Source organism: Bos grunniens, chromosome 26 (genome assembly GCF_055505025.1).
Source record: "Bos grunniens cultivar Pamir isolate PY7600 chromosome 26, Bosgru_T2T1.0, whole genome shotgun sequence".
Lineage (NCBI taxonomy): Eukaryota > Metazoa > Chordata > Mammalia > Artiodactyla > Bovidae > Bos > Bos grunniens.
The window spans coordinates 37,872,670-37,944,758 of NC_141190.1; the positions used below are offsets into that span (position 1 = coordinate 37,872,670).

General features: G+C 42.7%; 1 long non-coding RNA gene across 1 annotated transcript; it reads right to left on the reverse strand.

Moving 5' to 3' along the window:
• Positions 1–20,164: 20,164 nt before the first annotated feature.
• Positions 20,165–42,003, reverse strand: LOC147344401 (uncharacterized). Its single transcript, XR_015155390.1, has 3 exons — positions 41,824–42,003; positions 26,205–26,259; positions 20,165–20,536 (listed from the first exon to the last, which is right to left on the reverse strand). It is a non-coding gene; the product is annotated as an uncharacterized LOC147344401 (long non-coding RNA).
• Positions 42,004–72,089: the final 30,086 nt, after the last annotated feature.

Sequence of the window (72,089 nt, forward strand, 5' to 3'; positions counted from 1 at the left end):
ATGAGACAGAGATAGGATGGCAACTCTCAAGTGGATATTGCCCAGCCAGCGACCACTGTGAGTGTCCAAAGCTTAATCCCAAGGGGAGACTCTGGGAAGCATTAGGGTCCTGCCTTAGTTATTTCATTCGGATAACGACCTCAGACATTCACACCCTACTCCATTCAGGGGGAAGCTAATATGCAGGCTCTTCTAGCCTGCCTGAAGTGGCCCCAGGACCCCTCTCTTCTAGGATCTGTGAGTGGGCCCTTAAGCAGAAGTACAGACATTGGCACACTCAAGGGTTAAGGTCCTAGGGAGCTTGGTAGGACGCTGATGTTGCCCACAACAGCCATGCTGATTCACAACTTCTTTAAGAGGATGAATCTTGGAGCTGATGGGCCATTATTCTAACTCAGAATTTACATCTTTAGTTCCTGAAACCCCTGAGTACCTCCAATGCCCCCCAAAGCCACCAAAGGAAGTACTATGGCCTAGAGCTGTCAGTATCCCAACTTCCACCGTTAGTGTGGTCATTTGTCATCATGAAGGAAGCCCGCTTTATCAATACCACTGTCCCTTCATTTCCAAACTTTTGAGATGACATCTCTTCTAAGTGCAGATACGGTCTACCATCCTGTGTGATCTTGGACTTGGATCTAACATTTTCTGGCCCTTTATTGCCCTGTCCGTGGAAAGAAAGAGAGGGTACCCTTACTGTGTCCACTTCACAAGGATGTTATGAGAAGAGACGAGATAGTATCTGAAAACCACTTTGAGCTCTGGAGAAAAGTGCTCTTATGAGCTATATAAATATAAGTTATTACACAGTATTATTTTAACCTGGCCCAAGTTTAGATTAGTTGTATGAATCATTCATCAACCTTTACTTTGTATAATTAAAAACGTGTGGTTCTTAGAATCTTTGTTTGGGAGGCAAGTTAATGTGGCGGGACTGGGATTGGCAAACTCTTAGAAGTCAAAGACTTCTGGTCTAAAGACAGATGCGCTGATTGATGGGGAACGTTCTATTATCAGTTCTCATTTGGCGGTATCCTCAGTCAACTTCTTTAGGAGTTTATGATTCATGCTTTACTTTATTGGCCTTTTTCAGATTGCCAACCCTCACGGTATTTCACAAGGTATTCATAAGTAGTCTCCAGTTTTTCATTTCACCCCCAAGTGAAAGCTATGCCATGTATCTGCCGCTGAGGCCTCCTATGGGCACTAATATGTCAATGTTGATTGATTCTGGGAGGATAATTGACAATAATTCACTCCTTTGGGAGGCACAATGGCCTCCCCATTTGTGTTTCTCTCCAAATGTTCAAGTGCCTATTTTAAAATGCACCCTTCCTTAATATGAATTGCATTGACCACAGCAATGCATGAACAAAAAGCCGCAGCAGTGCATGAATGAATGCACCAATATGACAGTCAATCCTATGAACCTGTGTGCTTCTTGATGGCGGTGGCTATAGTTCACTCATTTTTGTGTCTCCTTTGAAATGTCCAGCACACCTGGGATTCAATGGGTGCTCAACAATGGTTAATTGAATGAGTGCATGCTAATAAAGAAAGGGAAAAAGAAATAAAAACACAATGAACCACTGAACCCAAGGATATCATTAGCTATGGTCTCCCCATGTGTTAGTTATTAGCTATTAGTGGTGTGGGTGGTCTGGGAGAGATGGACTAATTCTTCTGTTGGCCACAGTGGTGTCAAACAGTATATTAACTATGGGGAACAAGGGTGTTGACTGGATTTCTGCTGTGAACTAAATGTCCCCTAGTGACTCCCATGAATTAGATACATGCCCCAGGGGCCCAGGCTATTTCTGGCTTGTAACTGACACAGTGAAAGGATCTGGTGGAACAAAAGGATGTCAGGTAAGGTCTGCAGGGACCATCTGAGCCTGTGTAAACGCACCAGGAAGCAAATAGTTGACAAATCCCACCTAAGTCTCACTAATGATTGGGTTATGGGATAATGTGCAGGAGGGTAACTGACAATTTAGGAAGAGCTTAGCGGGAGCTGGCACCCACAATTCTGCTATTTCCTTCCTTTTCAAGCTTCATCAAGAAATTTCTGCCATGGTCACGTGCACTTATGATTAAAGAGTTACTGACAACACATTCAAACTCTATCACAAATAAACCAAAGTGAACAGATGACTCAGTCTATCACAGATGGATCAATATCTGTAATGATCTCTAGCTATGTTTTTGTCCATTGGTCATATAGAAATTATCCACTTTTTAAACAATTCTATTTCCATTAATTTTTAACTTTAGCCATTTCTTCTTTGTTTTAGCATGGGAAACACACTGCCCACTTCCTTGATCCAAACTTCAACCGACCTGCACTGTGTCTTTTTCTTTTATTTCAAGATTTAGGAGTTTTTGATTCCATCCTAAATTGTTAAGTGGCTTGAATGTTAAAAGAAACCAGCAAACTATTAAAGGGTTTTTTAAACTTCTAGGACATCAGTTCACTTTTTCAGGAGAACATTTTGAAGAGATGGGATAAATGAAGTAGAAACATTCAGATTAAATTTCCTTTGAAATCCATGGGTCTTAAAATTAAGGGAAAGTGATTGGCAAAACATGTTTTGGTTTTTGCCGAAACTGAAATGTTTGAAAAATAGTTCAAGATGTTCTTCCACACCCCAACCAAATCCATCTGGGGCCGTCCATCTTTAGTTTAAATCTATTTCTTTGAATCAATTTCTATCCATCTGCCATGCAAAGAACATATCTCCTTATTGCAGCCAGAGGGCCACCAAATTTTTCTAATGGAGAAGAACATGTTGGTAAAAAGTAGATATACAGTCTTAGGTCTGTGTTAGGCTTATGATATTCTTTTCAGAAGAAGAAAGTTCTAGAGTAGATGGCTGTGAAAAGGCAGTTACTCCTAGACTATGAATCATGGTAGGAATGTGAGAATAGTTCCTTTGCTTATGTGTCTATCATCTATCTGTCTATTCATATATTCAATCATTCATTCATTCAACAAGTATTATTGAGTGCCTCCTATATGCAGGGATTGTAGGACTACAAAGGGAAGTAAAAGATTTCCCCTGATCCTAGGGAGGGACCATTTTCTAGGGATATTTTTGAAGTGTAATGTGTGAAAGGTGCCATATTTGGGGCTGAGTTGGAGAAGGCAATGGCAACCCACTCCAGTACTCTTGCCTGGAAAATCCCATGGACGGAGGGGCCTGGTGGGCTGCAGTCCATGGGGTCGCTAGGAGTCGGACAGGACTGAGCGACTTCACTTTCACTTTTCACTTTCGTGCATTGGATTAGGAAATGGCAACCCACTCCAGTATTCTTGCCTGGAGGATCCCATGGACAGAGGAGCCTGGCGGGCTACAGTCCATAGGATCACACAGAGTCGGACACGGCTGAGCGACTTAGCATGCACAGAACGCACAGAGACAAGAGGAGGAGACAGACCAGCCTACGAATAACAAGTGGGAAAACTTCATGGAAGAGACACAAAAGGTGAGACAAGATGAAGATGAAAGGTGGAGAGTGGTTGGAAAACCATGAAGCCTAAAGGAAGAGTATATAAGAGCATTAGTCGGGATATTAGTCATTCTAACAGGTAGACCAAGGAGAGGTTGGGGAAAGCCAAGTGGATGCTCGTTGGGGTGGAGGAGGATTTGGAGAAGCTATTCTTCTATTGAAGATCCTTTCTTTTCTTTTCAAAATTTGGTTGCTGGCTCTCCACCTGTCTTGGCAGCTTTCTGGTTGATGCGATAAGTCAGAGTAATGAGTTGAGGCTGAGATCCACCTGGGCACATGTGGCCCCTCCCCTCTCTCTGGGTTTTGACCAGACCAGGTGATCTGTAAGGCCCATCAGAGAATAACTGCATAGTCCTGGTTCTCAAAGTGACACAAATTATAGATTCCCCCTCCCCTATTCTTTCTTTTTTTTTTTTTTACTCTTTATTTTTTATTGGAGTACAGGTGGCTCAGTTGTAAAGAACCTGCCTGCTAATGCAGGAGACACAGGGGAAGAAGGCTTGATCCCTGAGACTGGAAGATCCCCTAGAAAAGGAAATGGCAACCCACTCCAGTATTCTTGCCTGGGAAATCCCGTGGACAGAGGAGCCTGGTGGGCTACAGTCCATGGGATCGCAAAGAGTCTAACATGACAGAGCATGCGTGCATTTTCCACACCCATTTTTGGGGGCTTCCCAGGTGGCTAGTGGTAAAGAACCCATTTGTCAATGCTAGAGTCCTAAGAGACTCAGGTTTGATCCCTGGGTCAGGAAGATCCCCTGGAGAAGGGTATGGCAATCCACTCCAGTATTCTTGCCTGGAGAATCCCATGGACAGAGCACCCTGTCCATGGGGTCGCACAGAGTCAGACACAACTGAAGCAATTTAGCACACATACACACAGCAGATTAACAATGCTGTGATAATTTCAGGTGATTAGCAAAGGGACTCAGCCATACACAGGCATGTATCCATTCTCCCCGAAACCCCACTCCCCTCCAGGCTGCCACATAACATTGAGCGGAGTTCCATGTGCTATACAGCGGGTCCTTGTTTCCCCTCCCCTACGCTTTATTCTAATGCAGAGGTGGGAAACTTGGTGCAGAAAGTCTGCTTGCACTTTGGAATTCTGATGTCTCTGGGTGCATCCATGTTAGCCTCTTCACAAAATAAAGCACCATGAAGGGCTTTCTCACTTTAAAGAACAGCCAGGGGCCCTGACAAGCAGGCTTGGGTGACACTGGGCTCTGACTATCGCTGTTTGGTTAGGGTTTTCTTCGGAATGCAGTAAGAATGGCAGTTTCCTCATATTGCACTGAAACTGCCAGTTAATTGTAGCTGTGCATTCACCTAACGGCTGAAAAGCTAGCTGTCCTTTGCATACAGGAAAATGGTGGTATTAGTAATTGGGTTTTTATGTGTGGCATAATATGTGGTTTGGAAGCCATTATAGGATTAGAGGCAATTTGGAGATTATCAGCCCCATGACATCGCCTATGGGGGTTGAGACTGGCAGGTCCATGCTTTCTGTGATTCCGATGACAGGGATTGAAATATGTGAAGGTCAAGTTTTCTGCTCTCTTGCCCAAGATATGATATATATAGGAGAATCTGGATGTCCTTACAGCACATTGTTGCTTGACATTGTTCTGATAAATACAGCATTATTCCTTAATTAAGAAAATATAAAAACAATGCAGAACATGGATGGACCTAGAGATTATCACACTAAGTGAAAAGTCAGAGAAGGAGAAATAGTATGACATCCCTTATATGGGGAATCTAAAAAGAAATAATACAAATGGGCTTACTTACAAAAGAAAAGCAGACTCACAGACTTAGAGAATGAACTTATAGTTGCTGTGGGGAAGAGATAGTTAGGGAACTGGGGATGGACGTGTAGACACTGCCATATTTAAAATGGATATCCAATGAGGCCCTACTGTACAGCACAGGGAGCTCTGCTCAAGGTTCTGTGGCAGCCTGGATGGGAGGGGAGTTTGGGGGAGAATGGATACATGTATATGTATGGCTGAGTCCCTTTGCTGTCCACTGACTCTTTGCAGCCATTTGAACTATAGCCTGCCAGGCTCCACTATCCTTGGGATTTTTCAGGCAAGAATACTGGAGTGGGTTGCCACTTCCTCCCCCATGGGATCTTCCTGACCCAGGGACTGAACCCATATCTCCTGCATTGTAGGTAGATTCTTTACCACTGAGCCACCAGCAGGGGAAGCCCCCAGAAACTATCACAGCATTGTTAATTGGCTATGTGTTAGTTGCTAAGTCCTGCCCGACTCTTTGCAACCCGATGGACAATAGCCTGCCAGGCTCCTCTGTCCATGGAATTCTCCAAGCAAGAATACTAGGGTGGGTTGCCATTCCCTTCTCCAGGGGATCTTCCTGACCCAGGGGTTGAATCCAGGCCTCCTGCACTATTCTAATATAAAATAAGAAGTTTTTTTAAAAAAACAATGTAGAGTATACATGTGTAGGCTGATCCCACTTAAAACTAGTCTTTCCCTTTTTCCAGTTCCACTTCTAAACAGCATAGAGGATTTGCCATTGTTGTTTCTACAATTTTATCTAAAGTGTCATGTGGAACTTCAGCTCCAATAATTGGTTTTTAGGAGTCTGAGCCTCTTCCTGATTTTCAGATTGAGAAGTGAGTGGGTCTCTAAAACCTTGGGGCTCCTTCCCTGCTTCAGTCCTTCTTTGGCTCCCTCTGCTCATCAAGGCTTTGTTTTCTTCCCTCCTAGAACCTCTTTCTCCTCCCTGGGTCCTGCTGCTGGACTCTGTCAACGCGTTGGAACAAGCTGGAAGAGGGTGACTCTTTCTAGGAGTTAGGAGATACACTTGGAAGGGACTGGCAGAGGCCGCTGTGGGGAGGGTTTCAGTTTCTGTTCCAGGCTTCTGTAGTCTGTGCCCTTGGACCTGCTGCTACGCTTCTCTTGGCCACAGGTGAGAATGAGAGTGGGAAGAAGAGTGTCACTTCCACCAGAATCCTTTTCTGACCCCACAGTCCTTCTAGATCTTTCCCCAGCTCCCTTGCTCATGCCTCTCCAGCACTTGTCTGCCTCATCGAGATGGGCTATTTGTCCCTGTGTCTCATCCATGCAACGGTAAGCTCTGTGAGTATGGAGGATGTGTGGTTGACATGGAGACCTGGTAGTAGACAATACATGAGTTAAAAGAAAGAGAAATGGTTTCTCACGGCACAGGACTTTGTGAGGCTGCATGTGGGAACACAGGTAAGGGCCCGTGTGTCACCTCCCAGGCATCACATAAAAGTCAGTGCCCTTTGTTCAGCATTGTGTGCCGGGGGCTTCATCAAAGCTGCCTGGCTGGTTCGTGTCCTTGCCAAGATTCCTCGAGGCTCTTCGCATGCTCAGAGATGCATCCGGAGGGCTGGAAACGATCCGCTGTCACTGTTGAGTGTCAAGGAAGTGGTTCCAACTCACCAGGGCTCCCCCAGGCCCCCAGCCATCCCTGTGAGCAGAGACTTCTGCAGGGAGATGGCTGGGCCCCCAGGAACCCACAGACAGCCCAGCAGGGACACCAAGCTCCAGACATGAGCGAGGGCAGAGGTCAGTCAGGAGTGTGCTAAAGTCAGAAATTGTGATGGATCTAGAAGCCTCAAGAGGTGTATTTAAAGTACATGAAATACAAAGACAGTTATAATAATTTTTTCTTTGCACCCTCAAATGTGTAGACTGAGATTCGCACCTGCTACTTAGATTGGCATTTAGGAGCTGAAGCCATCCCTGGATAGGACTCAGATCTCTGTCCACTTAGAGATCACCCGCCAGTCCCTGGATGTGGAGTACATGTGTGTGTGTGTGTGTGTGTGTGTGTGTGTGTGTGTGTGCATATAGGCTTTGAGCAATGGGGAAGTCCATGTGTTTTCACTTTGTGCCCAAGTATCCCAGAGTCCCCCAAAGTCTGCTTTCAGATGTCATTAGCATTATCAGTTCTCAAATTTTCTTAAGAAGCACATTTCATGTGGTTCCCTAAATGTTAGGACTTCTTTTACCCCCAGACCCAGCAGAGGACTTTCAGAGGGTTTCCATTAAATGACCACAGTGAAATGTGTCTCATGCCATGTTTGAGAGTCCCCACTTTAACAGGGCCTGCTCTCATGCTGTCTGTCAGTGAGGCCTCGGAACTACTCAAGTATGTCTCTAATTTGTGCTGGTCTCGGGAGAAGTATCAATAGTGAGAGATCACTTTCATAAGCGATATCATATCCTGATTGAGCATTGCCAGGGAGTCTTAGGCCACTTGGTGGTTGCACTGGCCTCAGATCCAATTACAGCTATAAAAGTGGTTTGCATTAGAAGTTCTGATTCTAGGATTTGATCATTATAAGTAGGATAAACCACCAAAAGAATGTGAATTGCCTTCACTAAAAGGATGTAATAACCCAGAGAATATCTTTCATATTTCAAATTCAGGAAATCCAGCATTGCTTTCCTCTCTGCAACTATCCCTTGAACACTAGTCACAGCAGCCAGGGTCTGCATTGGGTGGGTCTCTGGATCTTCTGGAGAGGTCAAAGCAACCCACTCCAGTACTCTTGCCTGGGATGAGTACTCCCATGGACAGAGAAGCCTGGTGGGCTACGGTCCATGGGGTCGCAAGAGTTGGACATGACGTAGAGACTAAACTACTACCATCACCTCCAGATCCTCCAGCAAAAGGGATTTTAGTTCTTGGATAGCCAAAGGGCCTTCCTACAGGGCCTCTTGCAGAGCTGACCATGAGAATAGAGATTCAGGGATGCAGTAGCCAAAGGCAGTTGTCCTGGGCTTGTGCTAAGTGCCCAGAGATTTGAAACGGTCCCCTGTCCACCTTCCCCTCCAACTGAACTCTTCCCAAAGGCTGTAATATTCCTGCCCAAAGCTGCCCAACTGTGGAGGCATTTATGTCCTCGATGTCCCGGCAAGGAGGTTAACAGGCAATACATCCACGCTGGATATTAAAGAAATCAGTTGTCCCTAAAGACTTTGAAAGGCCGTTAACCTGGCTGGCAGTTGTGAAAGGGCCCAGGCCACTTCAGAGTCTGTTCACAAGTATGATCTTCCATCTATTCCTTTCCCCATTTCAGAGCAATTTACCGACAAGCAACACACATGCCCTTGCTGTTCTCTGAGCTGGAATCCATGGCTTAGAAAAGGCTCAAATGGCTCAGAAGCATGGGTGGGAACCCCAGCTTTCCCTAGAGGTCCCTGGTTACCCAAGCACACCAGTCACCCCAGCTGTCTGTCAGCCTGATGATTGCTCATCCAATCCCCGCTCTGTTACTGTCCTGAAGATGCAGAGACGCCTGAGTCAGAAGACGGGAAGGCAGAGCTGGCGGCCCTTGTTCTCCATATTTTCCACCTCCCCACCCCCAGCCCCACCCCCAACACCCCCTCCCCCACTGCTGTCATGCCCAGTAAGGACGACCCAGTCATGGGACCTGGGAATGGGGCTCTCAGACTACTGACCAGGGTGAGCTACAGCCACGTGTCTTTGGCCGGGAAAGCTTTTTTGAGAAAGCAAAAGTATTTATATAAACAGTTCATGCTGGGAATTCGTTTGTGGCATAGAATTACTTCAAAGAGAAATCAATATATAAACCAGTAAAATGGTTTGCAGAGACTAGCAGTAGTGCCTCAACTGTTTGAAAGAAATTTTACTAGACATATTTGCGGCAAATTTTGGCATTTTACGAAAAGAACAACAGGTTTCATTTATTTGATTTTCCACAGCCCTGCAAATGCCCTTTCCTCCCTCCCTCTCCCCATTTTATCTTCCTCCCTCTCCCCCTCCCTTCTTCCCCCTCCGTCCCTTCCTCCCTTTCTCCTCTCCCTTCCCTCCTTCCCTCCCTTCTTCCTTCTTTATTTCCTTCCTCCCCTCCTTCCTTCCTTTCTTCTTTCCTTCCACCTCTTTCTGTAACTTTCCTTACCACCCTCTCTTATTTTTTTTAAGAAAGAAATTGCATCCTATTGTCTTCTTTCTAAGTAATGACATTATTTTAAAATCCAGAGTTGAGCTGCAAATGAAAATTCATTGTTGCCTTCTCCATAAGAGAACTTAAATGATTCTCCAATGTTAATTCAACTAAAGAATTGCCAAGTAATTTTTCTTTTTAACTGCAGAACATCATTTGTTATGAAACGATCCAATTCAGTGTGTGTGTGTGTGTGTGTGTGACTTCCAAATTCACTAAGAGGTTTGATTCTGAAGTTGGATCCACTGATTCTTACATAGAATAATATAAAGATTAAGAAGCCACCCCATCTACGGACCAGAGATTCAGCATCCAGTAACCCGTGGAGTATGCACCTCTCAGTCTACTTGCAGGGTGATAAGCAACACTCCTGGCTTGTGGAGCCCGGGGAATCCTGATCCTGATAACAGCACTCAGATGACAATGCAGGAACTCACAGGAGAGCCGGCGTCTCTTGCACTTAGCAGCTGTAATTCTGAGCACGTTATACAGACAAATCAGGCCCCCCACGTAATGTGCTTTCACCTCGCAGCAAGCCGCGTTTGAGTTCAGGGAGAGAAAAATGTGTATTAAGAGAGCAGGTTAAAAATCGACATTATCCCAGACTTTCATGAAATCAAAAATGATGGCCATGATGCTAAGTTATTATAATGTATTTATTACCAGGATTGCTTTCATATTTAACCAGTTTGGCCCATCTCGAGACCTGTTTTAAAATGCAGCACCTTGCCCACCTTTCCCATTTTCATATGAAAAACAGGAAAGCAAAAACTAATTTACTCAGAGAGACACAGAGCCTGTTTGCCCGTTTATCTCTTACAGACCACCCCTCAGTCCAATGTTGACAGTACATGATATTCCATTAATCTGCCTAATGAAAATTTAACCAGTGTTATAAACAAATAATTGGCTATTATCCTCTCAAAGATCCCGAATAAATTACTTCTGCTTATTTTCCCCCCTTCTCTCAGTGCTCAAAAGCTAGCCCTTTCTGATGGATGTCACAGGGAGAGGGAAGGGGAGCATCCATCCCATCTCATTCCAGTGTGCTGGCAACCGCTGTCATTGTCATGGACAGATTATCCTGGGAACACGGGGATGGACCACAATGAGGGGTGGGCGAGAGATGACCAGCTTGGCCCATCTTTAGGAACCACTTACTACATCTCAAATATCTCCACACTCCCCGCCTCCCCGCCAACTTTCCCCCTGTTCTTGTCTTTTCTCTCCCTTCCATTAGATTTTCCTTCCTCCCCGTTCCTATCCTCTGAGTTCTTTCAAGAATCTTCATCTCCCCTTCTCAGCTCAGCCACACGCCCAGCAGCCCATCCACTGAGTCCTCTTACTTAAGCTTCTCTGTTGTAATCTTCACAACACAAGGTCTGCTTTCAAATGGAGTGCCCAGTGCCAAAACGGTTGGCACACACTATGCTGAATAAGTCAAGGAAACTATTTGGATAAGGGACAGACTCTGTTTGTAGCATTATATTGAATCAGGCAAATTGAAGGAATCTATTTCAAGTCATTATTGGTAAAAAGCAGCCGCACCTCCAGAGTCCCACGTTAAAATTAGAATGACTCAGCTAAGTGGCAGGGAATTGAAAAGAAGAATCTGAGCCTGTACTCAGGATATTGCACTGGTTTTCTTAATTTAATCATCTATCTTCTTGACTAGATCACAACTGTTTTTTAAAGGGATTATGTCTTGCTCATCTATTTCATTGCCATGTAATATGTAACAAAGTGAATGAATGAATGGATAAATGTAAACTTTGTGGGCTTCTTTAAGAAAATTTCCTCTTAGGAGCAAAGGTAACAAAACTATTAGAACAATAGCTATAAATTAAAAAAAATTTATAATAAGTCTCTTTTCTTAAAGCCCTTAGATTTCCCAATACCCACAATTCAAGTCCCACAGTTTATGTTGCAAGCTGCAAAAATGAATTGAAACACCACCTACCTTTTCTCTTAAATGCTTAGTAAAAAAATCACTGTTCATTATGAAACAGTATAAAAGAGCAGAGAGTGGTGATTCTCACGTTGTGGTTATCAGTCTTTAGAATGCAAAGGTCATCTAGGAAGTGGTTTGGATGCCATGGACTTAGGCATCTGCTACTGTAGTAAGGAGATTCCCATGTAAGTGGTCAGTGGACAGCTTCTTAAGAAATGCTGCCCTGATGGGAGCTTAGCATATTTGGGAGTCACCTAGAGCTTCTTATTAGGCTGGGGCTTCCAGAGACTCTGAGCAAAAGGTTTACATCTTCGAGAAGGTCCCTGAACTTGGTCCTGGACTGGAGGAGGGGAAAGAGGGAGCTGTCATCTCCCACCCTAGCCCCAGTGGCCACTTCAGCCAGTGAACCTCCACGATGAGTCTTCACCTGATGTTGTTCATTTCATCCATGGACCAGTCCAGCTTGCAGGTGAGTCTGGCACTTAAGAGCAACATTAGGACTGGAAATCCGGAATTAGAACTCAATCAACAGTCTCAATAATTTGGTAGTTTCTTCCAAAGTGTAAGTTTCCAATAAATGCTTGCTCAGATTCACAAGTCTGTAGCACATTCATCCCAGTGGAAAGATACTACCGAGTGAGCAACATGGGTGCTGATATGTTTCACATTCATCATCTCATTTGAGCTGTGCAATGACCTTCTGAAGATGCGATCAGAGTTCAGTTTCTCATCCAACAGATGTGAGAGCTGAGGCCCAGAGCAGCTGGATGAGAAGCAGCAGCAGGAATTCTTAGTTAAGAGCAGCGTGATAGAGTCAGATGGAGACTACAGGGCAGGTAGGGCATTGGGTTATCAGGATGGCCTTGGGAAGGATGGAAAAGATGAGATCCCTTCCCAGACACTAAGTCAATGTGGATGGACATCAGTAGGCCTGTTGAGTTGGTAACTTTACCATGTACACTAGTGGTGTGTTTCCAGGGATGGGACCTCGCTCTGACATCCCAGCATTGAGGTCTCATCACTACTACTGCTAAATTTGCAAAGCTGCCTCTCAGAGTGGTTGAGACAGCATATGTAAAGCATGTGGCCTGACCCGCAGAATGGGGCTGGGTTACTGATAGCTGCTATTATGGTAATTATTGTTCTGACCTCAGAAACATGTACTCTGCCCTCTGGGGTAGTCCAGCCAGGCCCAGTACGAGGCAAAATTGCAAAGCAGGTGTGATCATCCCAGGGCAGAGGGCTTTCTGGTGCCTTCAGATCCCGCAGCTGGCATTATGGCCCCACAAGCCTGCACCAAACCCTGCTCTAATCACCAGCGAGGCCACTGTGGGAACTGGTCTCAAACAGGGAGAAAATTCCTAGAGAGAGGTTGGAGGTTACTTTATAAACTTCTGGAGAAGCTATTGGATTGGAGAGTGTCTAATGGACAGAACATTTACTTGGCTTGGTCTAGGCTTCTAGGGTGGCACAAGTGGTAAAGAACCCAGCTGCTATTGCAGGTAGTTGGAAGAGACATAGGTTCCATCCCTGGGTGGGTAAGAGCCCCTGCAGGGGGGCATGGCAACCCACTCTAGTCTTCTTGCCTGGATAATTCCATGGACAGAAGAGCCTGGCAGGCTACAGTCCACAGGGTCACATAGAGTCAGAAATGACTAAAGTGACTTAGCAGGCACATGCCTGCAGGCTTACAGGCAAAATCTGAATTTCACTGGAAAATAGACAGTTTTCTCCAGTGATCTCAAAAGCAAAGACACCAAATAATTTGATTTCTGATAATCAGTTTTTAAAAATTAAATAAAATATAGCTTAAGTTAGAGATGAAAATACAATAATTCCCCTTGAATTAGTAATCACTGGGCTTCCCTGGGGCTGAGCTGATAAAGAATCCATCTGCAATGTGGGAGACCTGGGTTCGATCCTGGGTTGGGGAGATGCCCTGGAGAAGAGGATGGCTACCCACTGCAGTGTTCTGGCCTGCAGAATCCCATGGACTAGTCCACGGGGTTGTAAAGAGTAGGACACGACTGAGTGACTTTCACTTTAGTAATCATTAAATCATTCCCATGGGTATCAGCAAGAGAAGCAGAGGTAACTCATGGGTGCAATTGGCTGCAATTCTAGAGAAGCCTGTGGGATTCACTGTCTAGCTCCTGACGTCGACATAATTAGTGGCCACTGGATGATAATGTATCACCTGTGGTTGCTGTTGTGACAATGACTGAGCTAGACTGTGCACAAGGGGAAGAAATCTAAATGGAATTAAGTTCTCCTGTTTCCTCTTATCCCCTCCCTGGTCTGATCAGAACTGGGGTGGCATGTGGTACCCACCACGTGCAATGGTCCCTTCTGTGCAATCCACCAACCACGTCCATCAGTCTACTGGGGTTTCTGAATACAATGCCAATCATTTGAAGGTCATATCTTAGATCTAGTACAAATCTGTGGCTGCCTCATGAGAACCCATCCTGCAGAGTCACTCCAGCAGCCCAATTCAGGATGACTTGAATATCGATCAAAGGAATGATCCTTGGCAATTTTTCTTCTCTCATCCTGTGGCTCCAAAAACTGGGAAAATTTGTGAGCATCACTGGTCAAGAGATAGAGCATAGATATGTCGCCTTGGGAAATTATTCTTCCAACATGCTGAGCGTGAGCATCAGAATAATACTAATAGAGATAATATTCATTGTGCACTTTCCATATGCCAGGTACTGTTCTAAGTCCCTCTGTGTTCATTAACTCACGACCTCCTTTTGAGGTCAGCACTGGTACCATCCTGAGTTTACAGATGAGAAAGCTGAGGCGTGTATTAGGTGACTTGTCCTAAACTACCGGGGAGGGGACAGTAGGGTCAGGATTAAACTGAGGCTGTCTGCCTCCGGTGCCCGTGTGCTTTGTCATGGCACTAAACTAGGTTTTTAATCACTTTAGACGACATCTCCTTCCAAATGTCTGTTCTATAGATTCTCTGGGAGAACCCTACTTTTAGAAATGCTAGAATTGGAGTTTTTTCCTTCCTCTGGTAACGAAGTGCCAAGAATGTATCAGGGGCACGTGATGATTGCCCAGAAACCACACAGCCTATCGTATGTCATTCCTCGTAATTTATTTTTATGAGAACAGTTAAGTGGTATCAGCATTTTGTAAGCATGTATTTATATTTGTTAATTTAATTTATGCAAATGCATCATTTATGTAAATCATACACAGATCCACATCAGGATATCTTTAGTGAAATTACATGATCAAGATATTTAGGGATCTAACGTATATAATCAGAGAATGCAAATTATTTTTACTGCATGTTCTTTATGCCATTAAGTTCATAAAACGTCAACAGTCTGGTTTTACTAAAGCTTGCCTGGCAGTGTCTTGGATGCTTTGGCCTTTATTTCCTTCTTGCTCCATTTCATTGCTTCTTTGATGACCAGCTCAGGCCAAGGTATTGCTGTTGTTGTTGTTGTTCGGTCACTCAGTCGTATCTGACTCTTTGCGACCCCATGGATTGCAGCACACCAGGCTTCCCTGTCCTTCACTATCTCCCAGAGTTTGCTCAAACTCATGTCCATTGAGTCAGTGATGCCATCCAACCATCTCATCTTCTGCTGCCCCCTTCTCCTCCTGTCTTCAATCTTTCCCAGCATCAGGGTTTTTTCCTGTGAGTGAGTTGGCTCTTTGCATCAGGTGGCCAAAGTGTTGCTGAGAGACATGGAATTGCAACTGAAGCAACATTGGAAGCCCCGCATTTTTGTCCTCTTCTGAGGGGTGGGTGAGGTTACAGTGTTATAAACACAATACTGTATATGATAGCTGTCCCAGGGCTTCGGGCTTTATCCATCCAGATAATGGTGCCCTCATTACCCCTTCGTGGTGCTGCTAGGCAGCTGTCATGAATAATAAGATAGTGAAGTCGCTCAGTCGTGTCCGATTCTTTGCAACCCCATGGAGAGTAGCCAACCAGGCCCCTCTGTCCATTGGATTTTACAGGCAAGAACTGGAGTGGGTTGCCATTTCCTTCTCCACATGAATAATAAGCCTACCCCTAAATCTGGACCGTCTGTTCTGAGTTTCTGGCATGTTGCTTCAACAGGAGGTGAGATTTTTTATCTCATTTCCATGACTTTATATCTGATTCTGGGATGGGAGAGATGTATCTAATACTGCGAGCCTTAAGAATCGAAGATGGTCAAGGGTGGTAGGGATCACTGTTTGTACTCATGCTAGTAAGACAAGAAAATGGGAGTTAGGGGAAGACCTGACATGATCTTCCAGTGATCACATCTCAAAATCCAGAACATTCAGCTGTGCACCTACAAGAGCCAACGTTGCTTTTTGCAGTGGAAGCTGAAAATGTCACCTTCACAGTAAAAACTTATGATCATCACCAGCTGTCTTCCCTACTCCCCTGTGTTACTTATGGGAACCATTGACCACCACTAAACATATACATAAATTCTTGTTTCTCCTCACCCTGGAGCCTGCTACATAGGGTTGCCCCTATGAGAAGCAATGAAACAACACTCATGGAGCATGTGTCTTTCTGGCCTTCCTTTTGTAGCTCACATTTGGAAATCTTGTTGATTTTCTGACCATAATATCTGTGGGTGTCTGACATGTCTCTATGGGTCATCCAGGTGCCCTGACTTTTATGTCAATTTCAGGGGCCTGGAAGATAACTCTGCCCTCAGGACTCAGAAAAACTTTTTGTATACCTCATGGCCTGTATTTTCAGCCCTTATATATCATCCAAATTTGGAGAAAATCTAACAGTTTTTGTGTAAATTGGATTATAGACAGAAACAATTTGAATGTAGATTGTATCTCTATTAGAGTAAGCACTTAATAGACTTTTTTAAGAAAGTCACATCACCATTATTTGAGATATTCACAAAGGAATTTCCAACCCACCCTGAGTTCCTGTGGTGGGGTGGAGGGTGGGCAGCTCAGGGCATAGCTACTGGTTCTTCATGGAAAACAACACAGTATTCATACTTTTCTAAATGGAAAGAGCATCTACTTTTAGCTCAGACCCTAAGAGAAATGCAGAAATGCAAATGAGGACAGGGGACCCTGGGCCATTGGATCAGGGCTGCAGCAAAGGACACTTGCTGCCCTCAGGAGCCAGAAGGCAGGCAGTCAGCCTCACATGCAGCACTTAGTGGGGATGAAGGGAGCCTCCCCATTCCTACAGCCATGGCCAAAGGCTCAGTCGCTCAGTCGGGTTTGACTCTTCGTGGTCCCATGGACTATAGCCTGCCAGGCTCCTCTGTCCATGGGATTCTCCAAGCAAGAATACTGGAGTGGGTTGCCATGCCTTCCTCCAGGGGATCTTCCTGACCCAGGGATCGAACCCATCTCTCTCATGTCTCCTGCATCAGCAAGTGGGTTCTTTAGTGGTACCTGGGAAGCCCCAAGGATGGTATACAGAATGACAATCGAGTGTTTGAGAAATCGGAGGTACAGAGCTTGGTCTCTGTCTGAATCAGATAAAAAGTAGCCTTGAATCTTAGCTGCTTCTTAGTTTTGTCCTTTTCTTTCTGCTAGCCAGAATTCCTGGAGAAGGCAATGGCACCCCACTCCAGTACTCTTGCCTAGAAAATCCCATGGATGGAGGAGCCTGGTGGGCTGCAGTCCATGGGGTCGCTAGAAGTCGGACATGACTGAGCGACTTCACTTTCACTTCTCACTTTCATGCATTGGAGAAGGAAATGGCAACCCACTCCAGTGTTCTTGCCTGGAGAATCCCAGGGATGGGGGAGCCTGGTGGCTACCGTCTATGGGGTCGCACAGAGTCGGACACAACTGAAGTGACGCAGCAGCAGCAGCAGCAGCCAGAATTCCTGTCTCTCCTCTTCACCTGGTCAATTTCCACTTATCATGAACACGTGTCAATTGCCACCTATGTCTCCCTCCCTCCCTCCCTTCCTTCTCTGGGCTGCTCTTAACAGTGACCAGACCTTCCAGCACACTCTCCCCACCACACTTCTGCAATTGCCCATCCAGTCCTGGGCACTTAGAAGTCATTTAACAAACACTTACTGACTTGATGGATGAATGTTTCTGTGTTTGTCTTCTATGCCCCTTGGAGCTGTGATTTCCTCAACAGCACAGATCATCTTAGCCAACTCTGTGTCCCCAGAACCCTGCATGTGTTTTGGGCAGAAAATATGTTTCTGAATAACTGAGTGAGTTCTCTTAAGATGGTAGACAGAATTCTCAGAAAATGGTCATCCATAGCATATTTGGACTAAAAGGTTTATTTTTCAGGGAGAGAATTGGGAAATAGCAATTTTTTCCTGAGAAAATTGGGAACAACATTTCCACTGCAATTTTAGCAAAAGAGTACAGTTTAAGAAAAAAAATAGATATACCTTGGGAGGGAATGTAACTTTGCCTGGACCTGCCTCACACTTAAGCGATGATTGTTTGTTATAAATAAACACATGCATCATTTATTTTTAGCCTTTTATAATCTCCTTTGGGCTCTGCTTTTTCAGCAAAGGTCAAGAAATAAGGAAATAAATGATATTTTGGAAGTCAATTCTCTTTCCTAGGGGAGCTCAGGTGGTGAATAGCATCCTACCTGCCTTCAGCCTCTGGCTCCTAACCTCTCACTGATTGTTTCGTGTATCCTTACAAGTCAGTGAATCTCATGAACCACATCTAGGTCCAGTTTTTGTACAGAAGAGTGATTAAATATGACCAGAACATTTTAATTCAAGGAGACCTGTTCTCTAACTAAAAAAAGAGGATGGTTCACAATTTCCACACTTGCTTCCCAGAGTGGATTCATTTTCAAGTGAGGAGCCAGCATTGTCTTGTCACAGAGCCTCCAGTGAGCTGCTGTCAGTTGATGGGCAGCTGTCTTATTCCTTTTCCTTTCCTGTTTACATTTTTTTTTTAATGTAGAAAACTTGTATCTTGCTTCTCTTAACCTTCTGACTGCAGGCTAAACAAATAATTGGAATTTTTAAATATATGACCAATATGAAGTATAAGAAAAGGCAGTTTTGACATTAGTCAATGCCCAGTTAAAGCTCAACATTCAGAAAACTAAGATCATGGCATCCGGTCCCATCACTTCATGGGAAATAGATGGGGAAACAGTGGAAACAGTGTCAGACTTTATTTTTGGGGGCTCCAAAATCACTGCAGATGGTGATTGCAGCCATGAAATTAAAAGACGCTTACTCCTTGGAAGGAAAGTTATGACCAACCTAAATAGCATATTCAAAAGCAGAGACATTACTTTGCCAACAAAAGTCCGTCTAGTCAAGGCTATGGTTTTTCCAGTGGTCATGTATGGATGTGAGTGTTGGACTGTGAAGAAGGCTGAGTGCTGAAGAATTGATGCTTTTGAACTGTGGTGTTGGAGAAGACTCTTGAGAGTCCCTTGGACTGCAAGGAGATCCAACCAGTCCATTCTGAAGGAGATCAGCCCTGGGATTTCTTTGGAAGGAATGATGCTAAAGCTGAAACTCCAGTACTTTGGCCACCTCATGCGAAGAGTTGACTCATTGGAAAAGACTCTGATGTTGGGAGGGATTGGGGGCAGGAGGAGAAGGGGATGACAGAGGATGAGATGGCTGGATGGCATCACTGACTCGATGGACATGAGTCTGAGTGAACTCCGGGAGTTGGTGATGGACAGGGAGGCCTGGCATGCTGCGATTCATGGGGTCGCAGAGTTGGACACGACTGAGCAACTGAACTGAACTGAGTTTTGGTCTGAGTTGTAAAACACCAATCAAGTAGGTTTCAGCAGCTCCATGTAGCTCACCCAGAGCAGCGTTAATCCAGGGGGAGGAGGATGCAAGGTCTAGTCCAAGTACAGGCCCCTCTGCAAAGTGCCATCTCTCTTGGACTTGACTGAAACTTCTGAGCTTCCCTGGATGCAGAGAGGTGGGTGGTTCATGGTACTAGCATCTAGATAGGAGCTATTTGGGACTTGCCAGGTGGCACTAGTGGTAAAGGACCCACCCGTCGATGTAGGAGATGTAAGAGACCCAGGTTCGATCCCTGGGTCTGGAAGACCTCCTGGATGAGGGCACAGCAACCCACTCCAGTATTCTTGCCTAGGAAATCGCATGGACAGAGGAGCCTGGCAGGCTGCAGTTGGCTTGCTCGCCCACCAGTGGCTCACCAGGTTACTGTCACCCACCAGGCTCCTCTGTCCATAGAATTTTCCAGGCAAGAATACTAGAGTGGGTTGCCATTTCCTTCTCCAGGGGATCTTCTCGACCCAGCGATCGAACTTGGGTCTCCTGCATTGCAGGTGGATTCTTTACTAAATTGGTTATCTCCCAATGCAAAATAAAAAGTTTAAAAAAGGAAACATCTTTGATGGCTTTAGTTCAGAGACTGGTCCCTACGGTTCCCTCCTATACCCTCTTCCCCACTCTCTTCCATGGTCATGGAGCACGGACATCATTTGTATACAACCAGCGCTCAGAGGGGAAGAAGCAGCATAGACAGAAGCAGATTGTCTTCCCTTGACAGGACTGCCAATGGGCTGAGAGGCCACGTTCCACCCACCACAAGAAGAGAACCCAGAGGTCACTGTAACCATCCCACTCCCCCAGAGCCAGATGCCATCAGCAAAAAAAATCCTCCAGAAAAAAAAAACAAACCTCTGAATGAAAAGTGTTGCACACCAGCGAATCTGTGATTCATCCATATTCAGAAGGAAAGCGAGTGAAAAACCAGCGTTTCAGACAGCTTTACATTCTCAAATTAAGTTAATAAAATAAGATTTCCAATGTAATGACAAATTAATTCTTCTTTTCATAAGTTTATTAAAATAAGCGTCTCCTATCTTCTAACTAGTGCTGACATATGCTTACATAGATACATCCCACCCAGTAACCTAATCTCCCAGCAATCTTGAAGCAATTAACTCCTTCTAATCTTGAGCTAACAAAGCCCACCATGCCAAAGGCCTCTGAGAGCGCCCCTCCAAAGGCTCGCTTGGCAGCCTCCCTCCAGCTCTGCTCAGAGGATCCGAAGTGAGCCCAAGTGGTCCAATCCCGCGATTCCTCCGAAACAACCAGATGAGTCACCGCAGATCATAAGATCTTCATTAACTCCTTAGTTCTCTGCTAATTAACACAACAAGAATGAATTGAACGCCTGACAGGCAATGACTGACCCACTGCTTGGTGGCTGATGGGATGCAAATGACATCTAATGAGAGTGTCTCCTTGTAGTGTGGGCAGCTGGCCTCCTCTTTTTGCTGTGGATTTTCAAGAGTGGGAGCTCCGAGAAAAGAGTTTACCTAATAATTTAAACTGCAGCTGAGTTTGTGACATACAGTCCATGCATTTATGTAAGTCCTACACCTGGCAGAATTATCTTAAGCTGTTAACTACAAGGTTTAACAGAAAATACCATGATTTAGGAGGGGAAAAATAATACAGCCCCAGGCCCTTCCAAATGAAGCATAATATCTGTTGATTCTGTTAAGTTCTGTGATGCATTTTGGATTTTGTTTTAATGTGACAGGGGCAAGCATATTGCCAAAATTTTGCCTTTTTGTTCGTCCTGACATAGATAGCCTTGGCAATCTATTAGAGTTTTCAAATGTTGGCTGCAGAAACCAAAAGTCTCATCCTCATAGATTTGTTTTAGAATACAAGGAGAGAAGTCAGACCAAATCTGATTTGTGTGTTGTCAACAAAATGTGGATTCAGTAAGGGGGTTTGAGCAATGAGGTCAACAATGTAGACAAAAGAAGGAATTTTGCTACTTATTGTATCATTTATTAATTATAATTAAGTGACAGACTTATAAACAAGAGCGTAAATGTTTAAAAAGTTTTAATGAAGATTCTTCTTTACTCAGTACCACCCCCTTAACCTGGATGGGGAAGACTCCATTAAAATTCTAAATTCTTTTCTCAACTCAGATCTTTAAGAACCTTCCTTTTTACTAATACATTGAGTTGGCAGCTCACTCATTGAAGAGACCTAGCATTGCCATGATCAATCCACTCTAAAGTCTGGCTTAAGAACAAAAAGTAGAGAATAGTTATCATGAAATTAAAAAGAATTATCACTCTATAAAATCAAGTCTCTGAGTTTGGACAGTTCAGTTTAGTTCAGTTCAGTCGCTCAGTCGTGTCCAACTCTTTGCAACCCCATGAATCACAGCACACCAGGCCTCCCTGTCCATCACCAACTCCCGGAGTTCACTCAAAATCATGTCCATCGAGTCCGTGATGCCATCCAGCCATCTCATCCTCTGTCATCCCCTTCTCCTCCTGCCCCCAATCCCTCCCAGCATCAGAGTCTTTTCCAATGAGTCAACCCTTCGCATGAGGTGGCCAAAGTACTGGAGTTTCAGCTTTAGCATCATTCTTCCAAAGAAATCCCAGGGCTGATCTCCTTCAGAATGGACTGGTTGGATCTCCTTGCAGTCCAAGGGACTCTCAAGAGTCTTCTCCAACACCACAGTTCAAAAGCATCAATTCTTCAGCGCTCAGCCTTCTTCACAGTCCAACTCTCACATCCATACATGACCACTGGAAAAACCATAGCCTTGACTAGACGAACCTTTGTTGGCAAAGTAATGTCTCTGCTTTTGAATATGCTATCTAGGTTGGTCATAACTTTCCTTCCAAGGAGTTAAGTGTCTTTTAATTTCATGGCTGGAATCACCATCTGCAGTGACTTTGGAGCCCCCCAAAATAAAATCTGACACTGTTTCCACTATTTCCCCATCTATTTCCCATGAAATGATGGGACCAGATGCCATGATCTTTGCTTTCTAAATGTTGAGCTTTAAGCCAACTTTTTCACTCTCCACTTTCACAGTATCCAGACCCATTTTACTGGTACCTGTTAAGTTTTTCAATGACTAGAACCTATTGGGCATATGAGTAGTTCGAATTTATATATTCTATGAACTTTCAAGTTTAATGACAAGCAGTTTCTTGCTTTTTAATGTGAGAGGACCAAAGAAAAAGAGGAAATCTTGGTAGTCAAAATTATTAGTTGTTGCTTGACATTTGTAAGGAGTTTCTGGATAGGTGATTTCCCCAAAATTGCAAACTTCTAACCTCTTTTAAATTTCTGGATCAGTTAGTGGTACCTTTACTTCTTCTTTATGGAATTTTTCTTGAACCCAGTCTCAGTAGATATTTACCCTTCTTTGCATTCTGTAGACAGGCTTCAGGCCTTTGGAGAAGCTGCTCCTTCATCCTGGAATCCTCAGTTTTTGATCTTCTCATGGCCCCTGCTGCTCTTTCAAGTAGGTCTCAGCTTAAATGTCATCTTTACAAGTTGGACGGACACTTGAAGCAGTCCCTGATCACTTCCACTCCATCTGCCAGCATCAGTTCATGACCTGTCTTCTTCTGTTTTCTCATTATTGTTCAGTGTCTGCATCCTCAATGGTCTGTAAGCTCCCAGAGAGCAGGGCCCTTGCTGTCACTGCCATTCCCGGAAGATGGAGAGTGCTTGGTACTCCGTAGAGCCTTGGTACATGTCTACTGAATGACAGGATGCTGGGTGCTACCTTCCAGAATGCAGGGACCTTTGCACTTCCGTGACCTTGATTGTCTGTTTTCTCTGCCAGATTGTCCTCTTGTCTCCTCCCTCCTGGGGGAAAGCCCTACTCAGGCTTCAAGACTCTGTTTAAGGTACTCTCTTCTTCACAGCCTGTCCCATGTCCCTAAAGAAGAATTCAGATCCCCATCCTTACTGGGATTAAACCAGGAGGGCATTGACTTCTGATGGGTTACATGTCTCTCTGTCTCCTTGGCTGCCTTCTGACTCTCACACGAAGCACAGTGCCAGAAACTAGAAGGTCTTCAAAAAGAAATGAGTTGAATAATGAACCTACCCCTATTTCAAGGAGAAGGTCTTTCACCAGGAAACTCTAGCATAAGTAGCCATCAGAGAGACAGAGCTACTCACAGGTCACGGCTTACTTCATTTCTAATCTCCATAGCTCTCTTCTAGGCATCCCCACTTTACAGATAAGGAAACTGAGGTTCTAACAGATTAAAGAACAAGCCCTCGGTGCTCAGGAAATATGGAACTGTGGTGGGATTAGAATCTATTTGGAAAGGAGGTCAAATCTTAGAATCCTTTTGCCAAACTTAAGTATATTTTATTGAACATTAACACTAGCTCACCAATCTGTTGGCTTCTTGTGAGAAGTTCCCTATGGATATTGATTTCTGTATTGATTCTGTGTTGGTTGTGCAAATGAGCAAAGAGCAGGTTTTACTGTTAGGAGTAAGCAGAGTCAGTGGGATTGAGTTACTAGTCTGTGTTATTATATTTTAAACTATTATTTCCCCAAACTTTTATGCATTCCAACTCCTTAAAATTGGGCAAATGGAACAGAAAAAATAAGAGAGGAGGAAAGAGGAAAAATTGAAAGAGAAAATAAGGGTGGCTAGGCTAGTGGTAGAGTGTTAGTAATTGCACACCTTTGTATGAGACCTGTGAGCCCTTGAAACTCTATCAACTTCTATGGCTTTGGGGAAACCTGCCTCAGTGTCTCCATCTGCATTAAGGTATTCTTAGCATCTGCTTCAGACAGCTCTGTGGAAATCAGGAAATGGGGGGAAAGGATGTTTTAAGTAGAAGTTGTTTTAGAAAAGAACATTTTTAAAATAAGTATGGGGATCCATAGTACCATTATGGGACCCTCTCTGATGCTTCAGTAGTAAAGAATCTGCCTGCAATGCAGGAGATCCAGGTTCAATCCCTGGGTCAGGAAGATCCCCTGGAGAAGGAAGTGGCTACCCACTCCAGTATTCTTGCCTGGAGAATCCCATGGACAGAGGGACCTGGTGGGCTACAGTCCATGGGGCTGCAAAGAGTTTGACACGACTGAGCGACTAACACTAATGGTACCATCATTGTGACTCAGCTTGACCTTCTAAAGCTTTCACCAAGTCTTTGGCACTGTTTTTAACCAAGCAAGCAGCAAAATTCCCTTGGCAAAGTCCATTCCCACCTCACATGAGTCTGGCAATCAGACATCCTGGGGAAGGTGGCTTGGAGTCTGGAGAGAGAGGCCTCCTCTGGTGACAATCTGAGTTTGGCTGATAAGCTAGTCTGAATTATGGAGGCAGTGTGATTGGTAAAAGTTGTAGAAAACTTTGAGACCTTCTCAGATGACATTTATAAACATGGCAGATTTTGGAGCTTCAGAGAAATGCATTTCAGAGGTGGGTACCTTAGATAGACAAGTTTTCATGATCTGAGAGGCCTGGCATGCGCACAGAGTCTTGGGTTAGTCATCTTTCTTATTTGAAAATTGGCTAAAGGCATGATCACGGCATCCAGGAGCATCTTATTCTGGAAGAGATATTCATGGATCCCACAATATTCACCCATAGGCTACCACCCCAGGAACTTTGAGCATAAGTGACTTGGAGTCATCTGGGCACCAGCTCTGTCTCCTCCTGCCCTTTAAATGCACAAGGTCTGAGAGTGGATAAAGTGCAGTCAATTTAGTTACCAGTGGCCTTTCATTATTAGTCCCCTAAGAAAATCTATAGCTACAAATGAATGACAAGGAATACACACCAAATACAAGAATGTGAATTATATGGCATTGAAGCCCACAGTGTTCAGGGAAGAAAAAAACTAAATATGTGAGGACTAATCCCAAGCAAATAAAAATTCTGACAATTGCCTTTTCAACCACGAGCTGCCAAGAGAGCTGTGAAAATGGCAGAGACTCAGTGCAAATCTTTCCCCCTTTTTATTTAAATGAAAACATCCTTGTGTATTATGTATACTTAGGATGTCACCAATTTTGGAGGTAATCTTTTAGGTTAAGCATGTTCCCACATTAAACTGATAATTATCCTTCCTTCTCATCTTCTATCCCCCTGACACTCAGCATGCTGGATTTTTGCTTCATGTTTTATTTATGGGACAAAATTAATATGCAGATTCACAAAAATGTAAAAACTCATAATTATTCATAAAGGGCTTTAAGGTTATTTAGTACATTTTTATGAAACTCTGGTTTTGTGGGAACGTATGTTTGAAAGTTGTGGAAGTCGAAAAAGGTTGAGTCCTAGGATGAAATATAATCCCCAAGTGATCAAAATCTTTGAATAAAAGTATTTGTCAGTATTCATAATCTATATTTAAGTGAAATAATGGGCATTCATATCCTTGTAAATATATTCAAAACTGGCTTGGCAAGAGTGAAGGTCTAGTTAGGCATTTTCGGTCACTAAGCAAAGGTAGCAAAAGACAGATTTTTTTTGTTTGTTGCCTATCTGTATGTTCTTAAGTGCATTTATTTACAAATATGCTCAAGTCTAGGAAAAATGAACAGCAATTGGAATTGGATACATTCTATTCCTTCTGGAGTAAGCAGAAAGAATCAGATGGTCACTATTGATGGAGGTAACCGTGACAGCCGAGTAGAACTGGGTAAAGAGCATCTGGGAACAGCTGTGAGGATGATGTCTCTACCCTTTCCTACCCAGCGATGACTTGGCTTCTTCAGTCCATTCAAGATTGAGAACATTTTGATGGTGAAGGTGCCTTGTTGAACAAACTCTGGGGGGGGTGGTCCAAAAGCATTGACCAAAGGACGTGTGTGTTTTGAGGATATTCCTACTGGAAACATCTGGAAATGTAAGATAATCAAATGCAAGGAGTAAGAAGCCCATGAGTGCTTTGGAAATTCCTCTTTACAATGGAGAGGCACGGGAAATGGAATAGAAAGAGCATGGACTTTGACTTTTGGGACCTAGATCTAGAATTGAATCTCAGCTTTGACACTCACCAGTGGGGTGATCTTGGGCAAGTCAGTTAACCATTCTAAGTCTCGGTTGACGCATCTGTTAGAGAGAGAGAGGGATAACACATACTTTCAAACAACTGTGAGATATAACAATATAATGGATTTTTAAATCTTATACAGCACCTGGAACATAGTAGGCATTGAAGAGCTGCCAGCTCTATTTGTTATGCTATATTATTTTGCTCTAGACTTTTTATTAATATTTCAACCTTAAATGCACATATTTGTTCATGCACAAAGATGAAGATCTACAATATCAACATGATCTTTACATTAAATGCAGCGATGGCTGAATGAGAGAGGTGCTAATCTATTTTCATTGCCTCATGTACATTAAATTATTTCTAATAATATCCTATTTACCAAAGGCTTACAAAACATAAATGTATATGAAAACAGAGCTATCTTCACAATTAGAATCATTCTGCCTGAGAGAAAAAAGAGAAAGAGTAATCCTCTTTTAGCAGCTTTACCATGGGTTTTGAGCACAGTTTTTATTGCATGCCCCCTCGTGTTTATCTTCAGAGATAATACAATTGCATATTTGACATCCTTGAGGCTTTTTCTTCAGGAACACACACTTCCCGGTGAGGGTCAGGGTGGAGAGAGGGCAAAGGATGAAATGGGAGAATATCCCCAATTTTGTCGTGATGGGCAGCTCTCCTCTGAATGATATACAACAGCAGAAGCTAATTTTAAAATGACTCAATAAAAATACTGATAAATATTTAAGCCTCTTAAATACAGACATAACCTGCAGACATGACAGCCTGAGCAATGAGTTCCATTGATTTCATGAGAGTACAATATCTGAATGAGCTCGCAGAGATTTCACTGGTCTGTTGAGTGAGCAAAAATGTCAGATATCTGTATTTTACCTGATTTCTCCTATTTTCCTTTCCTAACTGGAAATGGCATCTAATGAGGAAATCTGAGTAATTCTGAAGATAATGCGATTGTATTACTTCATGGAGAGGAAGTTATATAGATTTCTTATGGCTACATATGATTAACCTGTTTGGTGCTGATATAAATATTATATATGCATCTTCATGTATAATATTTATATTCTTATCCACCCCCAGCCAATTGACAGCTTATTTTCACACAAGACTGAAGCCCTGAGTAGGAAATTCTGTTGACTTTTGAGAAGGCTAATCCCATCATGGTTTGGAGGAATATACGCCATAAACTCTTCTCCCTGCAATATGGGAGACCTGGGTTCCATCCCTGGGTCAGGAGGATCCCCTGGAGGAGGGAATGGCAACCCATTCCAGTATTCTTGTCTGGAGAATCCCCATGGACAGAGGAGCCAGGAGGGCCACAGTCCATGGGGTCGAAAAGAACTGGACACAGCTGAGTGACTAAGCACAGCACAGCACACCATAAGCTGTGGGGAATAAAGTCAATATCAGTATTCTTCACTCTGAGTTACTGCAGCATACACTTTGTATGGGTTTGAAAGTGAAAATGAAAGTCAGTCAGTTGTGTCTGACTCTGTGACCCCACGGACTGCAGCACGCCAGGCTTCCTTGTCCATCACCATCTCCCGGAGCTTGCTCTAACTCATGTCCATTGAGTCAGTGGTGCCATCCAACCATCTCATCCTCTGTTGCCCCATTCTCCTCTTACCTTCAGTCTTTCCCAGCATCAGGGTCTTTTCCAATGAGTCGGCTCTTCACATCAGGCGGCCAAATATTGGAGCTTCAGCTTCAGCATCAGTCCTCCCAGTGAATATACAGGACTGATTTCCTTTAGAATGGACTAGTTTGATCTCCTTGCAGTCCAAGGGACTCTCAAGAGTCTTCACCAACACCACAATTTGAAAACATCCTTGCTGTTACCTCTTGGCTTCTCTGTCCCCTTCAACTTCCCAAAGCTCCTTTTCCACATGGTGATATTGATGGTATTACCAGGTTTCCAGGTGTCCTCAACTTAAAGCCAGAGTATCATCTCTGAGTCACCCCCAGACAGCTCTGTGGACACATCTCTCCCATCCTTCCATCACCTTCTATCATTTCCTCAGTTCTCTCCTGCTGCCGGACAGACTCTCATCAAGTCCTGCCAAGACCCTCAGGGTGGGGTCTTTGATTCCAGCTGCCTCCACAGCTGCATCTAGAACCCCTAAACCCCTCCACCAGATCCATCAGCCTCCTCCTCTCTCCTTCTCCACCAGGCACCTGCACAGCTTAAGAGACCAGAGTTCAAGTGTCTGTTTGGTTGGCAAGCTGCCTTTATAACATCCAACCATCTGGAACCCAGCACACTGGCTCATCTTTGTCACATGTTATAAATTGTAGGCACTGTATCTTTTAAAATTTTCTGTAAAACCCAGCATGACAGTAGGTAAAGGAAGGCTTTTGATATGAAATGTCCATCTGAAGATCACAGTAAATGTTTTTTGAAAGTGATTTTTTAATTTCACAACTCATTGTTCAGTCACTAAGTCCTGTTCCACTCCTTGCTACCCTGTGGACTGCAGCATGCCAGGCTTCCCTGTCCTTTGCTATCTCCTGGAGTTTGCTCAAATTCATATCCATGAAGTTGGTGATGCTATCTAACCATCTCAGCCTCTGCCACCCTCTTCTTAACTCATACCTGAGTCCATTTCCCTTGAGAAAAATGGAAGCATGAAAAGACCTAAACTCTCATTGAGTGTCATTCCTAACACAGGTCCCCATGCTCAAGATGGCCACTTTCATATTTGTGTGTTAGTGGGAGTGGGGGTAAGGGGTACTGCTCCCTTCCAGACCTTCTATATATTTGCATATGCATATATCACAGGGATTTTTGGTGCAGCTGTTTGGGGGAAATATTTCCTCTTTCTTCTAAAGTTAAACACTGTCTAGGTGATGGATTTCACAGCTTGAGCAACTTCCTGCCTGCAATTTACCATACTCTGCTGCTCATGTGTCTTTGTCCCTGTGACCATCCTTCTATCTTTGCTCTTAACACAATGCACATCTTGGATGCAAAACTTTGCAATCTTTAGAACATTGTAGCCATATGTAGGACATTATAGAAAGTAACAAAGGGACTTTTGCTGTTGTTTGTTTGTTTGGAGGAACTGCTTTTCCATTTCAAACACTATCACTGCAAAAGCTATAAAGCTCCAAGGATGCCTCTGGAAAGGCTGGGTTGACTGCATCCTAGCCCTCTACCCCCACCCCCATCTCCCAACATGTTGTAAAGAAGTGGCTGGATCCACTTGTGTTTGAGAGAAATCGCTTGTACCCTGATGAAGTGCTCAATAATTCCGTGGTTGGAAGCTGAACTCTGGATCCCAGAATTAGCCAGCAGGTATACATCCCCTCTCTAACCAACTGCAGGGTCTTGGAATTTAATATACTTTCAAGTGAGTTTTAGTACGTGTGACATTTTTAAACCAAAAGCCCAGTTCAGAGGAACAGCAGTTTGGTGAGACAGTTCTCAAGATGTGCTGTTGTGTCTTAATGAGATCCTGATCTCAGAGGTGAGGCAGTACTACCTCAGGCTTAATAAGGATGCAAATTTCTCACTTCCCTCTAGAAGCATGGAGTTAATGAATTTAGCTAAAAGGAGAAGCCCCCAAAACCCATCCACATGCAGAGTTTCCCTCATACAATTGGTTAAACTGAGCTAATGATGTTCATGAAAATTAGCCAGTACTTTTCCTATCTAATGTGGTCAAGTTACTTCGAGGCCCCCCAGTTTTACCTACCCCAAGGGAAGGCGGGACAGTGATAGTATCATTCCCCTGAAAGTGTTGGGTTTCTGTTTATTTTCAACACAGGCAGCTGGTAAGTAAATTTATCCTCAAAAGGAGTGACCCTTTTAATGGTTCTCATTTACCTGGGGGAAAAAAAAAAGTAACTCATTTATACTCACTTAGCCTTAGTTCCCCATTCTTGGTCCCAATTGATATACCTGGGAAATGGTTTTTACCAACATTGTCAAGTTTAGTTCATTGGTGAAGGCTGCCTGGATTGAGAGTGTGGTCTAGGGCCACACCAGGGCTGTGTGGAAATGCATGGTGTGATTGATTAGTGGTGTCTGGGGCCATGATTAGTGAAGTCTGCTAAAGAAGGGGTCTGGAAAGGACTGTTCTTTTATATTAGCTGTTGCTCTTAGTTACCATGGGATTCATTTAGCCCATGGATTTAGACGCACTTAAGCCCTTCATTTTGGACAACAGATGACAGCAATCTAAGCATTTTTGAGTTTCTCTAGAAGGGACCTCTTGAAAATCTAGAGATCTAAGGATTTCTAAGCACTGCATTAACCCTTAGAGAAATGGCAGAGCTAAGGCAGAAAGAAGGTGTGTTCAGGGGACCCTGGAAACTAAGGCCTGGCCTGTTTTTTTGAAAATGCTGAAGCCTGCCTTTTCTGTGCTCTCAAATCTTAGCTTTTCTTTGGAAAATTGATTGAAATTCCCTGGGTATAGTTAGCAATGTTCCAAAGGGTGCTCACTTACATGCTGTGCGTAGCAAAGATGATTCTAAGACCTATGCAAGACCCTCTGAGTCAGATGTTTTGGGGAAAGGCCTGGGGATCTGCCTTTCCATATATTCTCCTCCCTCAGTTCAGTTCAGTTCAGGCACTCAGTCGTGTCTGACTGTTTGCGACCCCATGGACTGCAGCACGCCAGGCTTCCCTGTCCATCACCAACTCCCAGAGCTTGCTCAAACTCATGTCCATTGAGTCGGTGATGCTATCCAACCATCTCATCCTCTGTCATCCCCTCTCCTCCCGCCTTCAGTCTTTCCCAGCATCAGGATCTTTTCCAATGAGTCAGTTCTTCGAATCAGATGGCTGAAGTATTGGAGTTTCAGCTGCAGCATCAGTCTTTCTAATCAATATTCAGGACTGACTTCCTTTAGGATGGACTGGTTGGATCTCCTTGCAGTCCAAGGGGCTCTCAAGAGTCTTCTCCCACACCACAGTTCAAAAGCATCAATTCTTTGGTGCTCAGCTTTCTTTCTCCTCCCCCAGGCAGGACCAAATACATAATATGTGTGACTCAATACAAAATGAAAATTTGGAGCCTCTTATTCAAAAAATTATTAAAATTTAAAAACAGTGTCAACAGAGCATTAAACCAGGTAGGAAGTGAGGGCAGGCTTATAAGAGGAAGCTGGCCTGCTCCCAAATTATTCTGATGTGAAGTATTAGAATCCTGAATTAGTACTTCACCCAGAAAGACAGAAATGAGACTATTCAGTTCATCCATCCCTCCCAAGTGGTGGAGGTGGGGACGCAGATGGGTCAATTTCAAGCAAATTCTCAACCCCCTCTAACAGAGAACTGTGTGTGTGTTAAGTCACTTCAGTCGTATCCAGCTCTTTGCCACCCCATGGACTGTAGCCCTCCAGGTTCATCTGTCCATGAGAGTCTCCAGACAAGAGTACTGAAGTGGATTGCCATTCCCTTCTCCAAGGGATCTTTCTGACCCAGGGATTGAACCCGGGTCTCCTGTATCTCCTGCATTGCAAGCGAATTCTTTACCACTGAGCCACTGGGGAAGCCCCTAATAGAGCACTGGAGGCTGAGAATTCCCCAGCCCTACTTGGCACCCTATAAGAACTCCACCAACAACAGCATTTAGATGGTTTCTAAAATCTCAGCTCCCCTCTAAATATTCCCAGCTTGATGGCAAGGAAAACTCATGGCTATTTTCATGGGATCCTCCCTGCCTCCTGACTCACTCAATGAGTTATCTAACCAAAAACCAAACTAAATAAGGCCTTCAATCCAGTAGACCACCAGAGAATTATTAGAAATCCATTTATACACCAATGCCTAAGGCTCATTTGTTGGACTATCCAGTGTAACTGTCACCACTGAAACCGTTCACCACCTATACTGTGTTAGAGCTCCACAAAAAGGTTTGGAATTCAAGGTTCCACTTCTGTAATAAAGATATTGGTTATTAACTTATGTTAGTGTCTTCATTTATAGAAGCAGCAGATACAGACTTCTAAGACTTCTTAATATCTTGCTTTTAATAATCTTACTGTTTTTGTACTTTTTTTTTTCTGCACAAAGCATATATTTGACCCTGACCCTGCTCGTGTTCTTCCTAGTGCCTAGAGATAAAACGTCTTCCTCAGTTTTGCATTTCAGACTAATGCAGCTAATACCTTATGGCAGAAAACTGAAACAAATCATAAACTGCAAAATAATTGCAAATTGTGATTAAAAATCCCAGTAATTAAAAGAAAATGAGAAGACGGCAAGCAGTTGCTCTGTATCCTGAAACCAAAGGTATCCTCCTTGAGGAAGATCATAGTCCATATTTTTTGGTTTGTAAGTGAGAAATAATGAACTCAAGCCTTTATAAGTAAAAAAAAAAAAAAAGGAAGAAGGAAGATAAGAAAGAAAGAAATCATGCTGCACTTGAGTCCTTAATCCGTGTCACTGGGAGGGACCTGGCTTCTCTGTTCCTTTCGGTTCCTTGCCTCACCCTTCCTCAGTTTCCTCTCCCGAGACAGTATCTTCTTGTGGTGTCAAAGATAGCCATTGCAAGTCCAGGTACCCACTTAACAGACCCAGTGGATGGAAGGAAGGAAGGAAGGAAGTTTCTCAGTCACGTCTGACTCTTTGCGACTCCCATGTCGCAGGCAGTCCCCAGGCCAGAATACTGGAGTGGGTAGCCTTTCCCTTCTCCAGGGGATCTTCCCAACCCAGGGATCGAACCCAGGTCTCCCAAATCACATTGCAGGCGGATTCTTTACCAGCTGAGCCACCTCTATCTCATTGGCTCTAGAAAGACTTTAGAGGCTGATCCTCATTGGTCAGTCTTGAGTCACATGTCAGAACCAATCACTGTGGCCAGAGCTAGGTTTAATACTTTGAAACTTCCTGGAAAGGGTTTGCCCTCTTCATCTACAGTCTCACTGACTAAATGAGATTTAGTCATTGATTTCAAAGAAAAATTGAATTTCGCTATGAAAGGAAGTGGTGAGAAATGCTCAGAAGGTATATGCAACAGAGGTCCATCAAAGGAGATGCCGACCTGAAATCTGATGAGAGGAATCTAGCCTTGCAAAGAGAGGAATGGGAAGGAACATTCCAGACAGGAGTGGTAGGAAAAATTGACGCTTAAGAGAAACTAATAAAAGGTCATTGTGTCTGAAGGGTAGTGAGCCAGGGCACCAGTGACTTAATATGAGTTTGGAGAGATCAGCAAGGATTAGATCTTTAGAATATTTTAGGCCAGGGGCATAGAACCCATTATGACTCTTTCTTTTCATACTATATGACAGAGTTGTTTAGAGATCTTTTAGAAAAATCTCTTATTTAAATTTACTAGATTTTTGACATTTTAGCTACTCTGTTCCAAAAGGGACAGACCACCTTAAAAGTGGCAAAACAACACATCATCGCATTTGACTTGGAGATGTTTGATGCTAGCTAACCAACTAGTTAAGAAGCTTTTGATTTCAAGATGTAAAGACTCCACCAGGCTGTTACTGCTTAGACCAATTTAGACCTCCAATCTTTTAAAGTTGCACAAAAATTCTAAATGCATTACATGCTGCTAAGACTCTTCAGATTCAACCCGAACAGGGGCATTTTATTTCCTGAGGATATGGAAGTTTGCTTGTATTAGCTGTATTTAGAAAATTATTCAAAAACTTTCTAAGTCAGGCTGAGCCAATCTGGATTTTGAACACTTGCTATGATTTTAGTATTTCATCTGTTTATTTCTTAATATCTAGCCAGATTAGACTAAAGTCTTTTCATCTCGAATGGCATGGCTATGCATTAAAATGAATGGAAAGAAACTGACTTGACAACACGTATGTGTGTATGTGTGCGTGTGACTTTTTGTCACCAATCAGATCACACTTTTCTTATTAATAGAAAAACACTTATATTGAAAACAATGAGGAAAACAAAACAGAACAAAGTTGTATGTGACTGACAGCTGGTTTCCTTGGGAGGTGGCTTTTGTGACTTAGAACTTGGCACAAATATGCCAAGCGCAAGAGGACTGAGCGAGCAGACCTTATAAGCCGGCATTGCTTCATTCATATATTGTTACTCTTGCCCATCTTGTTCCCACTGCAGTGCTTTTGTCAGTTCCTCTTGCAAGAAGGCAGAAGCCCCACAATGATCAATTATGGGCTTTTTCTTCACTAGAGATTTATTTTGGTTTTGTTGTTGTTATACTTAACATAACAGATGTTCCAGCATTTCTTTTTTCACATAATACCACTTTGAGTCTCTTAAAACCCTACAAAATGTTAGACAGTCCCTCTGAAACAATTTCCTCCTCCTTTGGAATTTTATCTTCAAGGAGGTCTTTTTCTCACTACTTGTAATGGTATATTAAAATGAAAGTTATGTAGAAAAGGAGCTGTTTACTCATATGTTTTATAACTTTGGAATTAATTGCTGTTCAAAGATAATCACCCCAAGGCTGGAGTCAGAGAGTCTACACATCTACTAAAAGGGAATAAAAACATTCCTTTTGACTTTTCCACTTCTGCCCCCAATTTGTGAACAGGACTCCATAGTGATAGTGGACTCACTTAGGAATATTCTAGAAACCAGTTGCAGGCCTGGTTTTAATAGAATGTATTCGAGCCATAGTCAAATGCCTAAGTACACCCTCTGTGCTCTTCTAGGAAAGTGAAACTGACCTCTTATTTAAGGATTCTTTAGTTACTAAACTTAGGACACTCTGACCTGGATGGCTTCCCAGATTGCCATCACCTTGTCTCAGATGCATTTCAAGACTAAGGTTTATCCAGAGCCAGCCTAGTGGTTGACCATCAGGCCCAGCCTCCCCCAAAGCGGCCTAGACAGTTATTGACAGGCTGCCGCGGTCTTCCTGAGCTAATGGTAGAGGCACCTGACTCTCTGCCCTCCTGGGCAAGGTGAGGGCCCCTTGCTGTGTTTGTGTTCTGTCTCCAAAGAGAACAGCACAACGTAAAGTATCCTCTAATGTGCTAAAAGCCTCCACGAAGGATGGATAAACAAACAAAGCATTAAGTTGCCTTTCAAGCCAATCTGTCTCTCTCTCCTAATTGTGTGGAGAACTGATTGACAAAATTGATGATCCTTAGGATCAATTTCCTCCTCATAGGTCATTACTCAGCACAAAAGATCCAAGGGCCACAGGTTAAATTCCAAACTCATTGTTCAGCCAGTCAATGGACTGACACCAGCCTCCCTCAGATTGTTCTCCACCTCTGCCCTCTAGGAGGTCTCTCAGCCACATTCTTCTACTCATGAGCTCACCCCACTGAGCCCAGAAGATTCTTTTTCTGCCACCTCCATCTGTAGCCCACACTGGACATACTATCTGACCTTTGGCATTTATTGCTAACACCCTTTTCATATTGTGTCTGTGTCAGGTAAGATTCTTTTGATGGCAAGTGACAGAAAATGCAAACCAAACTGACTTAAGAAAAAAAGCAAAGAAGGAAATAATTTGTTGGTTCTTATCCCTGAAAGAATCTGAGTGTAGGGGGTGGGTTCTGATTTCAGGCAAGTCTTAATTCAGAGTTCAAATGCTGTGCCTGAGATCCAGTTTTCCTCTTTCTGTTCCTGAGGTCAGGGCTTCCCCAGTGGCTCGGCGGTTAAAGAATCTGCCTGCAATACAGGAGATGCGGCAGGAGCTGCAGGTTCTATCCCTTGGCCAGGAAGATCCCCTGGAGAAGAAAATGGCAACCCACTCCAGTATTCTCACCTGGGAAATCCCATAGACAGAGGATCCTGATGGGCTACAGTCCATGGGGACTCTGAGAGCCGGACAAGACTGAGCAACTAAGTATATAGTATATATTCCTTAGTTCAATATCTTTGGTGTTGATTTCTTTCTGTAGTCCCACATGGATGTAAGGTGACTGTCAGTGGTTCTCAGGGCTCCAACTTTTCAGTTTCCTGTGCAGTAGGAGACAGAAAGATCTGGGTACCTCACTCTCACTCAAAAGCTCCTTGATCATGGTTAGGACAATATGCTGCACACATCAGCTTGATCTAAGCCATGTGTTCCAATCTCGAGCGGGGGTGGAGTCAGATCTGCCAGAAGCACGTGGACTGAAGGGTCGGGGAGGAGTGACTTCATGAAAGGAGAAGAGGGAATGGATACTGTGAGCAGAGATGTAAATGTGTCCCAAGTAGAAGCTAATTTGAGGACAGAAATCTCAGCTCCTACTTCTGTGTTTTCCTCAGGCTTGAGCACCACACCTTATATTTAGTAGGTACCTCACGAGGGCATGGATTGATTGATAACTACCTACATACAATTTTGGACTAGTAGTACCAAAACAAGAAACAATGAACACTTTAAAAAGTGTATCTAATCAAAACCTTGCCTTGATGTCTCTTGTCTTTTGCCTGGCAAATGCCATACATTTCACAGTGATGGTGACTATAGACATGTCTGGAAGGTGCCTGAAGCTGCTGAAGCAGATGGTCTGGCAGGATGCTGGTGGTCCCTTGGATGTTGTTGTTGTTGTTCAGTCACGAAGTTGTGTCCAACTCTGTGACTACATGGACTGCAGAATGCCAGGCTCCCCCGTCCTTCACTATCTCCCAGAGTTTGCCCAAATTCACGTCCATTGAATCAGTGATACTATCTAACCATCTCATCTTCTGCCACCCCCTTCTCTTCCTGCCCTCAATATTTCCCAGCATCAGGGTCTTTTCCAGTGAGTCTGCTCTTCACATCAGGTGGCCAAACTATTGGAGCTTCAGGCTCAACATTAGTTCTTTTGATGAATATTCAGGGTTGATATCCTTTGGGATTGACTGGTTTGATCTCCTTGTAGTCCAAGGGACTCTCAAGAGTCTTTTCCAGCACCACAATTCAAAAGCTTCACTTCTTTAGCCCTCAGCCTTCTTTATGGTCCAACTCCTCAGGTGAAGTTTCCTTTACTATGTGAAGTCTTCCATGTCCTTGAGAACAAACTGTCGGTGGCTTTGCATTGACTTTAGGCAATGGGGGATGCTGACTTATTCTTTATCTCTGGTCATGGTAAAGATGCATTCCTCTTCCTATAATGCAAGTCAGTTGGAAGGGACTGTTGGAAGTACTGGAAAGTACTGTGACTGGGATTGTAGATGATAGAGCAATACTATTTATTTACTTAATTAACAAAACATATCTGGACCCTGAACTGAGCTAAGTATGAGGAAAACAGAGGTGAGCAAAAGGAGAAGTGGCCCTTGCCCCATAGACCTTGAGGGCTATTTGCAGGGACACACGTTCCTCAAGCTACCTGTGGACAGAGTACACAGCACTTCCTTCCATCACTCTTACTGTATTTGCAATGACTGACTAGTTTGCTGTTTGATCAACTACTATTTCCTCTTCCAGTAGGCTGAAAGTTCCCTAGGTTCCTATTTGTATCTTGGATCCTTACTTTCAGGATAACGCTTACCACCGTCTGAGTGCTTAAGAAATACTTGTTGATAGAAAGAAAATGGAATGATTCAAATCATGAACCTATTTTATCTGCCTCTAGCATTGTACCTGAGCTGAAATAAAGCAGAATAATTTTCCTTTACTGATTTACATAAATAAATATGATAAAAGTTTACTTAACCTTCTCTAAAGGCTCATTGTACTCAAGATGATCAGAATCTGTGCTAAAGGATTGACCCATCATTGTCTACTACTAAGGCTCTGATCTATTTTAGTGAGAGGCAGGAACAAGAGATTCGATTCATTCATTCAGCTGATATTGACTGGGCACTTGCTAAACGCTGGCCACTGCTCTAGGACTAGGCATGCAGAGCGAGCAAGGCCAAACCCTTGCCCTCATGAGGCTTACAGTTTGGAGAGTTCTGTGCATGGAAAGAGCGTATGTATGTGGGGGAGTGTCTTAGTGTCCCACGACTGCTGTGACAAATTGTCAAAACTCGGTGACTTTATTCTCCCACTGTCCTGGAAGCCAGAAGTTGGAAATGAAGGTGTCAGCAGGATTATTCTCTCTGGAGCCTCTGGGGGATAATCCATTTCATGCCTCTCCTCTAGTTTCTGGTGGCTGGGAGCAACCCTTGATATTCCTTGGCTTGTAGACACGTCATTCCAATCTTTGCCTCTGTCTTCAGTAGCCTTCTCTTCTGAGTCTCTCTCTCTCTTTTTTTAAAAGATATTTTTGATGTGGACCATTTTAAAAGTCTTTACTGAATTTGTTACAACATCATTTCTGTTTTATGCTTTTTGGTTTTTTGACCGAGAGGCATGTAGGGTCTTAGCTCGCTGATCAGGGATGGAACATGCACCTCTGTATTGGAAGTGAAGAATTTTAACCACTGGACCACCAGGGAAGTCTCAAGTCTCTGTGTCTCTGATCTGCCTCTTCTTTCTCTCAATGACACCAGTCATTGGATTTAGGGTCCACCCAGATCCAGGGTGATCTCATTCCGAGATCCTTCACGTAATTAACATCTGTAAAGATCCCATTCCCAAATAAGGTCCCACTCACAGGGACCTGGGATTAGGACCAGGACGTATCTTTTGGAAGGGAGAGGGGGCACTATTCAACCACCATAGGGAATCTTGCTGAATCTTACCACCTGCCCTCCTAATGCTGACCCCCCTGGTCAGTGACTCTCTACCTGTTTTGACACCATGCCTTCCCTGGTTGCCTGCCTTTCATGGCTTGTTACTCAGACGTTCTCTACCTCGCACACCCCAGCCTTCCTGGCTCTGGTTTCTAAGGCCTGGATCTAGCCAGTTCAGACAGAAATAAAGGACTCAATGATCCACAGCCAGCAGTCACTGAGTGAATGCCTCTTAAAACTTTTCAAAATAAAAGAATGGAATAAAATTGATAAGACTTTCATAGGCAGGTATTGCCTTGAGACATTAACAAACTTTAAATGTTTGTGACTTCAAAGGAGAAAAATAAGATGTTTTAGCAGGGAATGACTAGCTTCTGGTGGATAATTTGATGTTGTGCAACATTTTTAAATCAAAAGACAGCAGATGAAAAATCTAGAGAATTATCTACAGCTGAGAAGTAGAAAGGCTGTGATCAAATTTCTGGGGCTGACCAAGACTCGACACTGAGATGTCAGATAAATTAGGCACCCACATCAGCTGCGGACCTCTCACCTAATTTAGAGAAGTGATATTCACAAACACTGTCAATATTTCTGAGTTTACAATCACACCTTTGACTGTTGACTTAAAGCATCTAGTTTGGTTCAGGCTACTGGTGATGTTTACACTTTGGAATCTATTATGCATAGAAAAATTAGGGATTATCTTTGACCTGGGTACCACATACTCTTATGCAAAACTAAGTAGGGTTATTTATTCATTTAATCAATTCCATATGTTTGCTATCATCATCACCATGTAGAGCAGATCTGATTTCTGCTGAGGTCAAACCAACATCGTCCTGTGTGTGGGGATGGTAGGTCTGATTGCGAACACAGATAGCCTGGTTGGCATTCAGACCGCGTTAAGCCTTCCTGACTTCTGCCACACAATGGCCTCGTTTTTCCTGAGAGGTCATATGGCATGCAAAGACAGAATTGAGAGATTTTCTTCTTTGTGAAAGTACAAGTTAGGCCAATACGTGGGAAAGGTTTGACTTGGCATTTGTTTTTTTGCTCAACCTGGAGTAGGTGGAAGAAGAGAACACAGACATTGATGAAAAATGTCAGTAAGTATTGCAACAGGTGAAAGCGTGACCCAGAGAGACGACATTTGACTACAAAATCACACCAGCCTCAGTGACAACTGTGTTTCAAGCACTGAACTTACCCCTAGTTCTCAGACAGACAGACAGGCAGACACACACACACACACACACACACACACACACAGGGGAGGTTGGTAGGGGAGAAAGGACATATAAAGGCTAAGGAGATTTGTATGAAGAACCTATTAATTCAATGGAGTTGAGGCTGGAATGGAATTGAGGAGGAAAAGAAAAAAACAACAAACAATTCAGAGAAGCATTCTATCTTTACGTTACTGGGCAAGGCCAGGAGAAACATTCCATGCAGAAGAGATCCCTGAACAAGGCGAAACAGTGCAAGTACATGGTGTTCAGGCACCGTGGAGCTTTTCGTGTGTGTGGGGTACACGGGGCAAAGGACTGGGGGTGAGGGACCAGGGCAGTGATTTGGCAAGAAACCCAAGAAGGGAAGTAAGATGGGTAGTGAAGAGCCCTTTATGAAAACTATGGATTTGAGGTCTTTCCTGCAGCTGATGGAGAATTAGCAAAGACTTTGGAACAACAATGCAATAGTGCTTTAGGAAGATGGCACAGAAGAGGCACAGATGCGGAGTAAGGAGGGGCTGGGGGCAGTGGGGCATGCTTGGAGGCTACTCCTATCATCCAACTACTATACTAGGAAGTAGGTAGGGAGAGACTGGAGTGGAGATGGGGATTTGATAAGTTAGAACCTGGGGCAAAATGAGGTTCATCTGCCTGAAGGGAATCAAGGAGCCCTTGCCCAGCGAGCAGGGGCACATAGCTCTGGAACTTGGCAGGTATAGGCTCTGCCACTCCATCAGTGTCTCCTTGACCTTCATTCAACCCATTCAGCAGATGTTTGTCCAGCATCCAGTATCTACCAGGCATTCTACTAGGCACCGGGGATTCCAAGATGAAGAATGAATGAATTCCCATGAAACTTAATGGACATCCAGAATAAGTAAACTAGAAAAATGGTTTCTCTCACTAGTGATTAAAAAAGAAGAAAATGAATTAATCTAGAGGAACTATTTTCTAAATGCTTTAAAATTTTTCCAGGGAGTTCCCTGGTGGTCCAGTGGTTAAGCTCCCTGCTTTCACTGCCAAGAGACTGGGTTCCATCTCTGGTCAGGGAACTAAGATCCCATGCAACTAAGGTGCATGCTATAGCCAAAAAATAAAATAAATGAAAATATTGAATTTTTTTTCCCCAAATGACATGATCCAAGGGCCACTTTGTGTGTCTTCATTTTCAGCCACATCACACACCAGGGTAGCCTCTATATGTTCCTGCCTGCCTGGCACTCTGGGCATGTTATTGCTGGATTTGGGAACATCTCAGCTCATGGGACCCGCTTTCCCCAGCAGACGCCAGACCCTTGAGCCTTGTCTCACCCCAGCTCCACTGCAGATGGTCAAGTGGGTTCTGAGCAACTGAGCAGACAGCCCTGAATGTCCACGTGTCCAGTGAGGGGACGACAGTGCCAGGTTAGTCCTGGAACAGAGGGGGCGCTCGGAGGGCGGCTGCAGGATGTCGCGGAGGTGGTTGCTTTTTAGGCACGTTCCTGATGGCTGAGAGGCTGTGCGCTCAGACAGGTTTGCTCGGCTCCATCTCATGATGCCAAATGAGACAAGTGTCCCATGTTTGGGAACATTTCAGGAAACTATGGTCCAGCCACCTAACTGAGGTCTCATGCTGTGTTGAATTCTGAAAGCTACATAGAGGTGTGGAAGAGGTGCTTCAAGCAATAGATCTAATGTTTAAATATTTTAGAATAATCAGCGTACTTCCCTGTAACATGGAAACTGTACACCTGTGAAAGGTTTGGTTTTGCTTTTTTCTCCCAAATCAAGGGATTAGCTCTCTTGAGATGGTAGAGTTAGGAGAGGGGCTGTGTTTTTAATTTTAAAAACTTATTTAAAAGACCCCGCTCCATTGGCCTTTGTACCTGAGTTGGCAGTGAGCTGCTGCCCACACCGCTCCTCCTCCTGCGCCAGCATCTCAGCCGCCATCTGCCCTGGAAGCTTTAGGGATCATCTTCCCCGGGGCCTTTTTCACCTGTTTATTCACTTGCCACGTGAGCCCAGGCTCCCAGGTTTCCCTTCATCTCCTAAAACCTCATCCAGGAGGGCCCAGTACCTACCCCAGCTGACATCATCCCCTCCCGCCCCCTCCACCCCCACCCCCTTTTCTGTGTGCTCCCCAGACTCAGAGTGGGCCAGCCTTGGCAGCCTTCTGCATCCACCACGTCTTCCCAAACATTCTCCGCTTTCTCGCCCTGAGGATCCATTCTCCCAGAGCTTCTCAAACAGAGGCTCCCTCCTCTTCCACAACCTTCCGATCAGTGGGTCCCAAACAGGTAGGTGGGCAAATTAGGTGGTGATGGTGGGATACATTCTCTTCCGATGGCTTCTATTTTCTCAGCAGGTGAAAGTCAAGAGGGGAATGTATTGGTGGTTTGAGGGGAGGAAAAGGTAAGGAGAAGTGTGGATCTTTCCCCCGCAAACACACACACACAAGTTTTGCCCTATCTCAGGAAATCTTCAGAAACCTGATGTTCAAGGGGGTCTGAGAATCAAGATTAAGAATCCCTACCTAGAGGAAAAAGACCAGCCAGATCTTGTTCACAGAGCAAAGTTAGAGCAAAAATAAGTTTAAAAACAAGCATAAACAGAGATGTAGGTATCATATTATTGAACTCAAATCAGTAAAAATGAATGCTTAACTCCTTTAGGAAAGATGAAGACCTTAATTGGGTTAAAAAAACAAAATCCATCTCTCTTCCTACTATCCTCCCTACCCTGAAACAAAAACAAAATACCCTACAGTTTGTTTAAAAATAAGCAAAGGAGCAAAACTAGCAAGCAAATATAAAATAAAATAAAATAAGCCAAGGGTAGAAGTTTTAGCCTCAAAGTCCAATTCAAGCAACAACAACAAAATTTCAGTTGAGCTGAAAGAGGTCATTCTATGTTGGCAAAAGTCACAGTTCTTAATATATCTTCTGAATTCTATTTTTTCCTCCAAATAATCTTCTGCTCCTAGAGAGACAAGAAAAATAATTTTAAAGTCTTCATATTATGTAGAATACCGTCAAGATTTTTAAAAATCTACAATGTACAATTAAAGTATATCTTTAACTTAAAGTAAAGTTTGTGTACATTTTAAGTATTAAAAATTAAAATATACAGAGCACACCCTATTAGAATACAATACAAAACTGATAGACTGATTTTTGAATTGGATATTTTTAACATCCCATTCTTGGTCCTTGTCTGATGAAGTTCATTAAAAGTCAATAGAGTATGAGAACAATAAACTAAAGCTGAATCAACAGCTATAAAGCTTGCACCTTAAACACAGAATTCAGCACTAAAGTTTGAGTTAAAATGCATGTTTTTTTAAAACATAGAAAAAGTGTTGAAAAATATACAACAAATGTTAATAGTTATCTTTGAGTAATGTGATTACTGAAGGAAGCATTTTCCTTCTATTATTTTTTTGTATTTGTAGAGTATTTTTACAACTTTTAGGTCACTTTTACAATAAAACAAAAATTAAGTGAAAAAAAAACAAACCAGGATATTCCATAATATCACTCTTCTCAATTCAAGAGCTGTCAGTATAAACATTTTTTTCTTTCAGCACCAGGAATCATGCGAAAGTTGTGTGGAAATTTTTGCCAACACACCTGCAGTGGAGGGCTTAAGATGTTTTCCAGTTTATTTTTCTCTTTGTGGCATATCCAGTTGTATTTGGAAAACTGTTCCTTTTCGTCTGATGCAGAAATTATTAAAAGATGCCAATTTCATGGGACTGCTCTCTCTTTCTAGATCCAGGGCAGAGTTTTTCAAAACTGTACATAGCCATCTGAAAGAAGAATGCTGTTTTTGAATCATTGGGCACTTTGCAGGTGGATGCTGGGTTCCAAGCCTAGGGAAAATTCTCGTGGGTGAAGGAGTTCTGCAGGATATCATATGGCATAACCAATAGTGTAAGAAAATTCCAGAGACAGAGGAAAGGGTAAGTACGGGAGAGCACTGAGAATTCTCCTCCTCACACTTGGTTCCTTTGTGGCTAGTCTTTATCAGAAGAAAAGAACAGGTGCAGAGGGAGTGTCCCCTCAGAATATGCTGGTTTTATTCCACATCTTTTCAACCAGCACCATTGAAAGGAACTGGCTGCAGGGTGAATTCAAAAGCAGAAAGAAAATAACATGATAGAATATTTTCTCAAAAGATTTAAGAACAAAGATTCTTGATTCCCACTCCTCCCTAGCAGGAACCATGAGTTACAGGTGGACATTCAGAAAGTAGTTAACTTCTTAATTCAAGTGAATTTTTACCAAGTTGATCACAAAAATGTAGGAATATTAGCTACTTGTCTACAACTGATTTCAGCTTAAAAATACAAGGAAAATTACCTGTTTATTCAAAACCTAGAGTTTTAGTGCCTCTACTACATTGCCCTTTCACAGGCAACTGTATATTCAGATGTGTTCTGGAAAGTGTGGAGAATCTGATGAATGAAACTACCATGCGTAGTTTATATGGTAGCAACAGTAATAGATGGATTAGAGGGGGAGTGTATGTCTCAATCAACCCCTTCCATATTCATGAAACACTTATTTCAGCATCATCATGCAACCTGAATTGTGAAAGAAATTACCTAAGAAAACCATCTGGCTGACTTATGGCAATGAGTCAGGCAAATAGTTAATTCCATGGCTCCTGACCTTCTCAAACACAAGAACATTTTTTTTTTTAACTTCAAAACTTCCTCAACATAACTGTAGTTGTAATTTTAATGCAAGTTCTTTGAAAAGTAATACATCAAGAGTAAAAATCAGAGTTCAACAGTAATTTGAAATTCAGTAAAACACGTCTATAGCTATTCTAAATAGAAATACATTTATCCAATATATAGTAATTGGGGATCTTCAGACAGTGCTTTTAGCTAGTGTGGATTCATAGACCTCTGGAAGTACTGTAGAAATCAGGGGCCTCAGAGAAACTCTGGGCTAAATCCTTGTGGTAGTTATTAGTGCTACTTTCCCAAAATGTCTGATTCTCTTCCTCAGTATAGATACAGGATAGAATTGCACTTTTTGACCTTTGAAGTCTCATGACTTGCCTTGGCCAATCAAATGTGAGGGGAAGTGACGTGTGTAATTTCCTGGCAGAAGCCTTTAAGAGACAGTGGCTTCCCCGCCCCTTTTCCTCTGACGCTGACTGGCAAAACCCAGTATGGCTGAGGGTCCATCAACCAGTCTTTGACCCAGAATGACACACAGGAAAGGCCCCAACCATTCGTACTAAGGGAACTATGGGACATTCGCCAGAAATAAACCTGTTCTAATTTTTTTTTGTAAGTCATTGAGATGTTAGAGCTGTTTGTTACTGCAGCAAAACCTGGCTTACCCCGACTTGCCCGGTTCTTTGAGATGGAGACTTACTTGTTCTTTATAGGCAGATCTTCTAGTCCAGTGTGCCGATCACTTTATTCCAAAGTATGTATTGCCCAGTTAGGCTAAGATCTTCCTTGCAACCTTCTACAAACTCAGAGACAATTCCCAAATATATTTCCAGCTACTGAACTGCCATCTCCTATGGTTGAGGATTTTTTTTTTTTTCTCTCTCTTTACATATCATTTATTTTAGCCAGGCAGGCTTTGGTGAAGTAAATTTTTCTAAGGAACAGGAAGAATATGGAAAAGAAATGATTAACAACAAAAAATAAAACATGCTAGGCCAAATATGGAGGCCAAAGGAAGGACGAGAATACCCCAGCTACTTAGATGGGACTCAGGTAGGCTTGAGGAGAGTAGCTTGATCTGGAATCAAGACTTTACCAAGAAGGAGCTGAGCAACCCCATTCCTTCACATTTATTCAATAGCCCCTGGACCTCCCATCAGAATTACTTTAGGCTGCTTCCTTTCACACATCATACCAGATATGTCCTGGCAGGCCTGGCATTCTCTCCCCATTCACTTAGCTATTGCATCAGCATTTCTGAAGTCCACTTTGACTTAAGACCCGTTGCCCGCAGAGTACAGACTTTAATACTATTTGCAATCAACTGTGGAGGAGCATATTTCTTGCTGTGAAGAAACTGACAACCCAGCACAGCACATTAGACTCTCCTGGGCAACTTTGACAAATACTGATGCCCAGATAGCATCTGAAATCAATTAGACCAGAGTCTCTGAGATGAGAGTCTCTGAAAAAAATGAATGAAGATACCTTTTTGTTTTATCATCTGTGGTCTTGGAAAATAACTGATTCTCTTCCTATAAAAGTTTTATAAGTATAGGTAATGTTGAAGAAAGAATTATACCCCAGCTTTCTAATGAATAATCCCAAATCCATGATCAAATTCCCAGATAAGACTTCTCTCTTTTATATTATTTGGTCCTTTGTGGGCTGTGTGCTTCGTCACTCAGTCATGTCTGACTCTTGGGACCCCATAGACTGTAACCGGCCAGGCTCCTCTGTCCATGGGATTCTCTAGGCAAGAATACTGGAGTGGGTTGCCATTTCCTTCTCCAGGGGATCTTCCCGACCCGGGAATCTAACCCAGGTCTCCTGCATTGCAGGCGGCCTCTTTACCAACTAAGCTACAAGGGAAGGAATCTATTGCTATGTAACAAATTGCTACCAATATAGGGGCTTAAAACAACATAAAATTTATTATTTCACAATTTCTATGGCTCAACCATCTGGGTCTTGTGCTCAGGATCTCAAAAAAAAATGTGATCAAAATGTTGACTGAGCTGTTTTCCTTGGTGGACCTCATAGACCTCCTCGAGGCTCATGTGCTATTGGCAGAATTAGGTTCCTTGCTACTGTAAGACTGATGTCCTCATTTCTTGTTGGCTCTCATCCCAGGGCTGCTCTCAGTTCCTACAGGCCACATCAGCGTCTTGCCATACGGCCTTCTCACAGAACCTTCCACAATATGGCGGCTGACTTCTTCATGGCCAGGAGGAGAATCTCTTCTGAGCCTTTCACCTGACAAAGTCAGGCCCACCCAGGACAATCTTGCTTGTCATTAACTTAAAATCAGTCTGTTTTTGAACTTCCATTACATCTGGTAAGTCCTTTCACCTTTGCCATATTCTGTGGACCAGGAGCAAATGATACATCCAACCAAATTCAATGTGAAGGGATTATAGCAGGGCTGGCTCACTAGGTATCATTTTAGCATGTGTATCAGTTCAGTTGCTCAGTCATGTCCAAACTCTTTTTGACCCCATGGACTGCAGCACGGTGGGCTTCCCTGTCTATTATCAACCCCCAAAGCTTGCTCAAACTCATGTCCATCAGGCCAGTGATGCCATCCAACCATATCATGCTCTCTCATCCCCTTCTCTTCCTGCTTTCAGTCTTTCCCAGCATTGGGGTCTTTTCCAACGAGTCAGTTCTTTGCATCAGATGGCCAAAGTATTGGAGCTTCAGCTTCAGCATCAGTTCTTCCAATGAATATTCAGGACTGATTTCCTTTAGGAGGGACTGGTTGGATCTCCTTGCAGTCCAAGGGACCCTCAAGAGTCTTCTCCAACATCACAGTTCAAAAGCATCAATTCTTCGGTGCTCAGCTTTCTTTATAGTCCAACTCTCACATCCATACATGACTATTGGAAAAACCATAGCTTTGACTAGACAGACCTTTGTTGGCAAAGTAATGTCTCTGCTTTTTAATATGCTGTCTAGGTTGGTCATAACTTTTCTTCCAAGGAGTAATTGTCTTTTAATTTCATGGCTGCAGTCACCATCTGCAGTGATTTTGGAGCCCAAGAAAATAAAGTCTGTCACTGTTTCCATTGTTTTCCCATCTATTTGCCATGAAGTGATGGGACCAGATGCTGTGATCTTCATTTTTTGAATGTTGAGTTTTAGGCCAGCGTTTTCACTCTTCTCTTTTACTTTCATCAAGAGGCTTTTTAGTTCCTCTTCACTTTCTGCCATAAGGATGGTGTCATCTGCATATCTGAGGTTATTGATTTTTCTCCTGGCAATCTTGATTCCATGATTAGCATGTTATGCCACACTGTTTCTAAACTTATTATACTATTTGTGTATTTTCTTAGTATTATGATGACTCACGATAGACAGTATCATCATCAGCAAAATCATCATCACTATCAACATCTTCGTCCTCACCCAAATCTTTCTCTGAACAATAGAGAAAATACTATAAAGAGAGATTAGCCCTCTTTCCCTGCCCCTGGTCTAGTTCCTAGCCCCTGCCCATTGTGGTAAGTTTATGGTCAACAGCTGTACATTTCTGGCTCATTTTCAGCCTGTTCCCAATTATGACCACCACCTCCCCCCAGTCTTCTGAAAGTTCATATTTGAGATCCATGTGCGAGAATCAAAATTGTTTCCTCCAACTAAAAAGAACTTGCTTGCTTGATGATACTGTAACACATGCCCACATCCAGTCAATGTTAGAAATCAGTCTAAGTTACATAATGCAGATCCTAAAATGATATTATCTCCTAAAATAATAGAAAGGAGATGGTGACTGCTAGGCAAATAAGATAATGGTATTATAATAAAAGTGATTTGTAATATATAATATTAAATTAACAATATAGCAATTAGTGTAGGAATGGTATTATAATAAAAGTGATTTGTAATATATAATATTAAATTAACAATATAGCAATTAGTGTAGGAAGGTAGTAATTAATAGAGTAATGTAGTGAAGAATTAGTAATATAGTAATATGCAAATAATAGTAATTGGGATGTGGGAAGGCCATGGATGCAGATTGGGAAAGATCTCAATGGTCAAATTTTAGAAACTAAATAATAACACGGATATTTTTCCTGGTTTCTTTTCAGTCCAAGTTTTCTGTTTTCCCACAAAATGCAAAGCAAAGGGGGGAAATATGAGGTACTGATTATTTCATACTTTAGTCGCAATCATGAAATAGGTCGCAACCAATTCTCTGTCCAATAAATGAGCAGGCAGAGTGAAAAACTAGAGCAGTGTGATAGAGATATTAGACAGAATGCTAACAAAATTAACACCCAGGGGAATTTTTTTATAAGTTTCTACTTTTCTGAGATTCAACATTGATATGTTTTTCTCATTTAGGTTCACTAAGTTATGTTTATTATTAATTCAAATTCGCAATATTGAAGGGGAGATATTTCCCATATGGTCCCATATGGTTGACATGCTGCTCTGGAGGTTCATAAATTTGGAGGAGTTTTGATTAACACTGACAGAAAACCCTTTGAAAACATATGGCTGTATATACATCATGTCATTTCTAATAAGATGACACATCCTTCTTCACTTTTCCCTAATAAGATGAGTTCAGTTGTATTTAAGAAACATGATAATACTTCGTTGATTTTTCTTTATGGGGGAGAAAAATTGAGTAAAAATAAACTATTTTGTTGTTGCAGCAGACGCTGAAAGCCTAGCACATCGTCTGTGGGAATGGAAAAAAAAAAATAGAGTGCTATCCCTAAGTACTTTTTATAGATGCAATTAACATGTTGTAAACTTGGAGTGATTTTTGACACTCCCCCCACCCCAATTTCCTTCTTGGTGACTCTGGTCCATATTCCACCTCACTGAATGGGGATTCATCTTCTTCTCATCAGGTTTTAGATCTGCTCTCAGCTGTCCTCGTTGATCACAGCTTTCATACCGTTTTGGCTGCAAAACCATTCTCATCCTTGTTAACGTACATTTTCAAATGAACAGTTGTCTTTATTTCTTAAGTTAATTTGTTTCTGCTTCTTCTGAAACCCGTTGCAAGAAATTCATTTTTGAGACTTTGGACATTAGCTGTTGGCAGTATATTTTGAAATATAACAAATATGGAAAGTAAATTGGCAACTTGGATCAGAAATCTTAAAAAATAGGTCTATGCCTTTTGATTCAGTAACTCCTCTTTAGAAATCCACCACAAGGGAGTAATTTAATATGCAAAGAAAAATTTATTATCAAGGATGTTTATAGTAGTGTTATTTATTATAGCAAAAAATTCAGGAAAATTTAGCCAAAAAAAAGAATGATGGTTAAATAAATGTTGATAATTCTCCAGAAAACATTGACAAGCTGCAGGATAATAGTGGAGAATTAAAGTTAAAATGCTAGAGTGTATCCAACCCAGCGCCTAGAGAAATGTACACAATTAGTTTCTGTGAAAGGATAAAAGTTCATCAGTAGTTTCTAAACAGAGAAAAGCCTATAAATTCATGTTATAAGGGAGAAGGCAATGGCACCCCACTCCAGTACTGTTGCCCGGAGAATCCCATGGATGGAGGAGCCTGGTAGGCTGCAGTCCATGGGGTTGCTAAGAGTCAGACACGACTGAGCAACTTCACTTTCACTTTCATGCATTGGAGAAGGAAATGGCAACCCACTCCAGTGTTTTTGCCTGGAGAATCCCATGGATGGAGAAGCCTGGTAGACTGCAGTCCATGGGGTCCCACAGAGTCGGACACGACTAAAGTGACTTAGCAGCAAACTAATAAGTGTGGCAGCCTAAGAAGGAAACAAATGATTTTGCTGTGCCAGGACTGACCCGCCCCCAACCCAACCCTGAAGAAAGAGAAAAGAGTTAGTGAAATGCTGAGATATTTCATTAATACCTTTCAGTTTGGGGAGAAAACTGAGGAACTGAGTGGGTGACTTGGAGAAGACCCTAGTAAATCTTATTTCATCTTAAATTCCCCACATTTCACATGGATGTCAGCAAAGGGAGGTGCATAGTGCCAAGGCCTGTCATTTCCACTGAGTCAGTTTGGGAAGCAAACTAGTGTACAGGGTACTTCACAAGACCTCAGAAGAAAGGGGAAAGTTACGTTCCCTCTAGTGAGCTTCCTGCATCTCCTCATTCCACTCCATACTGTTAGGCTGAGAAAAAATGGAGACCAATAGGAATACCCTCAAACTCAAAGATGGTTTCAAACTCAAAGAATACAGAAGTGCCAGGAAAACTGGAAATATTATAAAGATGTCTGCGACCATACTGTGGCATAAAGAAGGTCTGGGCAACCATGCAAATGTCCTTTAGAAAGAAGAGGGTACAAATTTTCTTTTATAAGATGATTAAAATCTGAGAATCTAATGCAAAACAGTGACTATAATTGATATCACTGTATTATATGATTAAAATGTCCTAGGAGAGTAGAAATTAAATGTTATCACCAGAGAAAAAAGTTACTTATGTGAAGTGATGGATGGGTTAATTCAAGGTGGGAATCTTTTTACACTGAAAGAAAGAGAAAGAAAGGAAGGAAGGAAGAATGAAAGAAAGGGAATGGAAAGAGAAAGAGGAAACAAAACATAGATGAAAAATTCAGGCTGGATGAAAACAATTTAAGAAACAGAAAAAATTATTCCAGGAGATTGTTCCATAGTGTAGAAAAACTTAGAAAATCAATAAGACAAAACAGCAAAATGAATAATAAAATAACAGAGTGAGAAGAAAAGGAATGGTGCAACAATTGAAATACTGAGAACTAAAACAATACCATTACAATACATTTAAATTAGCAAGCAAAAGAATAGATGCAAATAAAAATTAAATGACTGAAATGGAGAAATTCCTGAGATCATCACATTACTCTGCTTACATCAAAGCAGAGTAAAGCAATACAAAAGAAGATGGAAGACGAGGATAATCCAACATAAGGATAATTAATTGGCTTCCCTGGAGTGATACTCCAAAAGAATAGGAAAAGTGCTTTTGAGGCATAATAGTGAAAACCAAAAATCTTTGAAAGGAAGAAGTAGATCTACTCGCTATGTTCCAGAGAAAAATTGATAGGGGAGTCCACGTGGAGATGTGTCTTGGTTCAAATAGTAAACTCAGGAGGAAAGAACTTTTTAGAATATATTTTTTATTGAGGTATAGTTGATTTATAAGATTATATTCATTTCAGGTATATGACATAGTGATTTGATATTTGCATAAATTGCGAAATGATCGCTACAATAAGTCTAGTTACTTTCTGTGACCACAGAAAATTATTATGATATTATTGACTATATTCCTTAAGGAATAAAGAATTCTTCAAACTGTCAGGGAGTAAACACAAGCCACCAGCAAAGGAAACCATGAGGTTGGTCTTGGACATGCTATAAATTTTCCATGTCAGAAGTTAATGTAGAATTTTTACAAGATTCTAAGGAAAACAAAATGATTTTCTAAAACATTAAGACAAGACAACTGACTGTTTGAATATCAAAAGTCACAGGCAGATATTCTCAAACATGAAAAAATAGTGAAATATAGCATCCATAACCCATTTTTAAAAGAATTTCTAACAGAGGGAAATAGCCAACCAAGAGGTGAATGAAATACAGAATTTAAGGAAAAGTTGTAGCTGAAAAGGCTAGTGATGAGTCATGAATCCAACTAAATATGGTCTAAGATCTAACATGAGAATTTAATTGCAGAACAGTGTACACATTATTCATCTGGGAAAAGTCTGCAAAGCTACAAAAGCAATAAAACTGTTGGGAAGAGGGATGGTAAGAAATATAAGAGAAGTAATTTTATCTTTTTAGTAGGTGAATAAATTGTGTAATTAAAAATTTATGACTCCAACCTCTTAATTTTTTCATAATACTTATTTTAAAATTTGGGCTTCCCAGGTGGCACTAGGGGTAAAGAACCTGCCTGCCAACACAGGAGACATGAGATGTGGGTTCAATCCCTGGGTCAGGAAGATCCCCTGGAGAAGGGCATGGCAACCCACTCCAGTATTCTTGCCTGGAGAATCCCATGGACAGAAGAGCCTGGCAGGCTACAGTCCATGAGGCTTGCAAAGAATCAGACACAGCTGAAGCAACATCACACAGCACATTTTAAAATTTAGTGTGGTCATTTAGGAAACAACTCTTACAATAGAGAAACATTAATCTGTGGCTTAAGATTTCTTTATGTTTATTCAGTTTTTTTTCTGTTAAAAAGAAATAAAATTTTTCTCAGTTCAGTTCAGTTGTTCAGTTGTGTCCGACTCTTTGCAACCCCATGGACTACAGCACGCCTGGTCTCCCTGTCCATCGCCAACTCTCGGAGTTTACTCAAACTCATCTCCATTGCTGGAGAAGGAAATGGCAACCCACTCCAGTATTCTTGCCTGGGGAATCCCAGGGACAGAGGAGCCTGGTGGGCTGGAGTCTATGGGGTCGCACAAAGTCAGACACGACTGAAGCAACGCAGCAGCAGCAGCAGCAGCATGTCCATAGAGCCGATGATGCCATCCAACCATCTCATCCTCTGTCGTCCCCTTCTCCTCCTGCCCTCAATCCCTCCCATCATCAGAGTCTTTTCCAATGAGTCAGTTCTTTACCTCAGGTGGCGAAAGTATTGGAGTTTCAGCTTCAACATCAGTCCTTCCAATGAATATTCAGGACTGACCTCTTTTAAGATGGACAAGTTGGATCTCCTTGAAGTCTGAGGGACTCTGAAGAGTCTTCTCCAACACCACAGTTCAAAAGCATCAATTCTTCGGTGCTCAGCTTTCTTTATGGTCCAACTCTCACATCCGTACATGACTACTGGAAAAACCATAGCTTTGACTAGATGGACCTTTGTTGGTAAAGTAATGTCTCTGCTTTTTAATATGCTGTCTAGGTTGGTCATAACTTTTCTTCCAAGGAGCAAGTGTCTTTTAATTTCATGGCTGCAGTCACCATCTGCAGTGATTTTTGGAACTCCAAAAAATAAAATTTTCTGCTGCTGCTAAGTCGCTTCAGTAGTGTCCAACTCTGTGCGACCCCATAGATGGCAGCCCACCAGGCTTCCCCGTCCCTGGGATTCTCCAGGCAAGAACACTGGAGTGGGTTGTCATTTCCTTCTCCAATGCATGAAAGTAAAAAGTGAAAGTGAAGCCGCTCATTCGTGTCTGACTCCTAGCGATCCCATGGACTGCAGCCTACCAGGCTCCTCTGTCCATGGGATAAATTCAAGATGGTACCCTGCATTATAAAACAAAGGACAATAGTGGAAAAACTGGTAAAATCTAAATTTTGGAGTTTAGATAATAGTAATTTACTGGTGTTAATTTCTTAGATGTAACAAACCTACAATGGTAATATAAAATGTTAATAGGAGGAGAGTCTGGGTGAGGGTGTGATATCTTTGCAACTTTTCAGTAAATTTAAAATAGTTACATTATAACCCATTTCTTTAAAAATAATATGCCTCATATCCATATATCCTTTTATCTACATCTTTATGAAAAATGAAATCTAGGAAAATGTTAATAAAAATTTAACGTTGGCTGTTTCTAAGTCATCGGCTTCATGGTAATTTGCTTTTTTGTATAATTTTTGTATTGTTTGAAGTTAACAGATGAATATCATTTTTATTACAAAGGCTATTAATATTTCAGAAATTTTTAAAGAAACAAATAAAATACTGTTGTGCTCTGTGCTCAGTTGCTTAGTCAAGTCCGACTCTTTGCCACTGTGTAGACTGTAGCCTTCCATGCTCCTCTGTCCATGGGATTTTCCAGGCAAGAATATTGGAGTGGGTTGCCATTCCCTTCTCCAGGGGATTTTCTCGATCCAGGCATGAAACCCACCATCTCTTGCACTGGCAGGCAGACTCTTTACCATTGAACTGCTAGGGAAGCCCTAAACTAGTGTACAGATGAATATTAACATGGGGAATGCTTATGATAAAATATTTCATGAAAAAACAGAAGACAAAAAATAAATATAACAGTAATAATTTTATTTCAAAAAATATATTTTGAAAAAAATGACTAGAAGGAACTATGTTAAACTATTGCTAGTATTTGATTTCGATTAGTTAAGTTTTTTTTATTTATGCATTTTCAACTTTTACAGTGGCTTAAACAATGAGTATACATTCATAGTAACTGAAAAATAAACATTACAGTTTTACTGTTACCCAATGAAGTTGGAACTGGCAGTTGGCAAGTCAACTGGAAAAGTTAATTAAAGCAGTGAATCATAAAATGTGATACATACATACCTTAAAGATTTAATTTTAACCTAAAACATATGGATGTTCATTCACTTGCCACTCTTTTGATGTTGTGCCAAGACCCTTTCTTTGTGTCAGGGTCTGCTGATCAGAGTTCTAAGCTGTCTTTCTTTCAAAACCACCCATAATGCATCATCCAGAAGGCCCAGTTTTGGTTTCTTTAAGGCAGAATGAGACCTTTTAGAAAGCAATTTTTCTACATTTTTGCTCTTCCCCCAGTCTTTTATGTGTGTTTTACATACACCTCATTTGATAGCAATTTATCATAGCAACTTGTCATCATCAAATCTTTCATCACGCCACATAATAGTTACGTAAATAATAAGCACATAATATTTGCACAAACAGTTGCCAGCACAACTGGCATAAATAGGTTTGGGAACACACATGGTGGATTCCTGATCATCACAACTGGTGGGAATAGAAACATGGGGTCTTCATAGTGATTAGTCTGAGCTGTAAGAATTCAAGGTGCTGCGGGCATCTTTTGGGAGGTTTTACTGAGGAAGGCAGGACCTTACCTTGTTTTGGACCCTTGTTGGCCACCCTCTGAAAGCTAGTAATGGTACTTCCATTGTACAGTTGAGGAAACTGAGGTGCTTAAAAGCACCTAAAACTATGGATACTCACTGACAGATCCAGTGACAGATTCTGTCCCAGTTGTGACAGATCCAGGATTCATACTCAGGTCTATGTTCTGACTCCAACAGCACTGCTGTGAATACTCTTACCACGGTGGTCTACTTCAAAGGGACAGACAGTCCTTGACTTGTAGTGGTTCAACAACGATTTTTTCCCTTTATCATAGTGATAAAGCTATACACAGTCAGTAAAAATCACACTTCAAATGTTGATTTTTTTCTAGTGATGTGCTGTATGATACGCTCCCATGATGCTGGGCAGTGTCAGTGAATCACAACTCCCAGTCAGCCTCGCAATCATGAGGGTAAAAAACTGATACCCTTATTACCATTCTGTACTTTACAGTATTCCATAAATTATATGACATGTTCAGCACGTTATTATAAACTAGTTTAGATGATTTTGCCCAACTGTAGGCTAATGGAAGGGCCTCCTACTTGGCACAGTGGTAAAGAATCTGCCTGCCTGTATGGCAAAAACCACTACAATATTGTAAAGTAATTAGCCTCCAATTAAAATAAATAAATTAACTAAAAAAATTAAAATTAAAATAAAAAAGAATCTGCTTGCCAGTACAGGAGACACAAGAGACGTGAGTTCAATCCCTGAGTCAGGAAGATCTCCTGGAGAAGAGAATGGCAATCCACTTCAGTATTCTTGCCTGAGAATTCCCATGGACAGAGGAATCTGGTGGGCTATACAGTCCATAGGGTCACAAGAGTCAGACACAAGTTAGTGACTGAGCATGCATGCAGGCTAATGTAAATGTGAGCACATTTAAAGTAAACTGGGCCAATCTATGATATTTGGTAGGTTACATGTAGTAAATGCACTTTCTTTCTATAATATTTTCAGTTTAAGATGGGTTTATTGGGAAGTAAATCCTTGGACTGCAAGGAGATCAAACCACTCAGTCCTAAAGGAAATCAACCCTGAATATTCACTGGAAGGACTGATGCTGAAGCTGAAGCTCCAATATTTTAGCCACCTAATGCAAAAAGCTGACTCATTGGAAAAGACCCTGATGCTGGGAAAGATTGAAGGCAAAAGGATAAAGGGGTGTCAGAGGATGAGACGGTTAGATAACATCACTGATTCAATGGACATGAATTTGAGTAAACTCTGGGAGAGAGTGGAGGCAGATGAGCCTGGTGGCTGCAGTCCATGGGGTCACAAAGAGTCAGACACAACTTTGTGACTGAAACTCCTTTTTAAGTTAAGGAAGATCTATATAGGGTTCGGAGAAGGCAATGGCACCCCACTCCAGTACTTTTGCCTGGAAAATCCCATGGATGGAGGAGCCTGGTGGGCTGCAGTCCATGGGGTTGCTAGAGTCGGACACGACTGAGTGACTTCACTTTCACTTTTCACTTTCATGCATTGGAGAAGGAAACGGAAACCCACTCCAGTGTTCTTGCCTGGAGAATCCCAAGGACAGGGGAGCCTGGTAGGCTGCTGTCTATGGGGTCGCACAGAGTCAGACACGACTGAAGCGACTTAGCAGCAGCAGCATATAGGGTTAATGATTAAGTAAAGCTATGAAATCACACAAAGAAGGAATTTTAAAAATTGTCATTTTTATTGTTAATGTACAACAGCTTTGCTCTTATAATATCTAATAACATTTCCTTATTTTTCTGGGTCTTAAAACCATTAGTGATACAGAAATAATATGAGTGCTATGCCATATACCTCTGTCCTACATACTTAGAATATTCATTTCCATCTTTCTATTTTTTGCCCATCCTACAGGAATCCTATTCTCTTTAAGACCGTCCATATCCCAGATGTCCTTAATTTCACAAGCACTGTCTGGAGTTCCAACTACATTCTCAGCCTGAAGACATGCACGGGAATACTGGGTCCCTTAATACGTTAAGCACTGTGTCAACTGTCCACAGTTTTCCTAGGCTGGCAGCTCTGATCTCTTCTGCATCACAAGTCATGTCTCTTTACCCTCTTACCAGCTTATATCAATTTTCATAGATTTCTTTCTCAATATTATTTCTTCATAACTTTCCTCCTTTTTACAGCTAAGCTTCTCTGAGAAGGGGTCAAAATTTGATCTCCATTCCCCTCCTTTATCTTCTGCCATTTCCAGCATCTAAGATCACCAGTGGGCCACCATTTTTCCAAATCCAATACTTTTTTGTTCTCATTTTTGTTGACTTCTCAGGAGCAAATAGGTGACATGTTCATCTACACCTTTCTTCTTGAAAGATTTTCTTCTCCAGAGCTCCAAGACATCATATTCTCCAGACTTTTCTCCCACTTCTCTAAACCCCTTTGTCTCCTCCCCTGGCTTCTGTTCTGTTCAACCTGTAGATGCTGAAGGACCCCAAGATTCTGTTCAGCGACCTAAATGGATCTCATCTAGCCACTGACTTCAAATACTGGCTCTATACTGATCACTCCTACATTTATCTTTTCTGCCTCTTCCTTTCCCCTAAGCTCTAGATGGATACAGCCATCCTCCTACTGGGTATTTGCACTTGAGGGTATAATAGGCATCTCAAATGGGACATATACAAAATAAACTTTTGATGACTTCCAGTTCAAATCTACTCACTAGTCCACATCTTGCCCAGTGAGTAAATGACTTCACAATTCACAAGTGGCTCAAGTTAAAAATTTAGACGACATCCTAGATTTCTTTTTTCCTGCCTCCTCCCCTGACAGCTCTCTTTATGACTGGGCTCCCAGTACCATTGCATTTGGTATTTAGAGCTTTGCACTTTGCTTGTCCTATCCCCCCACCTAGGAATCTCTTCCCCCAGATACTCACACAGTGCCCCCCTCCACTTCTGCTCAAATGTTACCACATCAGAGAAGCCTAAGGTTCCTCCACTCTTCACTCTCCATCTGTTAGCCTATTTCTCCCTCTTACCTTCATCACTTATATTTTTGCTGATTTGTCTCTGTCTAGTCAACTAGGTTGCAGGGAGGAAGAGGGGCTCTCTTTGTACTGTGTCTCCAGAGCTTAGAACCTCAATTAGGAGCTTTAAATTTATTTGTTTAATTAATAAGTTTGTGTCTTGTTTATCATTGTATCCCTAGAGCCTCAACAGCATGTGGCACACTATATTAATAATAACACTAAAGTGAAAGTGTTAGTTGCTCAGTCGTGTCTGACTCTTTGTAGACCCCATGGACTGTAGCCTGCCAGGCTCCTCTCTCTGTCCATGGAATTCTCCAGGCAAGAATATAGGAGTGGGTAGCCATTCCCTTCCCCAGGGGATCTTCTTAACCCAGGGATCGAATCCAGGTCTTCCTCACAGCAGGCAGATTCTTTACTGTCTGAGCCACCAGGGAGGCCAAACAACACTAAAAATAACTTTTAAATCATGAGAAGAGCTAAGACTTATCTAGCATTGTCTATGTGCCAGACACTGTTCTCTGTTCTCAGTCAAGCTATCGTTTAGTCCTCATAACTATAAGGCAGGTACTGCTATTATCCTTGTTCACAGATTAGGAAAATGAGGCTTAGAAAGGAGAAGTAACTTTCTCCAAGTCACGTATATGGTGAAAGTGAAAGTTGCTCAGTCGTGTCTGACTCTTTGCGACCCCATGTACTGTATAGTCCATGGAATTCTCCAGGCCAGAATACTGCAGTGGGTAGACTTTCCCTTCTCCAGGGGATCTTCCCAACCCAGGGATCGAACCCAGGTCTCCCACATTGCAGGCGGATTCTTTACCAGCTGAGCCACAATGGAAACCCAAGAATACTGGAGTGGGTAGTCTATCCCTTCTCCAGTGGATCTTCCCAACCCAGGAATTGAACCAGGGTCTCCTGTATTGCAGGCAGATTCTTTACCAGCTTTCTCTAATCTTTCCCTTTCCCTGATAAGGGAAGCCCACATATACAGTAAGTAGAGTCATGAGGATACAAAATCTGGTGGAATAATTTCAGAGCATATGCTATTAACCACTTAAGGATTAATAAATGAATGACTTATAAAATGGCCATAAATAGTCTCTTCTGTGACATCATCCTTAAAGCTTATCAGTGCGCAAGGATAAGATAGTTACTGACTGCTCTATTTACTAGTAGAAAGCAGTAGATAACAATAGGAGAATGTATTAACCAATATTATATTGTATTAAAGTACTACCTAAAATGTCAATAAATATACTAAGACTTGGCAAAATTTTCTAAATAAAGACTGTATATTTTAATTGCTTTCTTAACCCTCAGAAGGGTTAAACACCACTGATTTTCAAAAAAGAAACTTCCATATCCTAATTTATGCATATCTATCTATCAACTGTCAGTAGGAATGCAAAAGGTCACCCCAGCCTGCACCAATAGGTGTTTCATAAGCTAAATGGTGATAAAGAATTAGATCAGCCAAAAAGCCAACCTAGAAATGGAAATGAATATGCACTTTCAGCAAGCCATTCCTCACAGGATATAAATTATAACCACTTCAAGATATAGTAGGTGTTCACTCAAGTTTCTCTCTGGGTTTTCATAGCCCTTAGACTATTACGTTTGAAGTAAAAGTTAATAAAAGTCCAGAAACAAATTTGAAAGGGTATTGGTACCAAGAGATTAATTCTAGAGTTTTTAGAGCAAGTACCCTCCACCTTGAATGACTTTGCAATGAAAGAAGAGTATCATTCCACATATGGTCGCAGGAATGCCCTAATGCATAATCAGCCACTGCTTTTGTGGCCTTACCACCTTCTCCCATAGGAGGGGAAAAAAACCCCACAAAAACCCTGAGCTCTGTTATTGGCTCTTGGCAGTGGGTAAAACATAGTTTAAATGTCCCTTACACCACCAGGGAGTCTCTGTGACTAGCAGTCCACCTGGAAAATCTATTTTTCAAACATAATCGGGCCCACAAGTCTAAGAGGCAGAAGGTAATTCTTTTGACCTTAAAGGCCTGAAGAATATCAGCAGGCTTTGTCGACAGAGACCTAATGCAGTGAGGAGTTGAGACAACTGCCAAGATCATTCGAGCCAAAAGCAACACTTCTTGAATTCTGACCGACAATCCTCTTCTCCCTCACAAAAAAGCAAAAACTTGTGTAGAAAAAAAAAAATATCGATCAGCATGCTTGTCACCATGTATATTGGTTGATTTCACCAGTAACTTGAGGGGAAAACAGCCTCAGGGATTCCTGGGCCAGGGACCTAAAGGTTAGTAGAGCTGCAGTGCTGAATGGTTAGGATACAGTCCAGCGGAGGTGGCTGAGGCCCCACAGGGACCTTCACCGCCAGGAAGGTTGACATTAAAATTGGACCAGTCTGGAAGAGTCACATTTTACCTTGATATCAGGCAGGTAGCCTCAACGAACAAATGAAGCTTCCATGAGAGGCAAAACCCGGCAATTCTCACTTCATTCTTTTCTGATATATAACAAATGTTCTAGCCTGATGTGACATTTAAACCTTACAATACAATATTATGGGAACACAAATGCAGCACAGCAAGGATTTTGTGAAGGGGCTACTAGGAGGTTGACTTCAGAGTTTTTGAGTCAAGTTGGTTTATAGTTACCTAATTAGAGAAAGAAACCCCAATCGCTATTTCTTGGGTCCCAAATTTGGCTCACCTCAAGTTTGAGGGAATTCGTTGGTGCTTTCAAGGTATATGTAGACAATCAGTAAAGGTCTATGGAATTTTGCCCACATTTAAGATAGAGTGAAGCAAATCTTGAACTTAGTTTGGGGGGTGACTTTAAATTTAAGATCTGGGTGACCTTCTGAAATGATTACGTAGGAGCTCTGAATTTATTTTCTACTCTAATAAGTTCTGTGGATGCCAGCGAGGGGGGGCTTGGCTCACCTGGTCTTCCTGCTGATTTCCAGATCTCCAGTTCCTACCAGGTCACAATGTGATGGGAACCTCGCCCTGCCACGTGGACCCTGAGACTGGAGCCCCCACCGAGGAAACCCCAGGTGAGTGGACACTTGTGCTGCACATGCCACATCTCCTTGCCCACCTGTTTCCAGGGAAGCAGGAGTGGGTCCTCACACCCTGTGGCAGGGTCCCATGTCAGGTGTGCCCTGGAAGACCGTCTAGGCATAAGCAGACACGATCGAGAAGCATGGGGGACCTAATGCTTCACTGGAGCAGCCCTCAACCAGTGGGAGGCAGGGATCTAAGGCTAAGTGTCCTAGCCTCCCCCATCCTCCATGGTGGAAAATTTGGGCTTCCCTGGTGGCTTGGCTGGTAAAGAATCTACCTGCAATGAGGGAGACATAGGATCGATTCCTGGGTTGGGAAGATGCCCTAAAGAAGGGAACGGCTACCCACTCCAGTATTCTTATCTGGAGAATTCCATGGAGAGAGGGGGCTGGCAGGCTGCAGTCCATGGGGTCACAAAGAGCTAGACACAATTGAGTGACTCACTTTTCTCTGAATTCTATGTGGTTCTTCAGAGGGCCCCCAGCAGGACATGTTCAGCTCTTTACCGCAATACACATGGGCTCTCCTCCTTCATCCGTCTCTTTCCCACTCCCTCACTTCACTTCCTCTTCTGGGATCCCCTTCCAGATAAATTGCTTGAACTTCAGTCCTTGTCTCAGAGTCTCCTCTCACAGGAACCCAAACAAGATGTCGGCCAAAGGAGGTGAAGTGGGAATACACACACACACACAAACACACACACACACACAGACACACCCAGTCCCCTGTGCCCAGTAATATATATTCCTCAACATGTCTGTCATTTGAGTCAACAAATCTTCCTTTTTCTGTTTTACACAGGCAGTTGGCATTAGACTTTTCATCACTCGAGACCACTCAAGACCCAAATGGGATGTACACTCAGACATAGCAAAGAGATAATTACACTTTCCCACTAGTTCTTCGTTGACAACATCTTGGTGTTTCTAGCTCTGACTTAGCATGATACCTGACACACAGTAGGGTTCAAAGAACATGCATTAGGTTAATGAATCTCTAGCATGTGTTTTTAATTCCCTTGTTAAGAAAGGGTAAAAGGAAAGCTTGGCATTTTCAGTGAAAGTCGCTCAGTCAAGTTAGACTCTGCGACCCTGTGGACTGTAGCCCACCAGGGCCCTCTGTCCATGGAATTCTCCAGGCAAGAATACTGGGAGCCTGGTGGGCTACAGTCCACGGAGTTGCAAAGAGTGAGCGACTAACACTGACATGTTTACATGTTGTATGGTGAGGGCCCACATTTAGCTGGCACACACCGGGATGGCCATACTACAAGCAGTCACCCCCTGAGTCCCCACACAGCCCCCAGCCCCTCCAGCCACCCCAGCATTCTCCAGAAATCCCCATTTCCCATGATCCAGCAAATAAAAGGTTAACACCTAGGCACAGCACCTGCTCTGATTGGCCGGTTCCGGCCTTGCTAATTGTGTAATATTTGGAATATTACCCTTGCATAAGGCCTAATATTTTCACTCCCTGTGCTCTTTTAAAATTAATCCTCATGAAGCTTGAAAGTAACGCAGCATAAACTCCTTTAACACAAAAGAAATGACTTTCCTCCAGACCTACCATACTGCTAAAAATGCAGAGGAAACAGCTTTCTTGATGGTCTCCGCATGAATATTAATACTAGTTACAATATGCCTGCAGATGTAGTCGTGGGCTTTGCATCTGGCCACATGACTCACTGAGAAATCAACTGATCTGCAAAACTTTTTCCTCCCGCCTTCCTACAGTTCCTCCCATGAACGGCGATGTGTGATTCTTTTAGACTTTCTTTACCCCACAGCTGGTGCCATTTGATAGATTTTTTGGCACAAGAGGAACTCCCATCTGTGTCCCAAGTCCAAAGCAATCAAGAAGTTTTAGAGTTTATTTTCTTCATGCCTTTTCCTTCCTTCGTCTCCCTGAATTTTCAGAGGTGAGGTAGTTCAACTTTAAGAGCCAAGTCTAACCATGGCCTCTTTGCAGGCAATACAGTGTATTTTCTCTGTACAGTAGAGACTTATGTATAGGTTCAAAGCCAAGTGATGGTACTAATTGAACTCCAAGTGGAATTCTACTACAAGTGAGCCCGGGGTGGAAAGGAGCACATGGAGGGCACTTCTAAGTGTAGCACTGGAAAGCTTCCAGAAAATTAAGAGAAAGACCAAAAGACCACTCTTGAATCTAATCTTCCATGTACAAGTTAGAGGAAAATGTAGAACAAGAATTTTAGCTAAGGACAGAGCTGGGTCCAACAATCAGGTGCAGATGAAACTACTGAGAAAAAAAAAATCTACAGAAGATTTCATGGAACATAGGGAAATGGTCGAGGAAGAAAAGAGGAAGTGGGGGTGGTGTTGAAGTGACATTGGTTTCAGATGAGATCACCCCCACAAGGTCCCTGGCTCTGTTTCTTCTCTGTCTACCGAAGGATACTCTTCTTTGAAAGAATCTTTTCTTCCTAGGACCCTCCATGAGTTTCCTGTGGCCACTGTAACAAATAACCATAAACTTGGTGGTTTAGAACAGCAGAAATGTATTCTCTTCCAGTTTGGAGGATGAAAGTTCAGTATCAGTATTTCAGGGAAAAACTCAAGATGTCAGACAAACTGTTATCGACCTGGATTTGTGGGCTCTTCATCAATGGTAATTGAGAAGAGGTCAGATGAGAAATTCTGGCAAGGTTTTGTGGGGCTCTAGATGCAGCCCGAGGGAGGGAGAACAAGTCACAGGTGCCCTTGCTCACTCCCCATGGGAGGATGAGCTGGTTCCTGAATAGGGTGAGGTAGGGGCTGATCAATGGGTTGGGCCAGAGCGGGTGGCTTCAGCAGTCTGCCCAACCCCTTGTGGTGCTGTGTGCAGGGATCATGCCCAGTACCCTGCTTTTGCTCCTGGCACTTCAGAAGTGGCAGATGCTTTTTGGCCTTTTTGTACCGTATTGTCCATAATTTGTCCCAACAGAAAGTGTGTAGTTATTTTTAGCCTCCTTATAGTTTCTTTGTTGGAGAAGAAAATAGCAGCCCACTCCAGCGTTTTTGCCTGGAGAATCCCAGGGACGGAGGAGCCTACTAGGCTGCTGTCTATGGGGTCGCACAGAGTCGGACCCGACTGAAGCGACTTAGCAGCAGCAGCAGCAGTTTCTTTGTATTTGTAGCTGGAGGAGATGTTTTCTCTAGATACAAACACTGCAGTAAAGGCTCCCAGGTCCCAGGTCCCAGCTCGCCTCAGCACTCCCTATAGAGGCTCAGGGAAAGAGTTCATTCTTTGACTCTTTCAGCTTCTGACTGCCAGCACTCCTTGGTTTGTGACCACATCCCTCCAAGCTCTGCCTCTGAGGTAACATTGCCCTGTCCTCTTCTGTTCAAAACCTCCCTCTGCCTCCCTTACAAGGACACTCAGAAGTGGCTCAGTGAGTAAAGAATCTGTCTGCAAGTGACCTGGGTTCAATCCCTGGGTTGGGAAAAACCCCTGGAGAAGGAAATGGCCAACCCACTCCAGTATTCTTGCCTAAAGAATCCCATGAACAGAGGAGCCTGGTGGGCTACAGTCCATAGCATCAGACATGTATTAGCAACTACACCACCACCACCACAGACAATCTAGGATAATATCTTCAAGAGCCTTGATTTAATTATATGTGCAACATCTTTGCCATATGTGGTAACATTCACAGATTCCAGGAATTAGGATGTGGACAATTTTGGGAGGGTTCTGTCTACCATAGATGGGATGGTAGAAGACCCGTGTTCCCCACCTGTGACCTCAGCCCTGGCCAGTGTAGTCTGAGTCAATAGCACTTGATTGTAAGTCCTGAAGACTCTAGGGCTTCTCTGGTGGCTGCCTGCAATGCAGGAGCCCTGGGTTCAGTCCCTGAGAAGGGAAGATCCCCTGGAGAAGGGAATGGCTACCTACTCCAGTATTCTTGCCTGGACAATTACATGGACAGAGAAGCCTGGTGGGCTACAGTCCATGGAGTCACAAAGAGTCAGAGTCAGTTAGTCAGTGAATGACTAACACTTTCATTTTCACTGAAGACTCTGCCTCTTGGGAGCTCTCTCTGGACCAGAGGGCCAAGGGATTAAAGTTTAGAGAATAACCTTCAGGCAAATCCAGATGTGGGGCTAGAGGATAAATACCAGACTTCCTCTCTCCTCAGGTGGGCAACTCAGAGATGGTCTAAACTATCACTGTTCCCAGGAAGATGGAGCACTAGCTGCCCCCACGGGGCCTGTTCACTGGTCATGCACCTTCACCAGCTCCCGCTCTCCCTGTGCGACTTCCCCTCCCCTGATCACGCTTCCTAGGCTGGCCTCTCTTACAAATTCCTGGCAGTCACATCCTCGTCTCAGGGTCTGTCCTTACCTGGTGACTCAGCACTATTTCCAGACACCTGGTCTATATGCTCCTGGAAGGCAAGAGTCCAACTTCAATAACCTTTACGGGGACTTCCCTGGTGATCCAGTGGTTAAGACTCTGAACTGCAGTGTAGGGGACATGGGTTTGATCCCTGGTTAGAGAACTAAGATCCCTCATGCCAAGCACTGTGGCCAAAATAAATAGATAAACAAGTCAATAAACTTTCCCTTCCCTTGCCCAGGCTTGCTGAAATGAATGGCAGAAGGGATGAAAACCATCTTCACAACTGCTAAATCTGTGAACCATAGGGTCCAAGGCGTTGGGAGTCAGGTGACTTTGCCCTTGGGAGGCAGACCAGCCTAGAGCCGAAAGCAGAGGGGCGAGGATCAAACTGTTTTCCAGCAATATCCTGAAAGGAGAATTGTCATATTAAAAATTCAGGGCACTCTCCCCCGCATTCCTTTCATGTTGGAGGATTTCAGTGTTCCCTCTGAATATAGACCATGATAGTGTTAATCTCATATAAATAGAAAACAGCCCCAAAATGTATAATAATTGCATACACCACTCCTTTTGTCAACTTTTTTATTTAGTGCGACTTGCTGCAGAGCGGGTTTTATTATATTATGATACGACAGTAATCTTTTCCGAAGCTTTCACTTTATTTTGTTACATTTATCTCGCGCGCCAGATTCACACTCCCACAGTAACCATATGGGGAAAAGCCACAAAAGCTGTTAAGTACATTTAATTACTGTTTTGATGAGCTCATATTTTAATTATGTTTATTGATTCTGTGTATATTGAAATAGTTTTAGCATTTCCAGAAAAAAACATGGAATCAATATGCAGCAATTACTGAACATTTTATGATTGTGTGTGTAATTAAAACTTTCATAAACTATTTTTGAAGAACATTTCTGGCCTAATCCTATAGCAGTGATTAACTAGGTTTCTGAGTGTGTTTAGGTAAGCTTTGGTTCTTCTATGTAGAAGGAAAATTGGGTTCAGTGCAAAATATGTTTACAGTCAAATATTTCTGACTTAAAATGTCTCCCTTACAAAACAGCAGAACGCACATATTGTACCTTCCATGATTTGCTAAAACACCGCTAACAATGATAAAACACAAATTTAAACTTCCTAACAATTTGATGTTGCCAACTCAAAGATTACTCCAACTGTCAGCCCATACATATGTTGTTGCTAAGTGACAGATTTTTTTTAAAAAAGAAAAAAACCAAAACCCTTCCATGCCTGCTCCATTCTTTTCTTTTGCTGATTGACGTATTTACAGACCTTAAGGAATTTTTATTTGAAAAAATAAAACTGCACAAGCCCCACATTTTCTTCAGAGATGGAATTAGTGTCATTATTATTTTATACATTTTAGTACTCTCAGTCTGTCCATGAGAAAATGATGTAAAATAGGGAGTTGTCTCTTTAAAAAGTGATAAGAGATTGTCCAGGACAAACATTTCTAGCTCAACAGTTCCCCTGGGTCTGCAGTGCCACACCCTCAGCCACCTCTATCAGCACTGCCTGGAGCCTTTGGGAAGTCACAGATTCCACAGTTCCTCTGAAGGTCTCTGGATCAGTCCTAAGAGAGAGTCACTGGAATCTGAATTTTAAATACAATGAGGTATCACCTCTCACCCTCCAGAATGGCCATTATTAAAAAGTCTACAAAGAGTAAATGCTAGAGAGGATATGGAGGAAAGGGAACCCTCTTACACTCTTGGAGGGAATTTAAGTTCATATAGCCACTGTGGAGAGCAGTATGGAGGTTCCTTAAAAACCTAAAAATAGGGCTACCATATGACCCAGCAATCCCACTACTGGGCATATATACCCTGAGAAAACCATAATTCAAAAAGAAACATGTAACCCAATGTTCATTATAACACTATTCACAATAGCTAGGACATGGAAGCAACCTAAATGTTCACCAACAGAGGGATGGATGAAGAAGATGTGATATATACACATACAATGGAATATTACTCATCCATAAAAAGGAACAAAACTGGGTCATTTGTAGAGATGTGGATGGACCTAGAGATGGTCATACAGGGTGAAGTAAGTCAGAAAGAGAAAACAAATCTTGTAATATTAATGCATTTTTGTGGAATCTAGAGGGCTTCCCTGGTGGCGCTAGTGGTAAAGAACCTGCCTGCCAAGGCAGAAGACATAAGAGATGTGTGTTTAATTCCTGGGTTGGGAAGATACTCTGGAGGAGGGCATGGCAACCCACTCCAGTATTCTTGCCTGGAGAATCCCATGGACAGAGGAGCCTGGCAGGCTAGAGTCCATAGGGTAACAAAGAATCGGACATGACTGAAGTGACTTAGCACACATGTACACATTTGGAATCTAGAAAAATCATATGAAAGTGAAAGAGAAAGTCACTCAATTGTGTCCGACTCTTTGAGACCACATGGATATACAGTCTGTAGAATTCTCCAGACCAGAATACTAGAGTGGGTAGTCATCCCCTTCTCCAAGGGATCTTCCCAACCCAGGGATTGAACCTAGGTCTCCTTCTTCGCAGGCAGATTCTTTACCAGCTGAGCCACCAGGGAAGACCAGAAAAATGGTATGCTATGCTAAGTCACTTCAGTCGTGTCCGACTCTGTGCGCCCCCATAGACGGCAGCCCTCCAGGCTCCCCTGTCCTTGGGATTCTCCAGGCAAGAACACTGGAGTGGGTTGCCATTTCCTTCTCCAATGCATGAAAGTGAAAAGAGAAAGTGAAGTCTCTCAGTCGTGTCCGACTCTTAGCTACCCCATGGACTGCAGCCCACCAGGCTCCTCTGTCCATGGGATTTTCTAGGCAAGAGTACTGGAGTGGGGTGCCAATGGTATAGATGATCTTATTTGCAAAGCAGAAATAGAAACACAGATGTAGAAAACAAACACATGGACACCAAGCAGGGCAGGGGTAGAGGAGGTGGGATGAATTGGGGAATTGGGAATGACGTATTAATATAGACACCATTGATACCAAGTATAAGATAGGTAGCTAATGAGAACCTACTGTATAGCAAAGGGAACTCTACTCAGTGCTCTGTGGTAACCTAAATGGGAAGGAAATCCAAAAAAGAGATGAAGTAAAGAGGTTAAGGATCCACCTGCCAATGCATGAGATGCAAGAGACTCGGGTTCGATCCCTGCATCGGGAAGATCCCCTGGAGTAGGAAATGGCAACGCACTCCAGTATTCTGGCCTGGAAAATTCTGTGGATAGAGGAGCCAGGTACCAGGGTCAGGATGTGCACTTATCTTTCTGGAGGTCAACTATTCACTCCACAATGAGTGATACCTACCAAGGATTGCTTGAAGAATGTATGACCTTCTGCTCAGTCTTCTCGAATCTCCCATATTCGACATTTTGTCTCTAGATCCAGCCAGTCCATCAAAAAGCTGCATGCCAAGATCCTATTGCTTTGGGACCCTGCAGAAATGCTTTTCTGAAATGCATTGTGGCCAATGCCTACTGACCCTTGCTGAGGGTGCCGGAACAGAGGAGTGCTGCTCTTAGGCTTGTGGATCGGAGCCAGTCCCGGAACTGTGGGGTCACTGGTGCCCAAAGATGCAGGTGGGGTCTGGGCCCTCTGCAGCTGTTCAAGAAAAACTGCTGTCTAGGACCCTGTCTGCATTACTCTGGTTTTCCATGATGCTTCCGGGAAGAATATTTGTTTACTGTTAAGTGCTAGTTAGGGTTTCCCAGGTGTCTCAGTGGTAAAGAATCCACTTGCCAATGCAGGAAATGCAGGAAACAATCCCTGGGTGGGAAAGATCCCCTGGAGGAGGTCATGGCAGCCACCTCTAGTATTCTTGCTGGGTTAATCCCATGGACAGAGGAGCCTGGCAGGCTGCAGTCCATGGGGTTGCAGAGTCAGACACGACTGAAGTGACTGAGCATGCAAGTGCTAGTTAGATTCTTTCCAGTTGAGGAACTGGGATGTTTATTCATCATCAACCACTTCCTTTTTTATCTGACTTAGAAATCATAATTCATGTAATAAGGTAAATCCGGCAGGTAATTAAATGTGAATCTGAGTCTGTGGTAACAGGGGTGCAGGGTAAGATGGGTGGCAGGTGGAGACTACGTCAAATTAAGAAGCACATAACCCACCTCAAGACAGTCATAGTCGAACTTTTTTGATATTCACTATGGAAAATTTTAAACATATACAAAAATAGAGAGATATAATTAACCCTCCTACATGCATCATTCAGATTCAAAAATAATCAACATTTTGCTAATCTTACCTACTCAACTTAATTTTTAAAATTTTTGCTCACGTATTTTAAAGTAAGTCTCAGATATGGCTTTACTGGCATGTATTCCATTATCATACCTAACAAAATGAGTTATACTTCCTTAATATCCTCTAAGTCAATGAATATTCTAAATTTCCAAATCCGAATAGCTGGGCTAGACAATGTCCACACGTTGCATTTGGTAGTTACAGCTCTTGTATCCCTTTTGCTCTGTGGTAGTCTCTCCTCCCACTGATTTGTGAAACAGGCTAAAAAGCTTCTTTTTAACTGTACAGAGCAAACAAAATGCAACTTCAGTTGGGTTTGTCCCAAGGGCTGCCATTTTGTAATGTTCTCCGATGTTCTGTAGGGACCCAGATATTTGCATTCAGTTTTTCTCCTGGGTTTGACTCCCATTTTAATTTCTACTTTCCTGGGTTCTGATTTTTAAATTTGACATTTAGGTTACCAGCTCATGATAAGTATTTTTGCCACAAGCCCTCAAATTCTTGAGAGGATGTTTTGGGTTATAAGTAAGTTTGAATTACATTAATAAATAAGATAAACTCAATAATTTCTTTCTAAATGTGTTTGAGATAACAAAGTCCCCAGTAAGTTGAATCTCAGTGTTTAAAATTTAAAGATAATGAGCAGATTCTGGAATTTGGCAATTACACAATAATTCAGCAGTATGTTTTTGATATAAAATTCTACTGAAAGCAACAGAATTGGGGTATGGCACCAAGATCTCACTGGCTTTTTAATGGCATTTTTTGAAGCTCTTTATATAGTATTAGACAGAACAAAAAATAAAACAATGAAATCTAAACAAAAGCCAAATAAGACTTGTTAGCAAACCTTCTCTGGTATTTCTTACCTTGAGGATTGGGAGATTTTCAGGCCTACTTAGTATACATTTGCTAAAGGGTTAACAAATATGTGTGCACAAAGGGAAATGCTTCCTTAGGAAAAGATTGATCACCTTCTTTCTCTCAGGATTCATATGTAACATGTATATGTAGGGCAACTGCTTATAATTTGCTCATAAGAGAAGAACAATTAACACACGCATGATTTCGACAACACGTGTTCATTGGGCCCCTGCTGTGTGCTCAGCGTTATGCTGGGTTGTGTGGGGAATTTGAAAAAGTATGAGGCAGTTTCTGCTGTCAAGGAATCGACAATCCAGTGGAAGAGTGGAAACTAGCCCCTGGAGAGGGGATATTGGCTGATGAAGCGTGTTGTTAGGTTAACAAGCAGCCCCTAAGGATCTTGATGGACTCCCACCTTGGAGACTCACGGCCTCCCCTCACCACCTTCAGTCCAGCCTTGAGAAGCTCAACAGCAGACCCCTCCTGAAGCAAAGATCCCTAGTCTCCTTCCAAGGCTTTAGCCATTTCTCTTCTGCAGGCATTTCCCTCAGAATAAGATTCAAACCCTCCCACCTGACATTAAATATCCTCCTCAGTGTCATCCTTATTTTCCCAGCTTCATCTCCTTGTTTCTCCTTTCTGTCCCTAAATATATAGGCGCACACACACCGCATGCACACACATGTACATGTGTTAAATTTCCTGAAATGCTTCTTCCAGGATCCTGTGTTTTCCCCTTTCAGAATGAAGGGCCACTGTGGTATAAGGGAAAAAAAAAAACAGGCTTTGGATTCAAATGGTCTTTCATTTGAATCTCCATCACTTGTGGGCTGTGTGACTTTAGTTAAGTAATTTAGATTCTCTAAGCCTCAGTTTGCCCATCTATAGAAAGAAGACAAAAATGATACCCACTCTCAGAGTTGATGAGGTAAGACGTTTGTGATGTGTCTACAAGGTGGCCAAGTGTGGTTCTCGACTGGAAACCAACTAGATACTTCAGGACTAATTTGATTTACCACCCCACCAATCTGGGGTGAAAATTCAGGAGCATAGCTTGAAAAAGAATGAGGTAGGGTCCCAGTCTTGAGGAGTCTGAGCGGATAACCAAGTCAGGGACTCTGGGAAAAAGATGGATGCTGAAACAGTAGAGAGGGTACAAGGTCAGAATCAGGATAACAAGATGGG